This window comes from Salvelinus fontinalis, unplaced genomic scaffold, assembly GCF_029448725.1.
Source record: "Salvelinus fontinalis isolate EN_2023a unplaced genomic scaffold, ASM2944872v1 scaffold_0981, whole genome shotgun sequence".
In the NCBI taxonomy this organism is placed as follows: Eukaryota; Metazoa; Chordata; class Actinopteri; order Salmoniformes; family Salmonidae; genus Salvelinus; species Salvelinus fontinalis.
The window spans coordinates 7,862-69,854 of record NW_026601190.1 but is presented as its reverse complement, the minus strand read 5'-3'; the positions used below and the strand labels follow the sequence as shown (position 1 = coordinate 69,854).

The following is a 61,993-nucleotide window of genomic DNA, read 5'->3' as shown; positions in this document are numbered from 1 at the left end:
TTCAATGTTCCCTACCTATATAGTAGTATCAGTAGTATAGTGTTGTTAAGTTCAATGTTCCCTACCTATATAGTAGTATCAGTAGTATAGTGTTGTTAAGTTCAATGTTCCCTACCTATATAGTAGTATCAGTAGTATAGTGTTGTTCTGTTCAATGTTCCCTACCTATATAGTAGTATCAGTAGTATAGTGTTGTTAAGTTCAATGTTCCCTACCTATATAGTAGTATCAGTAGTATAGTGTTGTTAAGTTCAATGTTCCCTACCTATATAGTAGTATCAGTAGTATAGTGTTGTTAAGTTCAATGTTCCCTACCTATATAGTAGTATCAGTAGTATAGTGTTGTTAAGTTCAATGTTCCCTACCTATATAGTAGTATCAGTAGTATAGTGTTGTTCTGTTCAATGTTCCCTACCTATATAGTAGTATCAGTAGTATAGTGTTGTTAAGTTCAATGTTCCCTACCTATATAGTAGTATCAGTAGTATAGTGTTGTTAAGTTCAATGTTCCCTACCTATATAGTAGTATCAGTAGTATAGTGTTGTTAAGTTCAATGTTCCCTACCTATATAGTAGTATCAGTAGTATAGTGTTGTTAAGCTCAATGTTCCCTACCTATATAGTAGTATCAGTAGTATAGTGTTGTTCTGTTCAATGTTCCCTACCTATATAGTAGTATCAGTAGTATAGTGTTGTTAAGTTCAATGTTCCCTACCTATATAGTAGTATCAGTAGTATAGTGTTGTTAAGTTCAATGTTCCCTACCTATATAGTAGTATCAGTAGTATAGTGTTGTTAAGTTCAATGTTCCCTACCTATATAGTAGTATCAGTAGTATAGTGTTGTTAAGTTCAATGTTCCCTACCTATATAGTAGTATCAGTAGTATAGTGTTGTTAAGTTCAATGTTCCCTACCTATATAGTAGTATCAGTAGTATAGTGTTGTTAAGTTCAATGTTCCCTACCTATATAGTAGTATCAGTAGTATAGTGTTGTTAAGTTCAATGTTCCCTACCTATATAGTAGTATCAGTAGTATAGTGTTGTTAAGCTCAATGTTCCCTACCTATATAGTAGTATCAGTAGTATAGTGTTGTTAAGTTCAATGTTCCCTACCTATATAGTACTATCAGTAGTATAGTGTTGTTAAGTTCAATGTTCCCTACCTATATAGTAGTATCAGTAGTATAGTGTTGTTCTGTTCAATGTTCCCTACCTATATAGTAGTATCAGTAGTATAGTGTTGTTAAGTTCAAAATAAAACAACATAGACATTCTCTGGACTACACAGAAGAATAGCCAATGGTGGGTGTTCTCCATTGGTTAGCTTCTCAAATGGCACCATATTTACAATATAGTGCACTACATTTGACCAGGGCCCATAGGCCACGGACACGCACCTTGATCCGCTGGGTAGAACCAATTAAATGACTTCATTTTTTTGACACACCTAGTCTGAACAGGACTTGTGAGTAATTTCAATCTGACTCTGAGCTTCAAAAGGGGCATTGAAAATGTTCTCTACTGATTAGTGATAAAGTATTCTCAGCCTTGGGATGTCAGGGCTAGCGCGAAAATGAACACTCTCTGGTGATCCCCCAGGAGAGGGTTAGGAAAGGTTAGGGTTGATTACTTGGTGGGTTTCATTTGAGCCCAGGGCCACAGGGGACAATGAAGTTACAGATTGCATCTTTATGTGGGAAGGTTCATACAATAGAATGACATAGAACTCTAGTGATTTATAGGATCTCTGTGGGCCATACAGTACATTACTCTATCATTCAATTTGAGACGTGAAATTTCTTCTGGCAAAAGATACTGTATATAGAGGCTACAGCATATAGGATTATATCACTGAATGAATGTATCAGATTATTAAACAACAAAAAAACACTTTGAACAATGTGTTGGAAATAAAGGAGACGGTTGTTTTGTACAATTTCTCACTAAATATATTTACATGACATACAATTCGCCATCAGTGCAATACATAGGAATGTTGCATATTTACCCAATGTTAGACTCTTTCCTTAATGACATAAAATAAACCAAATGGTAGAAGCTGAATTCAACTCATGTGTAAAGTAACATTTTGCGACTCTCAAATCTTGTAAATAGCTTCACACAAACTCCAAAAAATAGTTCTAGAACCGCCCCATCAACAATCAGATATTTAGCATTGTAAAAGTAAATAGTTCACATGTACATATATATTTTTCATACATGTAATGGATTGCTTTTGTACAAACATTTTGATATAACTTTGGCAGTTTCTCAGGAACAAAGTTATCTTAATAAATATGAAAACAATATCAAACCGTCAGCAGGCTTGCCTTCCAGAGCTCGTGTTCACAGTGGTCGTAAAGAAAGGCTGGAAGCCGATGGCCGAACGGAAAGATTACAGGCAAAAAGAAAAAGAGAAAATGGGATCCACCCTTTCTGTGTAGACTGACAGCACTGGAGGCTTTTCGTTGTTGTCATGGTTATAAAATTACAAACACCTATGAAGGTTTACATAGCAGTCATCGCCGTTAAAAAATGGTCTCTTTTCAGGTTTCGGCTTAAATACAAAGAGTTTTAGGGCCAGGGTACATGGACCCCGACCCTGTGGTCACTGTGAGATGATGAAAGAGACATGGTTGTAAACGGGACATGCACAACAAGTGCTGTGTGAGGGGACGAGTAACAAAACGAGGGTGCAAATGAATGATTTCTAACGATTAAAACGCCACCGTTTTTTTGAGAGAATGATTTTACACTGAACCAAATAATCAAGCAAATTTTTCATCAAACATATTAAGTATCACCATAATTCATCACTATTATCTTTTGTTGTTTGTTTTGTTGTACTTTTTTCCTCTGGTTTGGCACTTTATCAGAACAAATCTAAATGTTGTACAAAAAGGTATTTCATGTCTCGTTAACATAACTCGTAGAATATAGTACTTAATATTGAGCATACGGTAAGTAAACACTGGTACATACTGTAGTTTAAAATGAACATTCCAACAGATGTTTTACGCACATGCACAAAAACAGACAACACAACTCCTCAACTGCCTTCCTTCCTTCCTTCCTTCCTTCCTTCCTTCCTTCCTTCCTTCCTTCCTTCCCCTTGCCTCCCTCCCTCTCGCCTCCCTCCCTCTCTTCCACTCCTCTCTTCCCTTCTATGCAAGCATCCATTCATTCCATCCATTCCTCCATCACATCTCCATACTAGGAGGCCACCTCCTCTGAAGAGCGTACGTCGGTCTTGAGACGACAAAACTCTTTGGCCACTTCGTCGTTGGTCCTTTGAGAGAGTATCCTCATGATGGTGAGTCCGGTGTCGTCCATGGAGATGCTCTTCACCAGGGGGTAGCAGGCACAGCAGCTCCCCTGGTCGGCCAGGTCTCTGAGCTGGAGGACCGCCATGCCGATGATCCGGTCCTCTCTGGCGAAGCAGTAGTCCTTCACTGAGACGTGGAGCTCGTAGCACTCTGGACCGTACTCGTTGCTCAGAACACTGGGGAGGAAGAGAGACAACAACATGATCAACATCAGTCCCATTCCTCTCATATTTGTAGTTTATTGAACAGGATAGATAGAACATCTTCATTAACAACAACAACACGCAGTCAGAGAAGTGAGGACATGTCATGTTGTATGACTGATTGATTCATTGATTGATTGATTAGACAATGGAACTCAATCAGTCAGAGACCAGACACCAGACACCAGAGAGCTAAAAGTTAGTTGGATAAAACGAACACAAGCACAGAAACAACACACAAACACACACACACACAGAAACCACACCCAAACACACACAGAAACCACACACAAACACACACACGCACAGAAACCACACACAAACACACACAGAAACCACAGACAAACACACACACGAACAGAAACCACACACAAACACACAGAAAACACACAAACACAGACGCACAGAAACCACACACAAATGCATAGAAACCACACAAATACACACACGCACAGAAACCACACACAAACACACACATGCACACAGAAACTACACACAACACATAGAAACCACACAAACACAGATGCACAGAAACCACACACAAACGCACAGAAACCACACACAAACACACACCTGCACAGAAACCACACACAAACACACACACACACACACGCACAGAAACCACACACAAACACACAGAAAACACACAAACACAGACGCACAGAAACCACACACAAACACACACACAGACGCACAGAAACCACACACAAACACACACACGCACACAGAAGCCACACACAACACACAGAAACCACACAAACACAGATGCACAGAAACCACAGAGAAACCACACACAAACACACACACACAGAAACCACACACAAACATACACAGAAACCACACACAAACCACACACAAACACACACGCACAGAAACCACACACAAACACAAACACAGACGCACAGAAACCACACACAAACACACACACCACTCTCCCTATGTACAAAGGCTAATATCAAAGAGGACATAGCATTTTACAAGAGGTCAGTTGGCTTTGTCCCGTAACAGGGTGTATAATAATGTGTACAATAATATGTAGAATTTGTCAGTGAGAGAGGCTGGCTCGGTGACATCTCTGACAGGAGAGGTTTCATTGTTGTGACTTACTGAAATGAGGGACATTTCAATCACGTTTTGCAACAGAGTTAAATGTCTGTGTTCAGAGCGACCGTTATTTCCAAGCCAACCTTTTCTTTAGCAACCTACCTAATTATCCACAGGCTACTAATGGCTTCGGAAGTTTCAAACAAAAGCACACAAAAGCACGCTCGTGAAACGTACGCACGCACGCAAACACACACGCACAGAGAGTGCATCAAGAAGGAAGTCATTTTCCTAAGAAATTCCAAGAATTCTGAAATAATAAGTGAACTTGGAAATTCACCAACCAACTGATGAATAAGAAAGAAGCATCTACAATGATCTCATCTCAATGTATTATTGGAAATAAGACCTATAGTGATCATGATGTTATTTCATGTGAATTTAATTACTTTTTTTGAATGTGGGTTCCTCTCTGTTAAAAACAATAAATAAAGCTGGATTACAATTTTCGTACTTATGTATTGTATATATTATTTTGGTGGTGTGGTTTTCATATCAGCCCTTCGGCTTCCGATTACACCTGGACACATTTATTTTATATGTGTTTTTATCTGTATTGTTGTCTATCAGTTGTTTTAAATGTGTTTGTATCTGTATTGTTGTTTATCAGTTGTTTTAAATGTGTTTGTATCTGTGTTGTTGTTTATCGGTTGTTTTAAATGTGTTTTTATATGTATTGTAGTATATCAGTTGTTTTAAATGTGATTTTATCTGTATTGTTGTCTATCAGTTGTTTTAAATGTGTTTTTATCTGTATTGTTGTCTATCAGTTGTTTTAAATGTGTTTTTATATGTATTGTTGTTTATCAGTTGTTTTAAATGTGTTTTTATATGTATTGTAGTATATCAGTTGTTTTAAATGTGTTTTTATCTGTATTGTTGTATATCAGTTGTTTTAAATGTGTTTTTATCTGTATTGTTGTCTATCAGTTGTTTTAAATGTGTTTTTATCTGTATTGTTGTCTATCAGTTGTTTTAAATGTGTTTTTATATGTATTGTTGTTTATCAGTTGTTTTAAATGTGTTTTTATCTGTATTGTTGTCTATCAGTTGTTTTAAATGTGTTTTTATCTGTATTGTTGTATATCAGTTGTTTTAAATGTGTTTTTATCTGTATTGTTGTATATCAGTTGTTTTAAATGTGTTTTTATCTGTATTGTTGTCTATCAGTTGTTTTAAATGTGTTTTTATATGTATTGTTGTTTATCAGTTGTTTTAAATGTGTTTTTATCTGTATTGTTGTCTATCAGTTGTTTTAAATGTGTTTTTATATGTATTGTTGTCTATCAGTTGTTTTAAATGTGTTTTTATCTGTATTGTTGTATATCAGTTGTTTTAAATGTGTTTTTATCTGTATTGTTGTTTATCAGTTGTTTTAAATGTGTTTTTATCTGTATTGTTGTATATCAGTTGTTTTAAATGTTTTTATCTGTGTTGTTGTTTATCAGTTGTTTTAAATGTGTGTTTATATGTATTGTAGTATATCAGTTGTTTTAAATGTGTTTTTATATGTATTGTTGTTTATCAGTTGTTTTAAATGTGTTTTTATCTCTATTGTTGTATATCAGTTGTTTTAAATGTGTTTTTATCTGTATTGTTGTCTATCAGTTGTTTTAAATGTGTTTTTATCTGTATTGTTGTATATCAGTTGTTTTAAATGTGTTTTTATCTGTATTGTTGTATATCAGTTGTTTTAAATGTGTTTTTATCTGTATTGTTGTATATCAGTTGTTTTAAATGTGTTTTTATCTGTATTGTTGTATAACAGTTGTTTTAAATGTGTTTTTATCTGTATTGTTGTATATCAGTTGTTTTAAATGTGTTTTTATCTGTATTGTTGTATATCAGTTGTTTTAAATGTGTTTTTATCTGTATTGTTGTATATCAGTTGTTTTAAATGTGTTTTTATCTGTATTGTTGTCTATCAGTTGTTTTAAATGTGTTTTTATCTGTATTGTTGTATATCAGTTGTTTTAAATGTGTTTTTATCTGTATTGTTGTCTATCAGTTGTTTTAAATGTGTTTTTATCTGTATTGTTGTCTATCAGTTGTTTTAAATGTGTTTTTATATGTATTGTTGTTTATCAGTTGTTTTAAATGTGTTTTTATCTGTGTTGTTGTCTATCAGTTGTTTTAAATGTGTTTTTATATGTATTGTTGTTTATCAGTTGTTTTAAATGTGTTTTTATATGTATTGTAGTATATCAGTTGTTTTAAATGTGTTTTTATCTGTATTGTTGTATATCAGTTGTTTTAAATGTGTTTTTATCTGTATTGTTGTCTATCAGTTGTTTTCTTTGGTGCAATGAAAAATATGTTGGTGTTCGTGTTGACATTGATCTCGGTCAGTGGACGCTGGCATTAAAAGAGTACCAGAGACCAAGTAGGCACTATAGATGATCACTCTCTCTCTGACTGCACTTCACAGACATCTGGCTCACTATCATAAACACAGTGAGAGGATTGGATTCAGCTGATAGTCAAACACTGTCGGCATCCCAAATAGCAAATTCCCTATGTAGTGCACTACTTTTGACCAGGGCACTATACCCTGAGTGTACAAAACAGAAAACACCTGCTCTTTCCATGACATAGACTGACCAGGTGAAAGCTATGATCCCTTATTGATGTCACCTGTTAAATCCACTTTGATCAGTGAAGATGAAGGGGAGGAGACAGGTTAAATAAGGATTTTTAAGCCTTGAGACAATTGAGACATGGCTTGTGTCTGTGCCAATGGGCAAGACAACATAATTATGTGCCTTTGAATTGGGTATGATAATAGGTTGCACTGGTTTGAGTGTGTCAAGAACTGCAACGCCGCTGGGTTTTTCAACAGTTTCCGGTGTGTATCAAGAATGGTCCATCACCCATAGGACATCAAGCCAACTTGACACAACTGTGGGAAGCATTGGAGTCAAGATGGGCCAGCATCCCTGTGGAACGCTTTCGACACCTTGCAGAGACCATGCCCCAACAAATTGTGTTCTGAGGGCAAAAGGGATGCAACTCAATATTAGGAAGGTGTTCCTAATGTTTAGTACACTCAGTGTAAAGGAAATAGGATGCTTTTGGGACACAGGCTCTACATTGTGCTTTAAATGCAGCTGGCTCAGTATCAGACAGACAGAGGTACAGCTGCATAGATAGATCACCCTATCTCACCCCTCCCTCTATTCTCACTATTCAAATAACTGAAATGTCTCTTTTCTTCATGTTTAAAAGCACTTCATCTCATTACTTTCTGCTATCATGCTGCGATAAAAGCGTTTCTAGTTTCATTTGTAACCTTTTCCAAACGTTTTGACAGTGAGCACTGCAGGTGTCTACATTCCCACTATGCAGCATATACTATACTACTGGAGGAGCAACACTCCTGGCACAACCAAGACATTACTGAAGCCAAAACACAGGATTAGGTTGTTTGCTTAGACAATAAACCAGACTTACTATCAGAATGCTTAATTGTACGTCAAACAACTAACCAGACTTACTTTAGACAATAAAGCAGACTTACTCATAGCCTGGTTCCTCTCTAGGTTTCTTCCTAGGTTTTGGCCTTTCTAGGGAGTTTTTCCTAGCCACCGTGCTTCTACACCTGCATTGCTTGCTGTTTGGGGTTTTAGGCTGGGTTTCTGTACAGCACTTTGAGATATCAGCTGATGTAAGAAGGGCTATATAAATACATTTGATTTGATTTGACTTACTCTACACAATAAACCAGTCCTTTAGACAATAAACCAGACCTACTACCAGAATGTTTATTGTACGTCAGACAATAAACCAGTCTTACTTTAGACAATAAAGCAGACTTACTTTAGACAATAAACCAGACCTTTAGAAAATAAACCAGACTTACTTTAGACAATTAACCAGGCTTACTTTGGACAATTAACCAGACTTACTTTAGACAATAAACCAGACTTACTTTAGACAATAAACCAGACTTACTTTAGACAATAAAGTAGACTTACTTTAAACAATAAACCAGACTTACTTTGGACAATAAACCAGACTTACTTTAGACAATTAACCAGACTTACTTCGGACAATAAACCAGACTTACTTTGGCTATAAACCAGACTTACTTTGGACAATAAACCAGACTTACCTTAGACAATAAAGCAGACTTACTATTGGAATGTTTCGTTGTACTTTGGTGACCAATTGTTGTTCTTGGTCTTGGTGGTGAACTTGCGTTTCTTGTCGGCGAGGTGCGGCCCGACCGCATTCACCTCCACGAACGGTCGGAACATGGCATTGGTCTGCCAGCTTAGGTTGTTGACCCCCACCACTGGAAAGAAATGACAGAGACACATCAATCAATCAGTCAATAAAAAAATCTGTCAATCAATCAGTCGATCAGTCAATCAAATCATTCATCCATGAACACATCGATCCACCCAATCACCCACCCATATCCATCCATCCACTATGCAAACTGAAATAGGATACTTGTTCTAAAATCACTGGTCCATGTACTTTTAATTAAAACACTTGTTCTTAAACTACTGGTCATTGAGTGTGAGTCACTCAGGCTGCATTTACACAGGCAGCCCAATTTTGAAATAGTTTTCAATCATTTATCTTTTGGCCAATTATATCAGCTCTGAAAAAGATCTGATGTGAAATAATCTGAGGTGATTGGTCTAAAGACCAATTAGTGGAAAAACAAAGCCTCTGTCTCTGTCAGTCTCTGTCTGACTAGTGTTCTGTAAAATAAGATTTTAACCGCTGGTCTCTGTCTGACTAGTGTTCTGTAGTATAAGGTTTTAACCGCTGGTCTCTGTCTGACTAGTGTTCTGTAAAATAAGGTTTTAACTGCTGGTCTCTGACTGACTAGTGTTCTGTAAAATAAGGTTTTAACCGCTGGTCTCTGACTGACTAGTGTTCTGTAGTATAGGGTTTTAACCGCTGGTCTCTGTCTCTGACTAGTGTTCTGTAGTATAGGGTTTTAACCGCTGGTCTCTGTCTGACTAGTGTTCTGTAGTATAGGGTTTTAACCGCTGGTCTCTGTCTGACTAGTGTTCTGTAGTATAGGGTTTTAACCGCTGGTCTCTGTCTGACTAGTGTTCTGTAGTATAGGGTTTTAACTGCTGGTCTCTGTCTGACTAGTGTTCTGTAGTATAGGGTTTTAACCGCTGGTCTCTGTCTGACTAGTGTTCTGTAGTATAGGGTTTTAACCGCTGGTCTCTGACTGACTAGTGTTCTGTAGTATAGGGTTTTAACCGCTGGTCTCTGTCTGACTAGTGTTCTGTAGTATAGGGTTTTAACCGCTGGTCTCTGACTGACTAGTGTTCTGTAGTATAGGGTTTTAACCGCTGGTCTCTGTCTGACTAGTGTTCTGTAGTATAGGGTTTTAACCGCTGGTCACTGACTGACTAGTGTTCTGTAGTATAGGGTTTTAACCGCTGGTCTCTGTCTCTGACTGACTAGTGTTCTGTAGTATAGGGTTTTAACCGCTGGTCTCTGACTGACTAGTGTTCTGTAGTATAGGGTTTTAACCGCTGGTCTCTGTCTGACTAGTGTTCTGTAGTATAGGGTTTTAACCGCTGGTCTCTGTCTGACTAGTGTTCTGTAGTATAGGGTTTTAACCGCTGGTCTCTGTCTGACTAGTGTTCTGTAAAATAAGGTTTTAACTGCTGGCCTCTGACTGACTAGTGTTCTGTAAAATAAGGTTTTAACCGCTGGTCTCTGACTGACTAGTGTTCTGTAGTATAGGGTTTTAACCGCTGGTCTCTGTCTCTGACTAGTGTTCTGTAGTATAGGGTTTTAACCGCTGGTCTCTGTCTCTGACTAGTGTTCTGTAGTATAGGGTTTTAACCGCTGGTCTCTGTCTGACTAGTGTTCTGTAGTATAGGGTTTTAACCGCTGGTCTCTGACTGACTAGTGTTCTGTAGTATAGGGTTTTAACCGCTGGTCTCTGTCTGACTAGTGTTCTGTAGTATAGGGTTTTAACCGCTGGTCTCTGTCTCTGTCTGACTAGTGTTCTGTAGTATAGGGTTTTAACCGCTGGTCTCTGTCTCTGACTGACTAGTGTTCTGTAGTATAGGGTTTTAACCGCTGGTCTCTGTCTCTGACTGACTAGTGTTCTGTAGTATAGGGTTTTAACCGCTGGTCTCTGACTGACTAGTGTTCTGTAGTATAGGGTTTTAACCGCTGGTCTCTGTCTGACTAGTGTTCTGTAGTATAGGGTTTTAACCGCTGGTCTCTGTCTGACTAGTGTTCTGTAGTATAGGGTTTTAACCGCTGGTCTCTGTCTGACTAGTGTTCTGTAGTATAGGGTTTTAACCGCTGGTCTCTGTCTGACTAGTGTTCTGTAGTATAAGGTTTTAACTGCTGGTCTCTGTCTGACTAGTGTTCTGTAGTATAGGGTTTTAACCGCTGGTCTCTGTCTGACTAGTGTTCTGTAGTATAGGGTTTTAACCGCTGGTCTCTGTCTGACTAGTGTTCTGTAGTATAGGGTTTTAACCGCTGGTCTCTGTCTCTGTCTGACTAGTGTTCTGTAGTATAGGGTTTTAACCGCTGGTCTCTGTCTGACTAGTGTTCTGTAGTATAGGGTTTTAACCGCTGGTCTCTGTCTGACTAGTGTTCTGTAAAATAAGGTTTTAACTGCTGGTCTCTGACTGACTAGTGTTCTGTAAAATAAGGTTTTAACCGCTGGTCTCTGTCTGACTAGTGTTCTGTAGTATAGGGTTTTAACCGCTGGTCACTGACTGACTAGTGTTCTGTAGTATAGGGTTTTAACCGCTGGTCTCTGTCTCTGACTGACTAGTGTTCTGTAGTATAGGGTTTTAACCGCTGGTCTCTGTCTGACTAGTGTTCTGTAGTATAGGGTTTTAACCGCTGGTCTCTGTCTGACTAGTGTTCTGTAGTATAGGGTTTTAACCGCTGGTCTCTGTCTGACTAGTGTTCTGTAAAATAAGGTTTTAACTGCTGGCCTCTGACTGACTAGTGTTCTGTAAAATAAGGTTTTAACCGCTGGTCTCTGACTGACTAGTGTTCTGTAGTATAGGGTTTTAACCGCTGGTCTCTGTCTCTGACTAGTGTTCTGTAGTATAGGGTTTTAACCGCTGGTCTCTGTCTCTGACTAGTGTTCTGTAGTATAGGGTTTTAACCGCTGGTCTCTGTCTGACTAGTGTTCTGTAGTATAGGGTTTTAACCGCTGGTCTCTGACTGACTAGTGTTCTGTAGTATAGGGTTTTAACCGCTGGTCTCTGTCTGACTAGTGTTCTGTAGTATAGGGTTTTAACCGCTGGTCTCTGACTGACTAGTGTTCTGTAGTATAGGGTTTTAACCGCTGGTCTCTGTCTGACTAGTGTTCTGTAAAATAAGGTTTTAACTGCTGGTCTCTGACTGACTAGTGTTCTGTAAAATAAGGTTTTAACTGCTGGTCTCTGACTGACTAGTGTTCTGTAAAATAAGGTTTTAACTGCTGGTCTCTGTCTGACTAGTGTTCTGTAGTATAGGGTTTTAACCGCTGGTCTCTGTCTGACTAGTGTTCTGTAGTATAGGGTTTTAACTGCTGGTCTCTGTCTGACTAGTGTTCTGTAGTATAGGGTTTTAACTGCTGGTCTCTGACTGACTAGTGTTCTGTAGTATAGGGTTTTAACTGCTGGTCTCTGACTGACTAGTGTTCTGTAGTATAGGGTTTTAACTGCTGGTCTCTGACTGACTAGTGTTCTGTAGTATAGGGTTTTAACCGCTGGTCTCTGACTGACTAGTGTTCTGTAGTACAGGGTTTTAACCTCTGTCTCTGTCTGACTAGTGTTCTGTAGTATAGGGTTTTAACCGCTGGTCTCTGTCTGACTAGTGTTCTGTAGTATAGGGTTTTAACCGCTGGTCTCTGTCTCTGTCTGACTAGTGTTCTGTAGTATAGGGTTTTAACCGCTGGTCTCTGTCTGACTAGTGTTCTGTAGTATAGGGTTTTAACCGCTGGTCTCTGTCTGACTAGTGTTCTGTAGTATAGGGTTTTAACTGCTGGTCTCTGACTGACTAGTGTTCTGTAGTATAGGGTTTTAACCGCTGGTCTCTGTCTGACTAGTGTTCTGTAAAATAAGGTTTTAACCGCTGGTCTGACTGACTAGTGTTCTGTTGTATAGGGTTTTAACCGCTGGTCTCTGACTGACTAGTGTTCTGTAGTATAAGGTTTTAACTGCTGGTCTCTGTCTGACTAGTGTTCTGTAGTATAGGGTTTTAACCGCTGGTCTCTGTCTGACTAGTGTTCTGTAGTATAGGGTTTTAACCGCTGGTCTCTGTCTGACTAGTGTTCTGTAGTATAGGGTTTTAACCGCTGGTCTCTGTCTGACTAGTGTTCTGTAGTATAGGGTTTTAACCGCTGGTCTCTGTCTGACTAGTGTTCTGTAGTATAGGGTTTTAACCGCTGGTCTCTGTCTGACTAGTGTTCTGTAGTATAGGGTTTTAACCGCTGGTCTCTGACTGACTAGTGTTCTGTTGTATAGGGTTTTAACCGCTGGTCTCTGTCTGACTAGTGTTCTGTAGTATAGGGTTTTAACCGCTGGTCTCTGACTGACTAGTGTTCTGTAGTATAGGGTTTTAACCGCTGGTCTCTGTCTGACTAGTGTTCTGTAGTATAGGGTTTCAAGTAGACGTATTGTAGCAGCAGTCTTTCTGATAATGACCACAGCTTAACATTAGCCTACAACTACAATCCAACTATGCATGTTCCTCCCAGTGGTTCCTCTTTGAACATTACAGGTATGAATAGATTTGATCAAGAATGATAAATCGTTGTTGTAATGTTCTTATCTAAGGGGTAAAGTGAGGTTTAATTGTTTCACAGTTTCAGCTTTCCTCTTCTGTGTGTTTGTGTACAGGAATGGCATGTGCGAGTGCTTGTGTGTGTGTGTCTCACCCTTCACGTTGACTTTGTGCTCTCCAGTGCCAGGGTGAGAGATGAGATCCACCTGCATGGACACCTCCCCCACGGAGCTGTCAGTAGACTGACCTGCGGACCAACAACACAACACTACCGTCAGAGAGAGAGATGAGGAAGAGGAGAGAGAGAGAGAGGAGGAGGAGAGAGAGAGAGGAGGAGGAGGAGAGAGAGGAGGAGGAGGAGAGAGAGAGAGAGAGAGAGGAGGAGGAGGAGGAGGAGGAGGAGATAGAGAGAGAGAGAGGAGGAGGAGGAGAGAGAGAGGAGGAGGAGATAGAGAGAGAGAGAGGAGGAGGAGGAGGAGGAGGAGAGAGAGAGGAGGAGGAGATAGAGAGAGAGAGAGGAGGAGGAGGAGGAGGAGGAGAGAAAGACGGAGGAGGAGGAGAGAGAGAGGAGGAGGAGGAGGAGAGAGAGAGAGGAGGAGGAGGAGAGAGAGAGAGGAGGAGGAGGAGGAAGAGAGCGAGAGAGGAGGAGGAGAGAGAGGAGGAGGAGAGAGAGAGAGGAGGAGGAGATAGAGAGGAGGAGGAGGAGGAGAGAGAGATAGGAGGAGGAGGAGAGAGAGCACATTGAGTCTTCACCTGGAGATCACCATACAAGACTACTGTCAGAGAGAGAGAGAGAGGAGAGAGGAGGAGGAGGAGAGACGAGAGAGGAGGAATAGGAGAGAGAGAGGGAGAGAAAGAGGAGAAGAGATGAGGAGAGTGAGAGAGAGAGGAGAAGAGAATGGGAGAGAAAAAGAGAGAGAGAGAGTGAGAGAGAGAATCATCACCTGCAATGACCTGCTAGTCATCACAACCACATGTTGTAAGAGAGTCAGAGGGGAGAGACAGAGAGAGTGAAAAGGAGAGACAGAGAGAGAGAAACGGAGAGAGAGAGAAAAGGAGAGATAGATAGAGAAAAGAGAGAGAGAGAGACAGAGAGATAGAAACAGAGACAGAAAGAAAAGGAGAGACAGAGAGAGAGAAAAGGAGAGAGAGAGAGAGAAAAGGAGAGACAGGGAGCGAGAAAAGGTGAGACAGAGAGTCAAAAAGAGAAACACTGCATCTCAAATAAGGTTACACACACACTGATCCAGAAAGGTAGAGGAGAAAAACCCTGTGCATAGTGACTGAAACATAAACTGCAACATGAAGTGAATGACTCACTCCACTTCCTCCTGTGTCACTCTGAGAAGTAGGGTTCTCTGGAAACCAATGACAAAAGAAAAACAAGCTACAGAGAAAACAAAACAACACATGGAGCTGTAGATAAATGCATTAAGCTCTGAGTAAAAGAACAGAACAGAATGGAACAGAATCACACACACACACACACACACACACACACACACACACACACACACACACACACACACACACACACACACACACACACACACACACACAGAGAGAATGGTAACGCAAAGTGCTGCCCTACACAGAGACTCCAACCATTTAGGACCACTACCCTCTCTGGAGCAGAGAACAAACACACATTAAATATGGAGGTGCACTCAATGACAAACCCAGGAGGGAGAAAGGGAGAGAGCGGGTGTGAACGAGAGGGAGGGAGAGAGAAATAGAGATGAGGAGATGGGGTAAGAGAGAGAAAGAGAGTGATAGAGATGAACAAGAGAGGAGGAGGAGAAAGAAGGGGGTGAGAGAGACAGAGAGACAGACAGACAGAGAAACAGCCAGACAGAGAGACAGAGCGACAAAGAGACAGAAACATGGACACAGACAGAACAGCCAGACGTAGGGGTAGAAACATAGACAGAACAGCCAGACGTAGGGGTAGAAACATAGACAGAACAGCCAGACGTGGGGGTAGAAACATAGACAGAACAGCCAGACGTGGGGGTGGTAACATAGACAGAACAGCCAGACGTGGGGGTAGTAACACAAACAGAACAGCCAGACGTGGGGGTAGAAACATAGACAGAACAGCCAGACGTGGGGGTGGTAACATAGACAGAACAGCCAGACGTGGGGGTAGTAACACAAACAGAGGGCAAGACGTGGGGGTAGTAACACAAACAGAACAGCCAGACTTGGGATAGTAACACAGACAGAACAGCCAGACGTGGGGGTAGTAACACAAACAGAACAGCCAGATGTGGGGGTAGTAACACAGACAGAACAGCCAGACGTGGGGGTAGTAACATAGACAGAACAGCCAGGCGTTGGGGTAGTAACACAGACAGAACAGCCAGACGTGGGGGTAGTAACATAGACAGAACAGCCAGGCGTGGGGGTAGTAACATAGACAGAACAGCCAGCCGTGGGGGTAGTAACATAGACAGAACAGCCAGGCGTGGGGGTAGTAACACAGACAGAACAGCCTGACGTGGGGGTAGTAACACAAACAGAACAGCCAGACGTGGGGGTAGTAACACAAACAGAACAGCCAGACGTGGGGTAGTAACACAAACAGAACAGCCAGACGTGGGGGTATTAACACAAACAGAACAGCCAGACGTGGGGGTAGTAACACAAACAGAACAGCCAGACGTGGGGGTAGTAACACAAACAGAACAGCCAGACGTGGGGGTAGTAACACAAACAGAACAGCCAGACGTGGGGGTAGTAACACAAACAGAACAGCCAGACGTGGGGGTAGTAACACAAACAGAACAGCCAGACGTGGGGGTAGTAACACAAACAGAACAGCCAGACGTGGGGGTAGTAACACAAACAGAACAGCCAGACGTGGGGATAGTAACACAAACAGAACAGCCAGACGTGGGGGTAGTAACACAGACAGAACAGCCAGATGTGGGGGTAGTAACATAGACAGAACAGCCAGACGTGGGGGTAGTAACATAGACAGAGAGCAAGATTTGGGGGTAGTAACATACTGTAGACAGATGTGTACTGTTGTTTGTGTGTCTGTTGTGTCATTAACAGCCTAGTTGATACGATGTCTAATCAATATGTTGCCAAACAAGCAGAGGCTATTAGAGCAGGAGCTGATGAAGGGAGAAAGAAGGAGAGAGAGAGAGAGGGAGAGGGCAAGAGAGAGGGCAAGAGAGAGAGCGAGAGAGAGAGCGAGACAGAGAGAGAGCGAGACAGAGAGACAGAGAGACAGAGAGACAGAGAGAGAGAGAGACAGAGAGACAGAGAGACAGAGAGACAGAGAGACAGAGAGAGAGAGAGAGAGAGAGAGAGAGAGAGAGAGAGAGAGAGAGAGAGAGAGAGATAGAGAGATAGAGAGATAGAGAGAGAGAGAGAGAGAGAGAGAGACAGAGAGACAGAGAGACAGAGAGACAGAGAGACAGAGAGACAGAGAGAGAGACAGAGAGACAGAGAGACAGAGAGACAGAGAGACAGAGAGAGAGAGAGACAGAGAGAGAGACAGAGAGAGAGAGACAGAGAGAGAGAGAGACAGAGAGAGAGAGAGAGAGACAGAGAGAGAGAGAGACAGAGAGAGAGAGAGACAGAGAGAGAGACAGAGAGAGAGAGAGAGACAGAGAGAGAGAGAGAGAGACAGAGAGAGAGAGAGAGAGACAGAGAGCGAGAGCGAGGGAGAGAGAGAGAGAGGGAGAGAGAGAGCTGATGAATGGTTCCTGATTAGGGAGGGGGATATCACGACAACACAATTAAGACCTGGAACAGGGGAAATCAACACTCTAACAACCAATAAAATTCAAGTCAGTTGGAAACAGTTTTTTTTAACGTCCCAATATCTTGGCATCGGGTCTATGAACTGACATATAAAACAACAATTGACTCATCAAGTCATTAGTTTCAATTTAAGCTACTATATAAAATACTTGCTACAAAAAAAATCTCAATATGTGGGGCATTGAACAGTCATCCTTGTGCAGACTCTGTCACGAGGAAACATAATCAATAGAATATATTTTCTGTCTATCTGTGGCTGGGTTTTGGAGTCAGGTCCACGGATGATTGTTGTGTCATCATATCAGGGTTCAGATAGACCTGCAAACTGTATTGTTAGGGGATCTGAAAAACCACCACCAGTCAATGAGAAATATCATTATAGTCTTTTTAGTACAATATCAGTAGAAATGTTCTACATCACCGTGAAATGGAGGGATTTATTGCAAAAGGAAATATTAAAATGGCGTTATCCTGGGAAAGATGGGTTGGTCTGTGGACATCGGAGGGTTGGAGTTAAGATCAGAATGAATGGTGGATTGGCCGCTGTGGGGGAAAATCCAGCACTTGAAGAAAGAGGAAATTAGGAATATATGTATAATTATTTAACTACAGGTACTGTAGATGTGAGTTAGAATAGCTGTAGCAGTAGAATATTTTTGTCCGTTAGTTTACTCCAATCAGGTTAGGGATGGTAGGATCACTAGTTTACTCCAATCAGGTTAGGGATGGTAGGATCACTAGTTTACTCCAATCAGGTTAGGATGGTAGGATCACTAGTTTACTCCAATCAGGTTAGGATGGTAGGATCACTAGTTTACTCCAATCAGGTTAGGGATGGTAGGATCACTAGTTTACTCCAATCAGGTTAGGATGGTAGGATCGTTAGTTTACTCCAATCAGGTTAGGGATGGTAGGATCACTAGTTTACTCCAATCAGGTTAGGGATGGTAGGATCGCTAGTTTACTCCAATCAGGTTAGGATGGTAGGATCGCTAGTTTACTCCAATCAGGTTAGGATGGTAGGATCGCTAGTTTACTCCAATCAGGTTAGGATGGTAGGATCGCTAGTTTACTCCAATCAGGTTAGTTTACTCCAATCAGGTTAGGGATGGTAGGATCGTTAGTTTACTCCAATCAGGTTAGGGATGGTAGGATCACTAGTTTACTCCAATCAGGTTAGGGATGGTAGGATCACTAGTTTACTCCAATCAGGTTAGGGATGGTAGGATCACTAGTTTACTCCAATCAGGTTAGGGATGGTAGGATCGTTAGTTTACTCCAATCAGGTTAGGATGGTAGGATCACTAGTTTACTCCAATCAGGTTAGGGATGGTAGGATCACTAGTTTACTCCAATCAGGTTAGGATGGTAGGATCACTAGTTTACTCCAATCAGGTTAGGATGGTAGGATCACTAGTTTACTCCAATCAGGTTAGGATGGTAGGATCGCTAGTTTACTCCAATCAGGTTAGGATGGTAGGATCACTAGTTTACTCCAATCAGGTTAGGGATGGTAGGATCACTAGTTTACTCCAATCAGGTTAGGGATGGCAGGATCGTTAGTTTACTCCAATCAGGTTAGGATGGTAGGATCGCTAGTTTACTCCAATCAGGTTAGGGATGGCAGGATCGTTAGTTTACTCCAATCAGGTTAGGATGGTAGGATCGCTAGTTTACTCCAATCAGGTTAGGGATGGCAGGATCGTTAGTTTACTTCAATCAGGTTAGGGATGGTAGGATCGTTAGTTTACTCCAATCAGGTTAGGATGGTAGGATCGCTAGTTTACTCCAATCAGGTTAGGATGGTAGGATCGCTAGTTTACTCCAATCAGGTTAGGATGGTAGGATCGCTAGTTTACTCCAATCAGGTTAGGATGGTAGGATCGCTAGTTTACTCCAATCAGGTTAGGGATGGCAGGATCGTTAGTTTACTTCAATCAGGTTAGGGATGGTAGGATCGTTAGTTTACTCCAATCAGGTTAGGATGGTAGGATCGCTAGTTTACTCCAATCAGGTTAGGATGGTAGGATTGTTAGTTTACTCCAATCAGGTTAGGGATGGTAGGATCACTAGTTTACTCCAATCAGGTTAGGATGGTAGGATCGCTAGTTTACTCCAATCAGGTTAGGATGGTAGGATCGCTAGTTTACTCCAATCAGGTTAGGATGGTAGGATCGTTAGTTTACTCCAATCAGGTTAGGGATGGCAGGATCGTTAGTTTACTCCAATCAGGTTAGGATGGTAGGATCGTTAGTTTACTCCAATCAGGTTAGGGATGGCAGGATCGTTAGTTTACTCCAATCAGGTTAGGATGGTAGGATCACTAGTTTACTCCAATCAGGTTAGGATGGTAGGATCGTTAGTTTACTCCAATCAGGTTAGTTTACTCCAATCAGGTTAGGATGGTAGGATCGTTAGTTTACTCCAATCAGGTTAGGGATGGTAGGATCACTAGTTTACTCCAATCAGGTTAGGGATGGTAGGATCACTAGTTTACTCCAATCAGGTTAGGATGGTAGGATCGTTAGTTTACTCCAATCAGGTTAGGGATGGTAGGATCGTTAGTTTACTCCAATCAGGTTAGGGATGGTAGGATCGCTAGTTTACTCCAATCAGGTTAGGATGGTAGGATCGTTAGTTTACTCCAATCAGGTTAGGGATGGCAGGATCGTTAGTTTACTCCAATCAGGTCAGGGATGGTAGGATCGTTAGTTTACTCCAATCAGGTTAGGGATGGCAGGATCGCTAGTTTACTCCAATCAGGTTAGGATGGTAGGATCGTTAGTTTACTCCAATCAGGTTAGGGATGGTAGGATCGTTAGTTTACTCCAATCAGGTTAGGGATGGCAGGATCGCTAGTTTACTCCAATCAGGTTAGGATGGTAGGATCGTTAGTTTACTCCAATCAGGTCAGGGATGGTAGGATCGTTAGTTTACTCCAATCCGGTTAGGGATGGTAGGATCGTTAGTTACCTCCAATTAGGTTAGTTTACTCCAATCCGGTTAGGGATGGTAGGATGGGAAGTATATAAAACTGATCTAGTGTTCAGCGAAAAAACAACACAATGTCAAATACAGGTAGCCTAGTCAAATAATTAATATCCAATCACATTAACCGTTACTCTCTTGCGGGAATTCCAGTAACGGTCCATATGTAGCCAAATGTATTCGCTTCTCATTCCGTTGGATAGAAAATTGCTTAATGGTTAAAAAAAGTTTAAAAAGTAAGGCCCGCGTCCATAGACACATACCAGCTCTATTAGTAGTACTGCTACTACCAGCAGTACTACACCTGCACCTGTCGACAACACAAGTTCTTCTGCTTCCACGAGCACGCAATATGCAGACACATACACATGGATTTTGTACTGTATATACAGTTGAAGTCAGAAGTTTACATACACCTTAGCCAAATACATTTAAACTGAGTTTTTCACAATCCTGACATTTAATCCTAGTAAAAATTCCCTGTCTTAGGTCAGTTAGGATCACCACTTTATTTTAAGAATGTGAAATGTCAGAATAATAGTAGAGAGAATGATTTATTTCAGCTTTTATTTCTTTCATCACATTCCCAATGGGTCAGAAGTGTACATACACTCAATTAGTATTTGGTAGCATTGCCTTTAAATTGTTTAACTTGGGTCAAACAATTCGGGTAGCCTTCCATAACCTGTTATGGCTGCAGCCCGACACCGGTACACTTATGACAACATCCAGCTCAGGTGCAGGGCGCGAAATTCAAAATCTATTTTTTTTTTAAATATTTAACTTTCACACATTAACAAGTCCAATACAGCATTTGAAAGATAAACATCTTGTCAATCCAGCCAACATGTCCGATTTTTTAAATGTTTTACAGAGAAAACACCACATATATTTATGTTAGCTCACCACCAAATAAAAAAGAGGACAGACATTTTTCACAGCACAAGTAGGATGCAAGTAGCATGCACAAGCCAACCTAACTAACCTAGAACCAACCTAAATAACCTAGAAAAAACTACCTCAGATGACAGTCCTATAACATGTTACACAATAAATCTATGTTTTGTTCAAAAAATGTGCATATTTTAGCTATAAATCAGTTTTACATTACTGCTCCCATCATAGCTACAGTCTGAAATCGCACGGGAGTAGCCAGAGAAAATACAGACACCAACGTCAACTACTAATTACACATCATAAAACATTTCAGAAAAATATATGGTGGATAGCTAATGAAAGACAAAGATCGTGTGAATAGAGCCAATATTTCCGATTTTTTAAAGTGTTTTACAGCGAAAACACAATATATCGTTATATTAGCTTACTACATTAGCTAGCACACGGCAGCATTGATTCTAGTCAAACGGTAGCATAGCACAGTTCGACAGATATATGAAAAAGCATCCCAAATTGGGTCCTTATCTTTGTTGATCTTCCATCAGAATGTTGTAAAGGGGTCCATTGTCCAGTACAGTCTTTGTTTGGGATCCAGAACAAACTATTTCCCTCTTGAATTAGCAAGCACACTGGCCGTGCGGCGCTAACCTCTCCTTCTTCAAACAATTCTTCCAAAGCATCACGTCTAAAGTCCCGAATAAATTTCAATAATATAATTAAACTATATTGAAAAAACATACTTTAGGATGATATTGTGACATGTATCAAGTCAAATCGAAGCCGGAGACTATATTCACGTATAACGACAGTTTTCTAGGAGGCAATACAAAGTCCAACTTCGCGCCTGGGAGAAAAAAAATTATGGCGGTCCTCTCACTCCAAGAGGCTGTATTCAAGCCCTGAACGAGATATTCAAGTCCTTTCTGCTCTCACTTCCGCATGACACCCAGTGGAAGGCGTATGACGTGTTTCTATGGTCCCAAGTGACATGCCCTTTTATAGACAAGGTCTTGAAGAGAGACATCGATTTTGGAAATCTCAAATCTGGATAGGAAATGGGCTGTAAAAATAGTTCTGTTCCACGTAGAGAAATAATTCAAACGTTTTTAGAAACTAGAGACTGTTTTCTATCCAATAGTAGTAATAATATGCATATTGTAAGAGCAAAAATTGATTAAAAGGCCGTTTTAAAATGGGCGCATATTTTACAGTTTTTCAATACGCCCCCTGTAGCCATAAGAAGTTCCATAAGCTTCCCACAATAAGTTGTGTGAATTTTGGCCCATTCCTCCTGACAGAGCTGGTGTAACTGAGTCAGGTTTGTAGGCCTCCTTGCTCGCACACGCTTTTTCAGTTCTGCCCACACATTTTCTATAGGATTGAGGTCAGGGCTTTGTGATGGCCACTCCAATACCTTGACTTTGTTGTCCTTAAGCCATTTTGCCACAACTTTTGAAGTATACTAGGGGTCAATGTCCATTTGGAAGACCCATTTGCGACCAAGCTTTAACTTCCTGACTGACGTCTTGAGATGTTGCTTCAATATATCCAAATAATTGTCCTTTCCTCATGATGCCATTTATTTTGTGAAGTGCACCAGTCCCTCCTGCAGCAAAGCACCCCCAAAACATGATGCTGCCACCCCCGTGCTTCACGTTTGGGATGGTGCTCTTAGGCTTGCAAGCTTTCACCTTTATCCTCCAAACATAATGGTCATTATGGCCAAACAGTTCTATTTTTGTAAGATTTTGTATGAAAAGTATGATCTTTGTCCCCATGTGCAGTTGCAAACCGTTGTCGGGCTTTTTTATGGCGGTTTTGGAGCAGTGGCTTCTTCCTTGCTGAGCAGCCTTTCAGGTTATGTCGATATAGGACTCGTTTTACTGTGGATATAGATACTTTTGTACCTGTTTCCTCCAGCTTCTTCACAAGGTCCTTTGCTGTTGTTCTGGGATTGATTTGCACTTCTCGCATCAAAGTATGTTCATCTCCAGGAGACAGAACGAGTCTCCTTCCTGAGCAGTATGACGGCTGCGTGGTCCCATGGTGTTTATACTTGTGTACTATTGTTTGTACAGATGATCTTGGTACCTTCAGGGATTGGGAATTGCTCCCAAGGATGAACCAGACTTGTGGAGGTCTACAATTCTATTTCTGAGGTCTTGGCTGATTTCTTTTGATTTTCCCATGATGTCAAGCAAAGAGGCACTGAGTTTGAAGGTAGACCTTGAAATACATCCACAGGTACACCTCCAATTGACTCAAATGATGTCAATTAGCCTATCAGAAGCTTCTAAAGCCATGACATCATTTTCTGGAATTTTCCAAACTGTTTAAAGGCACAGTCAACTTAGTGTATGTAAACTTCTGACCCACTGGAATTGCGATACAGTGAATTATAAGTGAAATAATCTGTCTGTAAACAATTGTTGGAAAAATTACTTGTGTCATGCATAAATTAGATGTCTTAACCGACTTGCCAAAACTATGGTTTGTTAACAAGAAATTTGTGGAGTGGTTGAAAAACTATACGACTCCAACCTAAGTGTATGTAAACTTAAACATTTATTTTTAATAAATGTATTGTAATGTATGTGTGTGGCAGGCTTACAATGACGGCAAAAAACAACATTTGAGAGTGTGCTGACCCTGGTGCTAGAGGGGTTACGCAGCTGGAGGTTGAATGTTTGAAGGGGTACGGGACTATAAAAAGTTTGGGAACCACTGCCCTAGATAGACCATCAGGTAGCTCTACTCTGTTAAGAAAACAGAAAACCTACACTTCCACAGAGTAAAACACAGCACGGAACTGGGACACATAGAGCGACAGAGAGAGAGTGACAAAGAGAGAGAGAGAGAGCAAGAGCGACAGAGAGAGAGAGAGAGAGAGAGAGAGAGAGAGAGAGCGAGAGAGCGACAGAGCGAGAGCGACAAAGAGAAAGAGAGCGACAAAGAGAGAGCGACAGAGAGAGAGCGACAGAGAGAGAGCGACAGAGAGATGAGAGAGAGCGACGTAGAGAGAGAGAGAGATAGCGACAGAGAGAGAGAGTGAGTGAGAAAGAGAGTGAGCGACAGAGAGAAAGAGAGCAAAAGAGAGTGAGTGAGAAAGAGAGAGAGAAGCAAGAGTAAAATAGAAAGAGAAAGGGATTGAAGGAGGCAGTAGATGAAAAAATGCAATTACTGCAATAACCATCTCACACGGTAAACTGGAGAGAAACCAAGCTGACATGGAAAAACATTGCAGCTCACTGTAAGAGAAGCAAGGATAACTATCACAGGGTCACAGGAGGTTGGTGGCACCTTAATTGGGGAGGACGGGCTCATAGTAATGGCTGTAATGGAATAAATGGAACGGTATCCAGCTCATCAAACACATGATACAATTCCCTTCATCCCATTCCAGTCATTAATTTGAGCCGTCCTCCCCTAACCAGCCTCCTGTGAACAGGGTTAGGAAGTTAACTGAAATTCTAATTCCAATTTCCATCAATGCTTCTCTATGAGAGAGAATGGAATTGGAATTTCTTCCTGAATTGACTGAAATGGAATTGACCTAAACCCTGAACATTTCTACTTGCTCAGTGTCCTTATCTTCAGAGGTTTGGGTGCATATCTACTAGCTCAGTGTCCTTATCTTGAGAGGTTTGGGTGCATATCTACTAGCTCAGTGTCCTTATCTTGAGAGATTTGGGTGCATATCTACTAGCTCAGTGTCCTTATCTTGAGAGCTTTGGGATGCATATCTACTAGCTCAGTGTCCTTATCTTGAGAGCTTTGGGTGCATATCTACTAGCTCAGTGTCCTTATTTTGAGAGGTTTGGTTGCTTATCTACTAGCTCAGTGTCCTTATCTTGAGAGCTTTGGATGCATATCTACTAGCTCAGTGTCCTTATTTTGAGAGCTTTGGATGCATATCTACTAGCTCAATGTCCTTATCTTGAGAGGTTTGGGTGCATATCTACTAGCTCAGTGTCCTTATCTTGAGAGCTTTGGGTGCATATCTACTACCTCAGTGTCCTTATCTTGAGAGCTTTGGGTGCATATCTACTAGCTCAGTGTCCTTATCTTGAGAGGTTTGGGTGCATATCTACTAGCTCAGTGTCCTTATCTTGAGAGCTTTGGGTGCATATCTACTAGCTCAGTGTCCTTACCTTGAGAGGTTTGGGTGCATATCTACTAGCTCAGTGTCCTTATCTTGAGAGGTTTGGGTGCATATATACTAGCTCAGTGTCCTTACCTTGAGAGGTTTGGGATGCATATCTACTAGCTCAGTGTCCTTATCTTGAGAGCTTTGGGTGCATATCTACTAGCTCAGTGTCCTTACCTTGAGAGGTTTGGGTGCATATCTACTAGCTCAGTGTCCTTATCTTGAGAGGTTTGGGTGCATATATACTAGCTCAGTGTCCTTACCTTGAGAGGTTTGGGTGCATATCTACTAGCTCAGTGTCCTTACCTTGAGAGGTTTGGGTGCATATCTACTAGCTCAGTGTCCTTACCTTGAGAGGTTTGGGTGCATATCTACTAGCTCAGTGTCCTTACCTTGAGAGGTTTGGGTGCATATATACTTCTTGATCAAGGCATCAGTAGGCTGTGTGTAAAGGCTCAGAGCGTATTTGAGGGACTTGAGGTCAGGGCTCTTCTCAAGGAACGTCTTCTTCAGACCGTTTCCTCCGGCGTGGAAATATTGCTATGGAAAAGAGAGAGAGAGAAAGGGAAAAAGAAAGAAGGAAAGCGTACTGAGTCAGAGTCACTTTATTCACTGTCTTCAGTCTTCAGACCAGAAGGAGAACAGACATAGTCAGTACATTTAGCCTGCTTGTCTGTCCCGTAAAACAAAGATGCTGTATATGTATGTTAAAAGACTCCAGAGTGGCGCAGCAGTCTAAGGCACTGCATCTCAGTGCTAAAGGTGTCACTACAGACCCTGGTTCGATCCCGGGCTGTATCACAACCAGCCGTGATCGGGAGACCCACAGGGCGGCGTACAATTGTCCCAGCGTCGTCCGGGTTATTAGGGGAGGGTATTGTCTGGGTAGACCGCCATTGTAAAATAAGAATTTGTTTTTAACTGACTTGCGTAGTTAAATAAAGGTCAAATCAAAAATCTATGCAGACAGACTGTTCCTTTTTCTTTTCTGGGATAGTCACCTGTTGAAGTGTCCTGGAGGTAGGACTACTTTTTTACAATTGTCCCCCCCAGTTGAGCAGCTGATTACCCTTTTTGTTAAAGCTGGGCTGAAGTTTACTTGGGTAAGCTTTCATTCACCATATTCATTTTAATGTTGGTTCCTCAGACCAGATTGAAAACATACATGTTCATGTACCTTTAAATCTTCTGACCAGACTGACGTATAGGAGACTGTGTGGTAGAGATAATAAGCATGTTTGCTTATGTAACAGCTGTCAAACTGCTTGTTTAACAATACATCTTCCTCCCTCCTAAAATCTGCTACTTGATCTCGGGTCCTCTGTCTCGCAAACACTTGACAACGCCTTAGTCAGCTACACCACCGAAAAAGCTATCAATTCAAGGCATTTCAATTTGAAGAGTGAGGTTACCAATCCAACTCGGGTACATCAGACCAGATAGAACACGAACAGAGTTCATGTACTTTTCACATCTTCAGACCAGACTGTGTGGAAGACTGTGTGGGAGAGGTAATAACTATGTATGCTTATCCAGGCTGGCAGCAGTAGGCCTAATAAAAATGTACTTTGTACTGTTGCATTAAGACAGAGGATAATTGCTTAAAGCCCTGCCACATACACACACTCCACCCCCACACACACTCTCCACCTCACTGGTGTTCATGAGTTCACAGGTCATCCTCCATTGGCTCTGGAACAAGAAAGTAATGTTCATATATAATCCAGTCACTGATGCATTATGGAATATCGGATACAGACTGAAAACAGTGGGTGAACCAATGAGCCAGAGCTGCTCAGAGTAAATGATCCTAAGCGCTGCAGCTCTGTGTTCCAAATGACATCCTATTACCTATAGCAAACTACTTCTGATCAAAAGTAGTGTCCTACATAGGGCACACAGTGTCATTTGGGACTAAGCTCTGTAGCTCTGCTGCCTTGGCAGAATAGGCACAGCCCAGATTCACTCTGAAGATACTGTAGGTGTTGAAAAGGGAAGAATGGCAGAGAAAGACATATCCAACACAACACCAACACCAAGAGCTAGTCCACACAACACCAACACCAAGAGCTAGTCCACACAACACCACCTCCAAGAGCTAGTCCACACAACACCAACTCCAAGAGCTAGTCCACACAACACCAACTCCAAGAGCTAGTCCACACAACACCAACAGCAAGAGCTAGTCCACACAACACCAACTCCAAGAGCTAGTCCACACAACACCAACTCCAAGAGCTAGTCCACACAACACCAACAGCAAGAGCTAGTCCACACAACACCAACTCCAAGAGCTAGTCCACACAACACCAACACCAAGAGCTAGTCCACACAACAACAACTCCACGACCTAGTCCACACAACACCAACAGCAAGAGCTAGTCCACACAACACCAACTCCAAGAGCTAGTCCACACAACACCAAGAGCTAGTCCACACAACACCAAGAGCTAGTCCACACAACACCAAGAGCTAGTCCACACAACACCAACTCCAAGAGCTAGTCCACACAACACCAACACCAAGAGCTAGTCCACACAACACCAAGAGCTAGTCCACACAACACCAAGAGCTAGTCCACACAACACCAAGAGCTAGTCCACACAACACCAACACCAAGAGCTAGTCCACACAACTCCAAGAGCTAGTCCACACAACACCAACACCAAGAGCTAGTCCACACAACACCAACACCAAGAGCTAGTCCACACAACTCCAAGAGCTAGTCCACACAACACCAAGAGCTAGTCCACACAACACCAAGAGCTAGTCCACACAACACCAACACCAAGAGCTAGTCCACACAACACCACCTCCAAGAGCTAGTCCACACAACACCAACTCCAAGAGCTAGTCCACACAACACCAACTCCAAGAGCTAGTCCACACAACACCAACAGCAAGAGCTAGTCCACACAACACCAACTCCAAGAGCTAGTCCACACAACACCAACTCCAAGAGCTAGTCCACACAACACCAACAGCAAGAGCTAGTCCACACAACACCAACTCCAAGAGCTAGTCCACACAACACCAACACCAAGAGCTAGTCCACACAACAACAACTCCACGACCTAGTCCACACAACACCAACAGCAAGAGCTAGTCCACACAACACCAACTCCAAGAGCTAGTCCACACAACACCAAGAGCTAGTCCACACAACACCAAGAGCTAGTCCACACAACACCAAGAGCTAGTCCACACAACACCAACTCCAAGAGCTAGTCCACACAACACCAACACCAAGAGCTAGTCCACACAACACCAAGAGCTAGTCCACACAACACCAAGAGCTAGTCCACACAACACCAAGAGCTAGTCCACACAACACCAACACCAAGAGCTAGTCCACACAACTCCAAGAGCTAGTCCACACAACACCAACACCAAGAGCTAGTCCACACAATACCAACACCAAGAGCTAGTCCACACAACTCCAAGAGCTAGTCCACACAACACCAAGAGCTAGTCCACACAACACCAAGAGCTAGTCCACACAACACCAAGAGCTAGTCCACACAACACCAACTCCAAGAGCTAGTCCACACAACACCAAGAGCGAGTCCACACAACACCAAGAGCTAGTCCACACAACACCAACTCAAAGACCTAGTCCACACAACACCAAGAGCTAGTCCACACAACACCAAGAGCTAGTCCACACAACACCAAGAGCTAGTCCACACAACACCAAGAGCTAGTCCACACAACACCAACACCAAGAGCTAGTCCACACAACACCAACTCCAAGAGCTAGTCCACACAACACCAACACCAAGAGCTAGTCCACACAACACCAACACTAAGAGCTAGTCCACACAACACCAACACCAAGAGCTAGTCCACACAACTCCAAGAGCTAGTCCATACAACACCAACACCAAGAGCTAGTCCACACAACACCAAGAGCTAGTCCACACAACTCCAAGAGCTAGTCCACACAACACCAAGAGCTAGTCCACACAACACCAACACCAAGCGCTAGTCCATACAACACCAACTCCACGACCTAGTCCACACAACACCAACACCAAGAGCTAGTCCACACAACTCCAAGAGCTAGTCCACACAACACCAACTCCAAGAGCTAGTCCACACAACACCAACACCAAGAGCTAGTCCACACAACACCAACACCAAGAGCTAGTCCACACAACACCAACACCAAGAGCTAGTCCACACACCAACAGCAAGAGCTAGTCCACACAACACCAACTCCAAGAGCTAGTCCACACAACACCAACTCCACGACCTAGTCCACACAACACCAACAGCATGAGCTAGTCCACACAACACCAACTCCAAGAGCTAGTCCACACAACACCAAGAGCTAGTCCACACAACACCAAGAGCTAGTCCACACAACACCAACTCCAAGAGCTAGTCCACACAACACCAAGAGCTAGTCCACACAACACAAACACCAAGAGCTAGTCCACACAACACCAAGAGCTAGTCCACACAACACCAACACCAAGAGCTAGTCCACACAACTCCAAGAGCTAGTCCACACAACACCAAGAGCTAGTCCACACAACACCAAGAGCTAGTCCACAGAACACCAACTCCAAGAGCTAGTCCACACAACATGAACTCCAAGAGCTAGTCCACACAACACCAACACCAAGAGCTAGTCCACACAACACCAACTCCAAGAGCTAGTCCACACAACACCAACACCAAGAGCTAGTCCACACAACACCAACTCCAAGAGATAGTCCACACAACACCAACTCCAAGAGCTAGTCCACACAACACCAACACCAAGAGCTAGTCCACACAACACCAAGAGCTAGTCCACACAACACCAACTCCAAGAGCTAGTCCACACAACACCAACTCCAAGAGCTAGTCCACACAACACCAAGAGCTAGTCCACACAACACCAAGAGCTAGTCCACACAACACCAACACCAAGAGCTAGTCCACACAATACCAACTCCAAGAGCTAGTCCACACAACACCAACTACAAGAGCTAGTCCACACAACACCAACTACAAGAGCTAGTCCACACAACACCAACACCAAGAGCTAGTCCACACAACACCAAGAGCTAGTCCACACAACACCAACTCCAAGAGCTAGTCCATACAACACCAACTTCACGAGCTAGTCCACACAACACCAACACCAAGAGCTAGTCCACACAACTCCAAGAGCTAGTCCACACAACTCCAAGAGCTAGTCCACACAACACCAACACCAACAGCTAGTCCACACAACTCCAAGAGCTAGTCCATACAACACCAACTCCACGAGCTAGTCCACACAACACCAACACCAAGAGCTAGTCCACACAACACCAACACCAAGAGCTAGTCCACAGAACACCAACTCCAAGAGCTAGTCCACACAACACCAACTCCAAGAGCTAGTCCACACAACACCAACTCCAAGAGCTAGTCCACACAACACCAACTCCAAGAGCTAGTCCACACAACACCAACACCAAGAGCTAGTCCACACAACACCAACTCCAAGAGCTAGTCCACACAACACCAACACCAAGAGCTAGTCCACACAACACCAACTCCAAGAGATAGTCCACACATCTCCAAGAGCAAGTCCATACAACACCAACACCAAGAGCTAGTCCACACAACACCAACACAAAGAGCTAGTCCACACAACTCCGAGAGCTAGTCCATACAACACCAACACCAAGAGCTAGTCCACACAACACCAAGAGCTAGTCCACACAACTCCAAGAGCTAGTCCACACAACACCTACACCAAGAGCTAATCCACACAACACCAAGAGCTAGTCCACACAACACCTACACCAAGAGCTAGTCCACACAACACCAACTCCAATAGCTAGTCCACACAACTCCAAGAGCTAGTCCACCCAACACCAAGAGCTAGTCCACACAACACCAAGAGCTAGTCCACACAACACCAAGAGCTAGTCCAACACAACACCAACTCCAAGAGCTAGTCCACACAACACCAACTCCAAGAGCTAGTCCACACAACACCAACTCCAAGAGCTAGTCCACACAACACCAACTCCAAGAGTTAGTCCACACAACACCAAGAGCTAGTCCACACAACACCAACTCCAAGAGCTAGTCCACACAACACCAACTCCAAGAGCTAGTCCACACAACACCAACACCAAGAGCTAGTCCACACAACACCAAGAGCTAGTCCATACAACACCAACAATAACATCAACAACAAAGCATTTTTTGTCACATACACTGATATGTGTATCATATTATCATCTCACCACGACCTGAAAAGCACAGTAATTTCATGGGGAATCTATGCTGGTTTTGCTATTCGGCATTACATTTATCTCTAACCATTTAACACCATACAAATGTTCCCTCTTCAGATTTCCATTCCTTTTTGTTCCAGTTCTTTCTCTGTCTCTTTCCTTCTCTCTCTCTCCCTCTCTCCCTCCCTATATATTTCTCTTCCTCCCCCTCTCTCTCTTCCCCTCTCTCTACCCCCCCTCCTCTCTCTCTATCTTCCCCTCCCCTCTCTCTACTTTCCCCCTGCCCCTATCTCCACCTCCCTCCTGCCCCTCTCTCCACCGCCCTCCTGCCCTTCTCTCCATCTCTCCTTGCCTCATTACTGAAGGCATAAAGTCTTTAACCGGTCCTGCATTCAGCCTGTGTATCTCTGCTAGTCTCTCTCCCCTCATCTCTCCCTGCCTCCCTCCCTTTCTCTCTCCTCCCTCTCGTCCTTTAAGTCTTTAACCAGTCCTGCATTCAGCCTGTGTATCTCTGCTAGTCTCTCTCCCCTCATCTCTCCCTGCCTCCCTCCCTTTCTCTCTCCTCCCTCTCGTCCTTTAAGTCTTTAACCAGTCCTGCATTCAGCCTGTGTATCTCTGCTAGTCTCTCTCCCCTCATCTCTCCCTGCCTCCCTCCCTTTCACTCTCCTCCCTCTCTTCCTTTAAGTCTTTAACCAGTCCTGCATTCAGCCTGTGTATCTCTGCTAGTCTCTCTCCCCTCATCTCTCCCTGCCTCCCTCCCTTTCTCTCTCCTCTCTCTCTTCCTTTAAGTATTAAACCAGTCCTGCATTCAGCCTGTGTATCTCTGCTAGTCTCTCTCCCCTCATCTCTCCCTGCCTCCCTCCCTTTCTCTCTCCTCTCTCTCTTCCTTTAAGTCTTTAACCAGTCCTGCATTCAGCCTGTGTATTTCTGCTAGTCTCTCTCCCCTCATCTCTCCCTGCCTCCCTCCCTTTTGTCTCTCCTCTCTCTCTTCCTTTAAGTCTTTAACCAGTCCTGCATTCAGCCTGTGTATCTCTGCTAGTCTCTCTCCTCCATCTCTCCCTGCCTCCCTCCCTTTCTCTCTCCTCCCTCTCTTCCTAAAGTATTAAACCAGTCCTGCATTCAGCCTGTGTATCTCTTCCACCTAAAGGTATTACTTAACTGTGATTGGTCCGAGTCTCCTGGAAGCATTACTCAACTTCTCTAATTTGACGTTCTCCTCGGAATACTGATGGAGAGAATTCCACATCATGACCGATGTAAACAGGGAGCTGGTGTCCATGGAGATGCAGGAATCAATTTGATTATTTTTCACGGCTCTGCGTTGAGTGTTCACACAGACCCCGGTCTGAACTCTTGTCTGTGTCCCAAATAGCACCAACAGGGCTCTGGTCAAAAGTAGTGCACTATGTAGGGAATAGGGTGCCATTTGGACGCACATACTGACTGCATCGACTCCTCTCAGCACCACTACTCCTCTTAAAGACCTTACAACCCTACTACCCTGTTAAAACAGTCACCACTCTACAACGATCCTTTAGGTAAACTCTCATTACAACCCTAGTACCCTGTTAAAACAGTCACCACTCTACAACAATCCTTTAGGTAAACTCTCATTACAACCCTACTACCCTGTTAAAACAGTCACCACTCTACAACGATCCTTTAGGTAAACTCTCATTACAACCCTACTACCCTGTTAAAACAGTCACCACTCTACAATGATCCTTTAGGTAAACTCTCATTACAACCCTAGTACCCTGTTAAAACAGTCACCACTCTACAACGATCCTTTAGGTAAACTCTCATTGCAAACCTACTACCCTGTTAAAACAGTCACCACTCTACAACGATCCTTTAGGTAAACTCTCATTACAACCCTACTACCCTGTTAAAACAGTCACCACTCTACAACGATCCTTTAGGTAAACTCTCATTACAACCCTACTACCCTGTTAAAACAGTCACCACTCTACAACGATAATTTAGGTAAACTCTCATTACAACCCTAGTACCCTGTTAAAACAGTTACCACTCTACAACGATCCTTTAGGTAAACTCTCATTACAACCCTACTACCCTGTTAAAACAGTCACCACTCTACAACGATCCTTTAGGTAAACTCTCATTACAACCCTACTACCCTGTTAAAACAGTCACCACTCTACAACGATCCTTTAGGTAAACTCTCATTACAACCCTAGTACCCTGTTAAAACAGTCACCACTCTACAACGATCTTTTAGGTAAACTCTCATTACAACCCTACTACCCTGTTAAAACAGTCACCACTCTACAACGATCCTTTAGGTAAACTCTCATTACAACCCTACTACCCTGTTAAAACAGTCACCACTCTACAACGATCCTTTAGGTAAACTCTCATTACAACCCTAGTACCCTGTTAAAACAGTCACCACTCTACAACGATCCTTTAGGTAAACTCTCATTACAACCCTACTACCCTGTTTAAACAGTTACCACTCTACAACGATCCTTTAGGTAAACTCTCATTACAACCCTACTACCCTGTTAAAACAGTCACCACTCTACAATGATCCTTTAGGTAAACTCTCATTACAACCCTAGTACCCTGTTAAAACAGTCACCACTCTACAACGATCCTTTAGGTAAACTCTCATTACAACCCTAGTACCCTGTTAAAACAGTCACCACTCTACAACGATCCTTTAGGTAAACTCTCATTACAACCCTACTACCCTGTTAAAACAGTCACCACTCTACAACGATCCTTTAGGTAAACTCTCATTACAACCCTACTACCCTGTTAAAACAGTCACCACTCTACAACGATAATTTAGGTAAACTCTCATTACAACCCTAGTACCCTGTTAAAACAGTCACCACTCTACAACGATCCTTTAGGTAAACTCTCATTACAACCCTACTACCCTGTTAAAACAGTCACCACTCTACAACGATCCTTTAGGTAAACTCTCATTACAACCCTAGTACCCTGTTAAAACAGTCACCACTCTACAACGATCCTTTAGGTAAACTCTCATTACAACCCTAGTACCCTGTTAAAACAGTCACCACTCTACAACGATCCTTTAGGTAAACTCTCATTACAACCCTAGTACCCTGTTAAAACAGTCACCACTCTACAACGATCCTTTAGGTAAACTCTCATTACAACCCTACTACCCTGTTTAAACAGTTACCACTCTACAACGATCCTTTAGGTAAACTCTCATTACAACCCTAGTACCCTGTTAAAACAGACACCACTCCACAGCGATCCTTTAGGTAAACTCTCATTACAACCCTACTACCCTGTTTAAACAGTTACCACTCTACAACGATCCTTTAGGTAAACTCTCATTACAACCCTAGTACCCTGTTAAAACAGACACCACTCCACAGCGATCCTTTAGGTAAACTCTCATTACAACCCTACTACCCTGTTAAAACAGTCACCACTCTACAACGATCCTTTAGGTAAACTCTCATTACAACCCTAGTACCCTGTTAAAACAGTCACCACTCTACAACGATCCTTTAGGTAAACTCTCATTACAACCCTACTACCCTGTTAAAACAGTCACAACTCTACAACGATCCTTTAGGTAAACTCTCATTACAACCCTACTACCCTGTTAAAACAGTCACCACTCTACAACGATCCTTTAGGTAAACTCTCATTACAACCCTAGTACCCTGTTAAAACAGTCACCACTCTACAACGATCCTTTAGGTAAACTCTCATTACAACCCTACTACCCTGTTTAAACAGTTACCACTCTACAACGATCCTTTAGGTAAACTCTCATTACAACCCTAGTACCCTGTTAAAACAGTCACCACTCTACAACAATCCTTTAGGTAAACTCTCATTACAACCCTACTACCCTGTTAAAACAGTCACCACTCTACAACGATCCTTTAGGTAAACTCTCATTACAACCCTACTACCCTGTTAAAACTGTCACCACTCTACTACGATCCTTTAGGTAAACTCTCATTACAACCCTACTACCCTGTTAAAACAGTCACCACTCTACAACGATCCTTTAGGTAAACTCTCATTACAACCCTACTACCCTGTTAAAACAGTCACCACTCTACAACGATCCTTTAGGTAAACTCTCATTACAACCCTACTACCCTGTTAAAACAGTCACCACTCTACAACGGTCCTTTAGGTAAACTCTCATTACAACCCTACTACCCTGTTAAAACAGTCACCACTCTACAACGATCCTTTAGGTAAACTCTCATTACAACCCTACTACCCTGTTAAAACAGTCATCACTCTACAACGATCCTTTAGGTAAACTCTCATTACAACCCTACTACCCTGTTAAAACAGTCACCACTCTACAACGATCATTTAGGTAAACTCTCATTACAACCCTACTACCCTGTTAAAACAGTCACCACTCTACAACGATCCTTTAGGTAAACTCTCATTACAACCCTAGTACCCTGTTAAAACAGTCACCACTCTACAACGATCCTTTAGGTAAACTCTCATTACAACCCTGCTACCCTGTTAAAACAGTCACCACTCTACAACGATCCTTTAGGTAAACTCTCATTACAACCCTAGTACCCTGTTAAAACAGTCACCACTCTACAACGATCCTTTAGGTAAACTCTCATTACAACCCTACTACCCTGTTAAAACAGTCACCACTCTACAACGATCCTTTAGGTAAACTCTCATTACAACCCTAGTACCCTGTTTAAACAGTCACCACTCTACAACGATCATTTAGGTAAACTCTCATTACAACCCTAGTACCCTGTTAAAACAGTCACCACTCTACAACGATCCTTTAGGTAAACTCTCATTACAACCCTACTACCCTGTTAAAACAGTCACCACTCTACAACGATCCTTTAGGTAAACTCTCATTACAACCGTAGTACCCTGTTAAAACAGTCACCACTCTACAACGATCCTTTAGGTAAACTCTCATTACAACCCTAGTACCCTGTTAAAACAGTCACCATTCTACAACGATCCTTTAGGTAAACTCTCATTACAACCCTAGTACCCTGTTAAAACAGTCACCACTCTACAACGATCCTTTAGGTAAACTCTCATTACAACCCTAGTACCCTGTTAAAACAGTCACCACTCTACAACGATCATTTAGGTAAACTCTCATTACAACCCTACTACCCTGTTAAAACAGTCACCACTCTACAACGATCCTTTAGGTAAACTCTCATTACAACCCTAGTACCCTGTTAAAACAGTCACCACTCTACAAAGATCCTTTAGGTAAACTCTCATTACAACCCTACTACCCTGTTAAAACAGTCACCACTCTACAACGATCCTTTAGGTAAACTCTCATTACAACCCTAGTACCCTGTTAAAACAGTCACCACTCTACAACGATCCTTTAGGTAAACTCTCATTACAACCCTACTACCCTGTTAAAACAGTCACCATTCTACAACGATCCTTTAGGTAAACTCTTATTACAACCCTACTACCCTGTTAAAACAGTCACCACTCTACAACGATCCTTTAGGTAAACTCTCATTACAACCCTACTACCCTGTTAAAACAGTCACCACTCTACAAGGATCCTTTAGGTAAACTCTCATTACAACCCTACTACCTTGTTAAAACAGTCACCACTCTACAACAATCCTTTAGGTAAACTCTCATTACAACCCTACTACCCTGTTAAAACAGTCACCACTCTACAACGATCCTTTAGGTAAACTCTCATTACAACCCTAGTACCCTGTTAAAACAGTCACCACTCTACAACAATCCTTTAGGTAAACTCTCATTACAACCCTACTACCCTGTTAAAACAGTCACCACTCTACAACGATCCTTTAGGTAAACTCTCATTACAACCCTACTACCCTGTTAAAACAGTCACCACTCTACAATGATCCTTTAGGTAAACTCTCATTACAACCCTAGTACCCTGTTAAAACAGTCACCACTCTACAACGATCCTTTAGGTAAACTCTCATTGCAAACCTACTACCCTGTTAAAACAGTCACCACTCTACAACGATCCTTTAGGTAAACTCTCATTACAACCCTACTACCCTGTTAAAACAGTCACCACTCTACAACGATCCTTTAGGTAAACTCTCATTACAACCCTACTACCCTGTTAAAACAGTCACCACTCTACAACGATAATTTAGGTAAACTCTCATTACAACCCTAGTACCCTGTTAAAACAGTCACCACTCTACAACGATCCTTTAGGTAAACTCTCATTACAACCCTACTACCCTGTTAAAACAGTCACCACTCTACAACGATCCTTTAGGTAAACTCTCATTACAACCCTACTACCCTGTTAAAACAGTCACCACTCTACAACGATGCTTTAGGTAAACTCTCATTACAACCCTAGTACCCTGTTAAAACAGTCACCACTCTACAACGATCCTTTAGGTAAACTCTCATTACAACCCTACTACCCTGTTAAAACAGTCACCACTCTACAACGATCCTTTAGGTAAACTCTCATTACAACCCTACTACCCTGTTAAAACAGTCACCACTCTACAACGATCCTTTAGGTAAACTCTCATTACAACCCTAGTACCCTGTTAAAACAGTCACCACTCTACAACGATCCTTTAGGTAAACTCTCATTACAACCCTACTACCCTGTTTAAACAGTTACCACTCTACAACGATCCTTTAGGTAAACTCTCATTACAACCCTACTACCCTGTTAAAACAGTCACCACTCTACAATGATCCTTTAGGTAAACTCTCATTACAACCCTAGTACCCTGTTAAAACAGTCACCACTCTACAACGATCCTTTAGGTAAACTCTCATTACAACCCTACTACCCTGTTAAAACAGTCACCACTCTACAACGATCCTTTAGGTAAACTCTCATTACAACCCTACTACCCTGTTAAAACAGTCACCACTCTACAACGATCCTTTAGGTAAACTCTCATTACAACCCTACTACCCTGTTAAAACAGTCACCACTCTACAACGATAATTTAGGTAAACTCTCATTACAACCCTAGTACCCTGTTAAAACAGTCACCACTCTACAACGATCCTTTAGGTAAACTCTCATTACAACCCTACTACCCTGTTAAAACAGTCACCACTCTACAATGATCCTTTAGGTAAACTCTCATTACAACCCTAGTACCCTGTTAAAACAGTCACCACTCTACAACGATCCTTTAGGTAAACTCTCATTACAACCCTAGTACCCTGTTAAAACAGTCACCACTCTACAACGATCCTTTAGGTAAACTCTCATTACAACCCTAGTACCCTGTTAAAACAGTCACCACTCTACAACGATCCTTTAGGTAAACTCTCATTACAACCCTACTACCCTGTTAAAACAGTCACCACTCTACAACGATCCTTTAGGTAAACTCTCATTACAACCCTAGTACCCTGTTAAAACAGTCACCACTCTACAACGATCCTTTAGGTAAACTCTCATTACAACCCTACTACCCTGTTTAAACAGTTACCACTCTACAACGATCCTTTAGGTAAACTCTCATTACAACCCTAGTACCCTGTTAAAACAGACACCACTCCACAGCGATCCTTTAGGTAAACTCTCATTACAACCCTACTACCCTGTTAAAACAGTCACCACTCTACAACGATCCTTTAGGTAAACTCTCATTACAACCCTAGTACCCTGTTAAAACAGTCACCACTCTACAACGATCCTTTAGGTAAACTCTCATTACAACCCTACTACCCTGTTAAAACAGTCACCACTCTACAACCATCCTTTAGGTAAACTCTCATTACAACCCTACTACCCTGTTAAAACAGTCACCACTCTACAACGATCCTTTAGGTAAACTCTCATTACAACCCTAGTACCCTGTTAAAACAGTCACCACTCTACAACGATCCTTTAGGTAAACTCTCATTACAACCCTACTACCCTGTTTAAACAGTTACCACTCTACAACGATCCTTTAGGTAAACTCTCATTACAACCCTAGTACCCTGTTAAAACAGACACCACTCCACAGCGATCCTTTAGGTAAACTCTCATTACAACCCTACTACCCTGTTAAAACAGTCACCACTCTACAACGATCCTTTAGGTAAACTCTCATTACAACCCTACTACCCTGTTAAAACTGTCACCACTCTACTACGATCCTTTAGGTAAACTCTCATTACAACCCTACTACCCTGTTAAAACAGTCACCACTCTACAACGATCCTTTAGGTAAACTCTCATTACAACCCTACTACCCTGTTAAAACAGTCACCACTCTACAACGATCCTTTAGGTAAACTCTCATTACAACCCTACTACCCTGTTAAAACAGTCACCACTCTACAACGATCCTTTAGGTAAACTCTCATTACAACCCTACTACCCTGTTAAAACAGTCACCACTCTACAACGATCCTTTAGGTAAACTCTCATTACAACCCTACTACCCTGTTAAAGCAGTCACCACTCTACAACGATCCTTTAGGTAAACTCTCATTACAACCCTACTACCCTGTTAAAACAGTCACCACTCTACAACGATCCTTTAGGTAAACTCTCATTACAACCCTACTACCCTGTTAAAACAGTCACCACTCTACAACGATCCTTTAGGTAAACTCTCATTACAACCCTAGTACCCTGTTAAAACAGTCACCACTCTACAACGATCCTTTAGGTAAACTCTCATTACAACCCTACTACCCTGTTTAAACAGTTACCACTCTACAACGATCCTTTAGGTAAACTCTCATTACAACCCTAGTACCCTGTTAAAACAGACACCACTCCACAGCGATCCTTTAGGTAAACTCTCATTACAACCCTACTACCCTGTTAAAACAGTCACCACTCTACAACGATCCTTTAGGTAAACTCTCATTACAACCCTACTACCCTGTTAAAACTGTCACCACTCTACTACGATCCTTTAGGTAAACTCTCATTACAACCCTACTACCCTGTTAAAACAGTCACCACTCTACAACGATCCTTTAGGTAAACTCTCATTACAACCCTACTACCCTGTTAAAACAGTCACCACTCTACAACGATCCTTTAGGTAAACTCTCATTACAACCCTACTACCCTGTTAAAACAGTCACCACTCTACAACGGTCCTTTAGGTAAACTCTCATTACAACCCTACTACCCTGTTAAAACAGTCACCACTCTACAACGATCCTTTAGGTAAACTCTCATTACAACCCTACTACCCTGTTAAAGCAGTCACCACTCTACAACGATCCTTTAGGTAAACTCTCATTACAACCCTACTACCCTGTTAAAACAGTCACCACTCTACAACGATCCTTTAGGTAAACTCTCATTACAACCCTAGTACCCTGTTAAAACAGTCACCACTCTACAACGATCCTTTAGGTAAACTCTCATTACAACCCTAGTACCCTGTTAAAACAGTCACCACTCTACAACGATAATTTAGGTAAACTCTCATTACAACCCTACTACCCTGTTAAAACAGTCACCACTCTACAACGATCCTTTAGGTAAACTCTCATTACAACCCTACTACCCTGTTAAAACAGTCACCACTCTACAACGATCCTTTAGGTAAACTCTCATTACAACCCTAGTACCCTGTTAAAACAGACACCACTCCACAGCGATCCTTTAGGTAAACTCTCATTACAACCCTACTACCCTGTTTAAACAGTTACCACTCTACAACGATCCTTTAGGTAAACTCTCATTACAACCCTAGTACCCTGTTAAAACAGACACCACTCCACAGCGATCCTTTAGGTAAACTCTCATTACAACCCTACTACCCTGTTAAAACAGTCACCACTCTACAACGATCCTTTAGGTAAACTCTCATTACAACCCTAGTACCCTGTTAAAACAGTCACCACTCTACAACGATCCTTTAGGTAAACTCTCATTACAACCCTACTACCCTGTTAAAACAGTCACCACTCTACAACGATCCTTTAGGTAAACTCTCATTACAACCCTACTACCCTGTTAAAACAGTCACCACTCTACAACGATCCTTTAGGTAAACTCTCATTACAACCCTAGTACCCTGTTAAAATAGTCACCACTCTACAACGATCCTTTAGGTAAACTCTCATTACAACCCTACTACCCTGTTTAAACAGTTACCACTCTACAACGATCCTTTAGGTAAACTCTCATTACAACCCTAGTACCCTGTTAAAACAGACACCACTCCACAGCGATCCTTTAGGTAAACTCTCATTACAACCCTACTACCCTGTTAAAACAGTCACCACTCTACAACGATCCTTTAGGTAAACTCTCATTACAACCCTACTACCCTGTTAAAACTGTCACCACTCTACTACGATCCTTTAGGTAAACTCTCATTACAACCCTACTACCCTGTTAAAACAGTCACCACTCTACAACGATCCTTTAGGTAAACTCTCATTACAACCCTACTACCCTGTTAAAACAGTCACCACTCTACAACGATCCTTTAGGTAAACTCTCATTACAACCCTACTACCCTGTTAAAACAGTCACCACTCTACAACGGTCCTTTAGGTAAACTCTCATTACAACCCTACTACCCTGTTAAAACAGTCACCACTCTACAACGATCCTTTAGGTAAACTCTCATTACAACCCTACTACCCTGTTAAAACAGTCATCACTCTACAACGATCCTTTAGGTAAACTCTCATTACAACCCTACTACCCTGTTAAAACAGTCACCACTCTACAATGATCCTTTAGGTAAACTCTCATTACAACCCTACTACCCTGTTAAAACAGTCACCACTCTACAACGATCCTTTAGGTAAACTCTCATTACAACCCTAGTACCCTGTTAAAACAGTCACCACTCTACAACGATCCTTTAGGTAAACTCTCATTACAACCCTACTACCCTGTTAAAACAGTCACCACTCTACAACGATCCTTTAGGTAAACTCTCATTACAACCCTAGTACCCTGTTAAAACAGTCACCACTCTACAACGATCCTTTAGGTAAACTCTCATTACAACCCTACTACCCTGTTAAAACAGTCACCACTCTACAACGATCCTTTAGGTAAACTCTCATTACAACCCTAGTACCCTGTTTAAACAGTCACCACTCTACAACGATCATTTAGGTAAACTCTCATTACAACCCTACTACCCTGTTAAAACAGTCACCACTCTACAACGATCCTTTAGGTAAACTCTCATTACAACCCTACTACCCTGTTAAAACAGTCACCACTCTACAACGATCCTTTAGGTAAACTCTCATTACAACCCTAGTACCCTGTTAAAACAGTCACCACTCTACAACGATCCTTTAGGTAAACTCTCATTACAACCCTACTACCCTGTTAAAACAGTCACCACTCTACAACGATCCTTTAGGTAAACTCTCATTACAACCCTAGTACCCTGTTTAAACAGTCACCACTCTACAACGATCATTTAGGTAAACTCTCATTACAACCCTACTACCCTGTTAAAACAGTCACCACTCTACAACGATCCTTTAGGTAAACTCTCATTACAACCCTAGTACCCTGTTAAAACAGTCACCACTCTACAAAGATCCTTTAGGTAAACTCTCATTACAACCCTACTACCCTGTTAAAACAGTCACCACTCTACAACGATCCTTTAGGTAAACTCTCATTACAACCCTAGTACCCTGTTAAAACAGTCACCACTCTACAACGATCCTTTAGGTAAACTCTCATTACAACCCTACTACCCTGTTAAAACAGTCACCATTCTACAACGATCCTTTAGGTAAACTCTTATTACAACCCTACTACCCTGTTAAAACAGTCACCACTCTACAACGATCCTTTAGGTAAACTCTCATTACAACCCTACTACCCTGTTAAAACAGTCACCACTCTACAAGGATCCTTTAGGTAAACTCTCATTACAACCCTACTACCTTGTTAAAACAGTCACCACTCTACAACAATCCTTTAGGTAAACTCTCATTACAACCCTACTACCCTGTTAAAACAGTCACCACTCTACAACGATCCTTTAGGTAAACTCTCATTACAACCCTAGTACCCTGTTAAAACAGTCACCACTCTACAACAATCCTTTAGGTAAACTCTCATTACAACCCTACTACCCTGTTAAAACAGTCACCACTCTACAACGATCCTTTAGGTAAACTCTCATTACAACCCTACTACCCTGTTAAAACAGTCACCACTCTACAATGATCCTTTAGGTAAACTCTCATTACAACCCTAGTACCCTGTTAAAACAGTCACCACTCTACAACGATCCTTTAGGTAAACTCTCATTGCAAACCTACTACCCTGTTAAAACAGTCACCACTCTACAACGATCCTTTAGGTAAACTCTCATTACAACCCTACTACCCTGTTAAAACAGTCACCACTCTACAACGATCCTTTAGGTAAACTCTCATTACAACCCTACTACCCTGTTAAAACAGTCACCACTCTACAACGATAATTTAGGTAAACTCTCATTACAACCCTAGTACCCTGTTAAAACAGTCACCACTCTACAACGATCCTTTAGGTAAACTCTCATTACAACCCTACTACCCTGTTAAAACAGTCACCACTCTACAACGATCCTTTAGGTAAACTCTCATTACAACCCTACTACCCTGTTAAAACAGTCACCACTCTACAACGATCCTTTAGGTAAACTCTCATTACAACCCTAGTACCCTGTTAAAACAGTCACCACTCTACAACGATCCTTTAGGTAAACTCTCATTACAACCCTACTACCCTGTTAAAACAGTCACCACTCTACAACGATCCTTTAGGTAAACTCTCATTACAACCCTACTACCCTGTTAAAACAGTCACCACTCTACAACGATCCTTTAGGTAAACTCTCATTACAACCCTAGTACCCTGTTAAAACAGTCACCACTCTACAACGATCCTTTAGGTAAACTCTCATTACAACCCTACTACCCTGTTTAAACAGTTACCACTCTACAACGATCCTTTAGGTAAACTCTCATTACAACCCTACTACCCTGTTAAAACAGTCACCACTCTACAATGATCCTTTAGGTAAACTCTCATTACAACCCTAGTACCCTGTTAAAACAGTCACCACTCTACAACGATCCTTTAGGTAAACTCTCATTACAACCCTACTACCCTGTTAAAACAGTCACCACTCTACAACGATCCTTTAGGTAAACTCTCATTACAACCCTACTACCCTGTTAAAACAGTCACCACTCTACAACGATCCTTTAGGTAAACTCTCATTACAACCCTACTACCCTGTTAAAACAGTCACCACTCTACAACGATAATTTAGGTAAACTCTCATTACAACCCTAGTACCCTGTTAAAACAGTCACCACTCTACAACGATCCTTTAGGTAAACTCTCATTACAACCCTACTACCCTGTTAAAACAGTCACCACTCTACAATGATCCTTTAGGTAAACTCTCATTACAACCCTAGTACCCTGTTAAAACAGTCACCACTCTACAACGATCCTTTAGGTAAACTCTCATTACAACCCTAGTACCCTGTTAAAACAGTCACCACTCTACAACGATCCTTTAGGTAAACTCTCATTACAACCCTAGTACCCTGTTAAAACAGTCACCACTCTACAACGATCCTTTAGGTAAACTCTCATTACAACCCTACTACCCTGTTAAAACAGTCACCACTCTACAACGATCCTTTAGGTAAACTCTCATTACAACCCTAGTACCCTGTTAAAACAGTCACCACTCTACAACGATCCTTTAGGTAAACTCTCATTACAACCCTACTACCCTGTTTAAACAGTTACCACTCTACAACGATCCTTTAGGTAAACTCTCATTACAACCCTAGTACCCTGTTAAAACAGACACCACTCCACAGCGATCCTTTAGGTAAACTCTCATTACAACCCTACTACCCTGTTAAAACAGTCACCACTCTACAACGATCCTTTAGGTAAACTCTCATTACAACCCTAGTACCCTGTTAAAACAGTCACCACTCTACAACGATCCTTTAGGTAAACTCTCATTACAACCCTACTACCCTGTTAAAACAGTCACCACTCTACAACGATTCTTTAGGTAAACTCTCATTACAACCCTACTACCCTGTTAAAACAGTCACCACTCTACAACGATCCTTTAGGTAAACTCTCATTACAACCCTAGTACCCTGTTAAAACAGTCACCACTCTACAACGATCCTTTAGGTAAACTCTCATTACAACCCTACTACCCTGTTTAAACAGTTACCACTCTACAACGATCCTTTAGGTAAACTCTCATTACAACCCTAGTACCCTGTTAAAACAGACACCACTCCACAGCGATCCTTTAGGTAAACTCTCATTACAACCCTACTACCCTGTTAAAACAGTCACCACTCTACAACGATCCTTTAGGTAAACTCTCATTACAACCCTACTACCCTGTTAAAACTGTCACCACTCTACTACGATCCTTTAGGTAAACTCTCATTACAACCCTACTACCCTGTTAAAACAGTCACCACTCTACAACGATCCTTTAGGTAAACTCTCATTACAACCCTACTACCCTGTTAAAACAGTCACCACTCTACAACGATCCTTTAGGTAAACTCTCATTACAACCCTACTACCCTGTTAAAACAGTCACCACTCTACAACGATCCTTTAGGTAAACTCTCATTACAACCCTAGTACCCTGTTAAAACAGTCACCACTCTACAACGATCCTTTAGGTAAACTCTCATTACAACCCTAGTACCCTGTTAAAACAGTCACCACTCTACAACGATAATTTAGGTAAACTCTCATTACAACCCTACTACCCTGTTAAAACAGTCACCACTCTACAACGATCCTTTAGGTAAACTCTCATTACAACCCTACTACCCTGTTAAAACAGTCACCACTCTACAACGATCCTTTAGGTAAACTCTCATTACAACCCTACTACCCTGTTAAAACAGTCACCACTCTACAACGATCCTTTAGGTAAACTCTCATTACAACCCTACTACCCTGTTAAAACAGTCACCACTCTACAACGATCCTTTAGGTAAACTCTCATTACAACCCTACTACCCTGTTAAAACAGTCACCACTCTACAACGATCCTTTAGGTAAACTCTCATTACAACCCTAGTACCCTGTTAAAACAGTCACCACTCTACAACGATCCTTTAGGTAAACTCTCATTTCAACCCTACTACCCTGTTAAAACAGTCACCACTCTACAACGATCCTTTAGGTAAACTCTCATTACAACCCTACTACCCTGTTTAAACAGTCACCACTCTACAACGATCCTTTAGTTAAACTCTCATTACAACCCTAGTACCCTGTTAAAACAGTCACCACTCTACAACGATCCTTTAGGTAAACTCTCATTACAACCCTAGTACCCTGTTAAAACAGTCACCACTCTACAACGATCCTTTAGGTAAACTCTCATTACAACCCTACTACCCTGTTAAAACAGTCACCACTCTACAACGATAATTTAGGTAAACTCTCATTACAACCCTAGTACCCTGTTAAAACAGTCACCACTCTACAACGATCCTTTAGGTAAACTCTCATTACAACCCTACTACCCTGTTAAAACAGTCACCACTCTACAACGATCCTTTAGGTAAACTCTCATTACAACCCTAGTACCCTGTTAAAACAGACACCACTCCACAACGATCCTTTAGGTAAACTCTCATTACAACCCTACTACCCTGTTAAAACAGTCACCACTCTACAACGATCCTTTAGGTAAACTCTCATTACAACCCTACTACCCTGTTAAAACAGTCACCACTCTACAACGATCCTTTAGGTAAACTCTCATTACAACCCTACTACCCTGTTAAAACAGTCACCACTCTACAACGATCCTTTAGGTAAACTCTCATTACAACCCTACTACCCTGTTAAAACAGTCACCACTCTACAACGCTCCTTTAGGTAAACTCTCATTACAACCCTAGTACCCTGTTAAAACAGTCACCACTCTACAACGATCCTTTAGGTAAACTCTCATTACAACCCTACTACCCTGTTAAAACAGTCACCACTCTACAACGATCATTTAGGTAAACTCTCATTACAACCCTACTACCCTGTTAAAACAGTCACCACTCTACAACGATCCTTTAGGTAAACTCTCATTACAACCCTAGTACCCTGTTAAAACAGTCACCACTCTACAACGATCCTTTAGGTAAACTGTCATTACAACCCTAGTACCCTGTTAAAACAGTCACCACTCTACAACGATCCTTTAGGTAAACTCTCATTACAACACTAGTACCCTGTTAAAACAGTCACCACTCTACAACGATCCTTTAGGTAAACTCTCATTACAACCCTAGTACCCTGTTAAAACAGTCACCACTCTACAATGATCCTTTAGGTAAACTCTCATTACAACCCTAGTACCCTGTTAAAACAGTCACCACTCTACAACGATCCTTTAGGTAAACTCTCATTACAACCCTAGTACCCTGTTAAAACAGTCACCACTCTACAACGATCCTTTAGGTAAACTCTCATTACAACCCTACTACCCTGTTAAAACAGTCACCACTCTACAACGATCCTTTAGGAAAACTCTCATTACAACCCTAGTACCCTGTTAAAACAGTCACCACTCTACAACGATCCTTTAGGTAAACTCTCATTACAACCCTACTACCCTGTTAAAACCCTGTCCATCTCTCTTTGCACAACATTTCTATACAGGGACAGAGAAAGGTAGGCATGGATGGTTAGAGGGATACAGGAATGAGCGTAGGGATGTAAGGTGAAAGGGAGGGATGGAGGAGCCATGAATGGATTGAGAGAGGAATTGATGGAGGGATGGGAGGGATGGATGGAGGCCGAAAGGGATGGAGGAAGGGATGGATGGAAAGAGAGAGGGATGGTGGGTTAGACGGATGGAGGGACAGACAGGTGGAGGGGGGGAGAGGGATGGATAGATAGAGTGAGTGAGTGAGTGAGTGAGTGAGTGAGTGAGTGAGCGCTCTCAATTACCTTGATGGTGGGAAGGACAAGGTCCATGGCTGCACACTGTCTTGGTGTCAGGCTACGGGCTTCCTCTCTGATCACATGGTCCTAGAGTGGAGATAATAGAAAGAGATAGATTAATCAATAAATGTTTCCATAACCTTCTTCTTGGAGAGGACACACACACACACACACACACACACACACACACACACACACACACACACACACACACACGCACACACACGCACACACACACACACAAACTGTAAATTATATGTTAATTTGAGGTATTATCAACAGTAAAAATAATAGAGCATTGTGGGAAAATTGCTGTATTTCAAAATTGCTGTATTTCAAATGGTACTGTAATTCCACCCAGAATACAGTAAAGTATCTTTGGAGCGCCAAAAACATTTTGACCACTAGTGGGTGCATGGTATAGTTGTTCCTTGCTTATTAACATATTTTGAGGCATACTGTAATATATAAAATACATAATTTTACTCGCCACCGAGCTGCCTGTAAATTACTGTCAAATTCATGGCAACCCCTTTACAGTGTATTATTAATGTGGTTCCTGAGATGGAAAACACATTGTGAGATCTGATAATGTGATTCAGCAGGAGAATAAAGCAAAACAGTACAGACAGCGACAGTACAGTTGCTTGCAAATTGCTGCTCAACCATGGCACATCACAGACACAATACTGTCTCCCTATCTTTCTGCTGTGCTTCTTGGAACATGAAATGAGACTAGTGACTGTGATCAAAGAGTGTAACTGTGGGACGATCTTTTAGTGTAGGAGCAGAGATACAGGGACTTCATTAAAAACAGTTCATCTGTGTTACAGACGGATTGGAAAGCAACTACGATTACGTAATATGATGAAGACTTGGCCAGTTTAGTCATGGGTTTATAGCATGACGTGAAGTTGCATGACTAGGGTAGGAGAGGAGTGGGCTGTTTTAGCAGAGATGACCTCAATCTGGATGTAATCACTATGAGAACTAACCAACTAACACAGATCTACTGCTCTGGAGGACGTACATCGTGTTCTGTGTGGGACTCTGACTTTTGATAATCACAACAGTGTGTGTGCATGTGTGTCTGTGTGTGTGTGTTTACTGTAGCTGTGCTCTGACAGACTGGAGGTTGCAAAAACCCAGAACTGCCTATTAAACTCTGTTTTTAACACAATCTCTCACTCGTTCTCTTTTTCTCTCACACACACACACACACACACACACACACACACACACACACACACACACACACACACACACACACACACACACACACACACACACACACACACACACACACACACACACACACACACACACACACACACACACACACACACACACACACACACTCTCAAATGCACACACACACTCATGGTGTGCCCCAGACCTACCTTGAGTTTGGATAGCTGTCCCAGGTCCTTGGCAGCACTGAAAATCATCTGGGCTCCTTGCTGTGAGGAGAAGAGACAGGGTTATACTCTATATACACCTTTGAAGCACTTACATACTGAATATAATGTGAAAGGAAACACGAAGGAGGTACATTAAGGATATTGTTTTTGTTCTGTGTGTGTGTGAGGGTGTGTGTGTGTGTGTTTGTGTGTGTAGGTATGTGTGTGTGTAGGTGTGTGTGTGTGTGTTTGTGGGCGTGTTTAGACCAGAAGTGTCTGTGGGCGTGTTTAGACCAGAAGTCTCCACAAGAATAGTAAATCTTTTCTTTTGACCAACTGGGGACATTTTGTTAGTCCCCACAAGGTCAAATTCTATTTCTAGGGGATTTAGGGTTAAGGTTAGAATTAGTGTTAGGGTTAGAATTAAGTTTAGGGTTAGGGGTAAGGTTAGATTTTGAGGTAAAGGTTAGGGTTGTGGTTAGGGGTTAGGGAAAATATAATTTTGATCAGGACAGAATTGTGTCCACCCACGAGGTTAGTTTTACAAGACTGTGTGTGTGTGTGTTTGAGAACATCCCTTCTGGGTGTTGTCAGCCTTGTCAGTGTTGCCTGTTGGAAAAGCAGGTTTGGCTTTTCATTCCTCTATCCAGGCTTCACTAACATTTCCTGCATGACTGACACATAAAGAGAGAAGGAGACACCGTCTTCTCCAAACTTTGTAAATATCCTCTATGGTGCATCTGTGTTTTGTACGTATTTGTGTGTGGGAGTGTGTGTGTGTGTGGGAGTGTGTGTGTGTGTGCGTCGGTGTTTGTGTGTGTGTGTGTGTGTGGGAGTGTGTTGGTGTGTGTGTGTGTGTGTGTGTGTGTGTGTGGGAGTGTGTCGGTGTGTGTGTGAGTGTGTCGGTGTATGTGGGAGGGTGTCGGTGTGTGTGGGAGGGTGTCGGTGTGTGTGGGAGGGTGTCGGTGTGTGTGGGAGGGTGTTGGTGTGTGTGGGAGGGTGTCGGTGTGTGTGGGAGTGTGTCGGTGTGTGTGGGAGTGTGTTGGTGTGTGTGGGAGTGTGTCGGTGTGTCGGTGTGTTGGTGTGTGTGGGAGGGTGTCGGTGTGTGTGGTAGTGTTTCGGTGTGTGTGGGAGTGTGTTGGTGTGTGTGGGAGTGTGTTGGAGTGTGTCGGTGTGTCGGTGTGTGTGTGTGGGAGTGTGTTGGTGTTTGTGGGAGTGTGTTGGAGTGTGTCGGTGTGTCGGTGTGTGTGTGTGTGGGAGTGTGTCGGTGTGTGTGGGAGTGTGTCGGTGTGTGGGAGTGTGTCGGTGTGTGGGAGTGTGTCGGTGTGTGGGAGTGTGTGTGTGGGAGGGTGTCGGTGTGTGTGGGAGTGTGTCGGTGTGTGTGGGAGTGTGTCGGTGTGTGTGTGTGGGAGTGTGTCGGTGTGTGTGTGTGGGAGTGTGTCGGTGTGTGTGGGAGTGTGTCGGTGTGTGTGGGAGTGTGTCGGTGTGTCGGTGTGTGTGTGGGAGTGTGTCGGTGTGTGTGTGGGAGTGTGTCGGTGTGTGTGTGTGGGAGTGTGTCGGTGTGTGTGTGTGGGAGTGTGTCGGTGTGTGTGTGTGGGAGTGTGTCGGTGTGTGTGTGTGGGAGTGTGTCGGTGTGTGTGTGTGGGAGTGTGTCGGTGTGTGTGTGTGGGAGTGTGTCGGTGTGTGTGGGAGTGTGTCGGTGTGTGTGGGAGTGTGTCGGTGTGTGTGGGAGTGTGTCGGTGTGTGTGGGAGTGTGTCGGTGTGTGTGGGAGTGTGTCGGTGTGTGTGGGAGTGTGTCGGTGTGTGTGGGAGTGTGTCGGTGTGTGTGGGAGTGTGTCGGTGTGTGTGGGAGTGTGTCGGTGTGTCGGTGTGTGGGAGTGTGTTGGTGTGTCGGTGTGTGGGAGTGTGTCGGTGTGTGTGTGTGGGAGTGTGTCGGTGTGTGTGGGAGTGTGTCGGTGTGTGTGGGAGTGTGTCGGTGTGTGTGGGAGTGTGTCGGTGTGTGTGGGAGTGTGTCGGTGTGTGTGTGTGGGAGTGTGTCGGTGTGTGTGGGAGTGTGTCGGTGTGTCGGTGTGTGTGGGAGTGTGTCGGTGTGTGTGGGAGTGTGTCGGTGTGTCGTTGTGTGTGTGGGTGTGTGTGCGTGTTTGCGTGCGTGCATGTGTGTTTATATATATATCATCTTACATTCTGGTCATTGTGAGGTGGTAAGACTATCATTCTCTCAATGGGGTTGAATGTGTGTTTGGTGTGTGTGTGTGTGTGTGTGTGTGTGTGTGTGTGTTTGGTGTGTTTAACATAACATCTTACATTCTGGTCATTGAGAGTTGGTAAGACTATCATTCTCTCAATGGTGTTGAATATGTGTTTGGTGTGTGTGTGTGTGTGTGTGTGTGTGTGTGTGTGTGTGTGTGTGTGTGTGTGTGTGTGTGTGTGTGTGTGTGTGTGTGTGTGTGTGTGTGTGTGTGTGTGTGTGTGTGTGTATAACATAACATCTTACATTCTGGTCATTGAGAGGTGGTAAGACTATCATTCTCTCAATGGTGTTGAGGACGATCTTCCACAGTTCCTTCAGGACTCGTTTCAACACCGTTTTCTCACAGATCTTTGCAAATAAAATCAAACTGCAAAGCAGAGCAGAGCAGAGAGACAGAGCAGAGCAGAGGCAGAGCGGAACAGAGTAGAGAGACAGAGCAGAGAGACAGAGCAGAGAGAGACAGAGCAGAGAGAGACAGAGTGGAACAGAGCAGAGAGAGACAGAGCAGAGAGAGACAGAGCAGAGAGAGACCGAGCAGAGAGAGACAGAGCAGAGACAGACAGAGCGGAACAGAGCAGAGAGAGACAGAGCAGAGAGAGACAGAGCGGAACAGAGCAGAGAGACAGAGCAGAGAGAGACAGAGCAGAGAGAGACAGAGTGAGACAGAGCAGAGAGAGACAGAGCGGAACAGAGCAGAGAGACAGAGCAGAGAGACAGAGCGGAACAGAGCAGAGAGAGACAGAGCAGAGAGAGACAGAGCGGAACAGAGCAGAGAGACAGAGCAGAGAGAGACAGAGCAGAGAGAGACAGAGCAGAGAGAGACAGAGCGGAACAGAGCAGAGAGAGACAGAGCAGAGAGAGACAGAGCGGAACAGAGCAGAGAGACAGAGCAGAGAGAGACAGAGCAGAGAGAGACAGAGCGGAACAGAGCAGAGAGAGACAGAGCAGAGAGAGACAGAGCGGAACAGAGCAGAGAGAGACAGAGCAGAGAGAGACAGAGCAGAGAGAGACAGAGAGAGACAGAGCAGAGAGAGACAGAGCAGAGAGAGACAGAGCGGAACAGAGCAGAGAGAGACAGAGCAGAGAGAGACAGAGCGGAACAGAGCAGAGAGACAGAGCAGAGAGAGACAGAGCAGAGAGACAGAGCAGAGAGAGACAGAGCGGAACAGAGCAGAGAGAGACAGAGCAGAGAGAGACAGAGCAGAGAGAGACAGAGCGGAACAGAGCAGAGAGAGACAGAGCAGAGAGAGACAGAGCAGAGAGAGACAGAGACAGAGACAGAGCAGAGCAGAGACAGAGCAGAGCCAACAGTCTAAGTCAGATGTAAAACCACAGCAGAAACACAATCATTAGACTTTCAAATCAACATTTTAGAGATGTTTTGAGACCTCTATAGTAGTCTAATGTCAAGATGAAACCCCATCCCACGACATCTGTTGTGTAGATCTAGCTATATGCCTCCAGCCAAAAGATACAAATAGAGCAAACCAGGAAAAACAGGGAATTAGACAGTGCTTATCTTTTCAATGTATTTGTGATGAAGGCGTATAGCTGGATTTACACAACTGATGTCGTGGGATGTGTCTTCATCTAGAAATTAGACTACTTTAGAGGTCTGAAAACATCTGACAAACTTTAATTTATGAATGAAATGTCCCTTTAACAACGTTACAGACGTTACAAACCACATACGTCACAGGGCCTATAGGAAGACAACAGGATCAAACACAATCAAGGGTGAAGTTCAAAAAGCCATGATATGTGGAATAAATGCATCAGCTTCACGTGATAATCTCAGTGAACGGAAAACCTTGGCTGAGGATTTCGTTTTGCATATTATTAAGAGGATTCTACTGTAATACCCCATTGGCCTCGATGTTGCCGTGAGTGTCTGAGAGAGAATCACACAGCTTATGCGTGCACGCACACACGCACACACACACTCTTTCAGGGATGGATGTCAGAGTAGAGAAGATAGCCTACAAGATAATGTTGGAATACATACAGCTCCCTGTTGAGTACTGGATTGAATATCAACATGGATGTTATATATATAGAGAAACACCTACAACAATAACACACACAAAGGCACGCAAGCGCGCACACACACACACACACACACACACACACACACACACACACACACACACACACACACACACACACACACACACACACACACACACACACACACACACACACACACACACACACACACACACACACACACACACCTAAATACACTGAGAAACACATACCCTAACTAAATACAAAGAGACACAAATAACACACGCAGATGCACGTACACACACATAAAAACACTTACATGTATTTCAGTGCACGAGCACGCGCGCGCGCGTGTGTGTGTGTGTTTGTGATTTTTGTGTATGTGCTCCTCTACTTCAGGGGAGTAGAGGAGCACATAATAATATCAAACCTTGCTTACATTTGTATACAATCACATATACAGCTAACTGCCAAAATAATGGAAACACTTGAGTAAATGAGGGATACAAAGTATATTGAAAGCAGATGCTTCCACACAGGTGTGGTTCCTGAGGTAATTAAGCAATTAACATCCCATCATGCTTAGGGTCATGTATAAAAATGATTGGCTGGCCATTATTTTGGTTACCATGGCTTTGCCCCCAAAATATGACAATGACCGGATGCAAAGTATATTGAAAGCAGATGCTTCCACACAGGTGTGGTTCCTGAGGTAATTAAGCAATTAACATCCCATCAGGCTTAGGGTCATGTATAAAAATGATTGGCTGGCCATTATTTTGGTTATCATGGCTTTGCCCCCAAAATATGACAATGACCCCATACAAAGGACAAAAGTAGTCACTGAATGGTTAATGAGCATAAAAACGATGTAAACCGTATGCCATGGCTTTCTCAGTCACCAGATCTCAAACCAATTGAACACTTATGAGAGATTCTGGAGCGGCACCTGAGACCACCATCAACAAAACACCAAATTTTGGAATTTCTTGTGGAAGAATGGTATTGTATTCCTCCAATGGAGTTCTGGACACTTTATGAATCTATGCAAAGTGTATTGAAGTTGTTCTGGCTCGTTGTGCACAACACCATATTAAGACACTGTAACGTCCTGACCAGAGTTCTTATGTGTTTTGCTTGTTTAGTGTTGGTCAGGACGTGAGCTGGGTGGGAATTCTATGCTGTGTGTCTAGTTCGTCTGTTTCTGTGTCCAGCCTAATATGGTTCTCAATCAGAGGCAGCTGTCAATCGTTGTCCCTGATTGAGAATCATATATAGGTGGCTTGTTTTGTGTTGGGGATTGTGGGTGGTTGTTTCCTGTCTTCGTGTTTTGTCTGCACCAGCTAGGACTGTATCGGTTTGCCACTTTTTGTTATTTTGTATCGTTGTAAGTGTTCACTGTTTCGTTTAAATTAAACATGTTGAGCACTGGATACGCTGCGTGTTGGTCCGATCCCTGCTACACTCTCTCTTCTAGTGAAGAGAGGGAAGGCTGCCGTTACAGACACTTTATGTTTGTGTTTCACTAGGTGTTTCACTAAGTGTTTCACTAGGACCACTAGAATAACTGGTTAACTAACCCAAAGCTCCAACCTCTACGATAACTGATTAACTAACCCAAAGCTCCAATCTCTAGGATAACTGGTTAACTAACCCGAAGCTCCAACCTCTAGGATAACTGGTTAACTAACCCAAAGCTCCAACCTCTAGGATAACTGGTTAACTAACCCAAAGCTCCAACCTCTAGGATAACTGGTTAACTAACCCAAAGCTCCAACCTCTACGATAACTGGTTAACTAACCCTAAGCTCCAACCTCTAGGATAACTGGTTAACTAACTCAAAGCTCCAACCTCTACGATAACTGGTTAACTAACTCAAAGCTCCAACCTCTACGATAACTGGTTAACTAACTCAAAGCTCCAACCTCTACGATAACTGGTTAACTAACCCAAAGCTCCAACCTCTAGGATAACTGGTTAACTAACCCAAAGCTCCAACCTTTAGGATAACTGGTTAACTAACCCAAAGCTCCAACCTCTACGATAACTGGTTAACTAACCCAAAGCTCCAACCTTTAGGATAACTGGTTAACTAACCCTAAGCTCCAACCTCTAGGATAACTGGTTAACTAACCCTAAGCTCCAACCTCTAGGATAACTGGTTAACTAACCCAAAGCTCCAACCTCTACGATAACTGGTTAACTAACCCAAAACTCCAACCTCTAGGATAACTGGTTAACTAACCCTAAGCTCCAACCTCTAGGATAACTGGTTAACTAACCCTAAGCTCCAACCTCTAGGATAACTGGTTAACTAACCCTAAGCTCCAACCTCTAGGATAACTGGTTAACTAACCCAAAGCTCCAACCTCTACGATAACTGGTTAACTAACCCAAAGCTCCAACCTCTACGATAACTGGTTAACTAACTCAAAGCTCCAACCTCTACGATAACTGGTTAACTAACCCAAAGCTCCAACCTCTAGGATAACTGGTTAACTAACTCAAAGCTCCAACTTCTACGATAACTGGTTAACTAACTCAAAGCTCCAACCTCTACGATAACTGATTAACTAACCCAAAGCTCCAATCTCTAGGATAACTGGTTAACTAACCCGAAGCTCCAACCTCTAGGATAACTGGTTAACTAACCCAAAGCTCCAACCTCTAGGATAACTGGTTAACTAACCCAAAGCTCCAACCTCTAGGATAACTGGTTAACTAACCCAAAGCTCCAACCTCTACGATAACTGGTTAACTAACCCTAAGCTCCAACCTCTAGGATAACTGGTTAACTAACTCAAAGCTCCAACCTCTACGATAACTGGTTAACTAACCCAAAGCTCCAACCTCTACGATAACTGGTTAACTAACTCAAAGCTCCAACCTCTACGATAACTGGTTAACTAACCCAAAGCTCCAACCTCTAGGATAACTGGTTAACTAACCCAAAGCTCCAACCTCTACGATAACTGGTTAACTAACCCAAAGCTCCAACCTCTAGGATAACTGGTTAACTAACCCAAAGCTCCAACCTCTAGGATAACTGGTTAACTAACCCAAAGCTCCAACCTCTACGATAACTGGTTAACTAACCCTAAGCTCCAACCTCTAGGATAACTGGTTAACTAACTCAAAGCTCCAACCTCTACGATAACTGGTTAACTAACCCAAAGCTCCAACCTCTACGATAACTGGTTAACTAACTCAAAGCTCCAACCTCTACGATAACTGGTTAACTAACCCAAAGCTCCAACCTCTAGGATAACTGGTTAACTAACCCAAAGCTCCAACCTCTACGATAACTGGTTAACTAACCCAAAGCTCCAACCTTTAGGATAACTGGTTAACTAACCCTAAGCTCCAACCTCTAGGATAACTGGTTAACTAACCCTAAGCTCCAACCTCTAGGATAACTGGTTAACTAACCCAAAGCTCCAACCTCTACGATAACTGGTTAACTAACCCAAAGCTCCAACCTCTAGGATAACTGGTTAACTAACCCTAAGCTCCAACCTCTAGGATAACTGGTTAACTAACCCTAAGCTCCAACCTCTAGGATAACTGGTTAACTAACCCAAAGCTCCAACCTCTACGATAACTGGTTAACTAACCCAAAGCTCCAACCTCTACGATAACTGGTTAACTAACTCAAAGCTCCAACCTCTACGATAACTGGTTAACTAACCCAAAGCTCCAACCTCTAGGATAACTGGTTAACTAACTCAAAGCTCCAACTTCTACGATAACTGGTTAACTAACTCAAAGCTCCAACCTCTACGATAACTGATTAACTAACCCAAAGCTCCAATCTCTAGGATATCTGGTTAACTAACCCGAAGCTCCAACCTCTAGGATAACTGGTTAACTAACCCAAAGCTCCAACCTCTAGGATAACTGGTTAACTAACCCAAAGCTCCAACCTTTAGGATAACTGGTTAACTAACCCAAAGCTCCAACCTCTACGATATCTGGTTAACTAACCCTAAGCTCCAACCTCTAGGATAACTGGTTAACTAACTCAAAGCTCCAACCTCTAGGATAACTGGTTAACTAACTCAAAGCTCCAACCTCTACGATAACTGGTTAACTAACTCAAAGCTCCAACCTCTACGATAACTGGTTAACTAACCCAAAGCTCCAACCTCTAGGATAACTGGTTAACTAACCCAAAGCTCCAACCTCTACGATAACTGGTTAACTAACCCAAAGCTCCAACCTTTAGGATAACTGGTTAACTAACCCTAAGCTCCAACCTCTAGGATAACTGGTTAACTAACCCTAAGCTCCAACCTCTAGGATAACTGGTTAACTAACCCAAAGCTCCAACCTCTACGATAACTGGTTAACTAACCCAAAGCTCCAACCTCTAGGATAACTGGTTAACTAACCCAAAGCTCCAACCTCTAGGATAACTGGTTAACTAACCCAAAGCTCCAACCTCTACGATAACTGGTTAACTAACCCAAAGCTCCAACCTTTAGGATAACTGGTTAACTAACCCTAAGCTCCAACCTCTAGGATAACTGGTTAACTAACCCTAAGCTCCAACCTCTAGGATAACTGGTTAACTAACCCAAAGCTCCAACCTCTACGATAACTGGTTAACTAACCCAAAGCTCCAACCTCTAGGATAACTGGTTAACTAACCCTAAGCTCCAACCTCTAGGATAACTGGTTAACTAACCCTAAGCTCCAACCTCTAGGATAACTGGTTAACTAACCCAAAGTTCCAACCTCTACGATAACTGGTTAACTAACCCAAAGCTCCAACCTCTACGATATCTGGTTAACTAACCCTAAGCTCCAACCTCTAGGATAACTGGTTAACTAACTCAAAGCTCCAACCTCTAGGATAACTGGTTAACTAACTCAAAGCTCCAACCTCAACGATAACTGGTTAACTAACTCAAAGCTCCAACCTCTACGATAACTGGTTAACTAACCCAAAGCTCCAACCTCTAGGATAACTGGTTAACTAACCCAAAGCTCCAACCTCTACGATAACTGGTTAACTAACCCAAAGCTCCAACCTTTAGGATAACTGGTTAACTAACCCAAAGCTCCAACCTCTACGATATCTGGTTAACTAACCCTAAGCTCCAACCTCTAGGATAACTGGTTAACTAACTCAAAGCTCCAACCTCTAGGATAACTGGTTAACTAACTCAAAGCTCCAACCTCTACGATAACTGGTTAACTAACTCAAAGCTCCAACCTCTACGATAACTGGTTAACTAACCCAAAGCTCCAACCTCTAGGATAACTGGTTAACTAACCCAAAGCTCCAACCTCTACGATAACTGGTTAACTAACCCAAAGCTCCAACCTTTAGGATAACTGGTTAACTAACCCTAAGCTCCAACCTCTAGGATAACTGGTTAACTAACCCTAAGCTCTAACCTCTAGGATAACTGGTTAACTAACCCAAAGCTCCAACCTCTACGATAACTGGTTAACTAACCCAAAGCTCCAACCTCTAGGATAACTGGTTAACTAACCCAAAGCTCCAACCTCTAGGATAACTGGTTAACTAACCCAAAGCTCCAACCTCTACGATAACTGGTTAACTAACCCAAAGCTCCAACCTTTAGGATAACTGGTTAACTAACCCTAAGCTCCAACCTCTAGGATAACTGGTTAACTAACCCTAAGCTCCAACCTCTAGGATAACTGGTTAACTAACCCAAAGCTCCAACCTCTACGATAACTGGTTAACTAACCCAAAGCTCCAACCTCTAGGATAACTGGTTAACTAACCCTAAGCTCCAACCTCTAGGATAACTGGTTAACTAACCCTAAGCTCCAACCTCTAGGATAACTGGTTAACTAACCCAAAGCTCCAACCTCTACGATAACTGGTTAACTAACCCAAAGCTCCAACCTCTACGATAACTGGTTAACTAACTCAAAGCTCCAACCTCTACGATAACTGGTTAACTAACCCAAAGCTCCAACCTCTAGGATAACTGGTTAACTAACTCAAAGCTCCAACTTCTACGATAACTGGTTAACTAACTCAAAGCTCCAACCTCTACGATAACTGGTTAACTAACCCAAAGCTCCAACCTCTACGATAACTGGTTAACTAACTCAAAGGTCCAACCTCTACGATAACTGGTTAACTAACCCTAAGCTCCAACCTCTAGGATAACTGGTTAACTAACCCTAAGCTCCAACCTCTACGATAACTGGTTAACTAACCCTAAGCTCCAACCTCTACGATAACTGGTTAACTAACCCAAAGCTCCAACCTCTACGATAACTGGTTAACTAACCCAAAGCTCCAACCTCTACGATAACTGGTTAACTAACCCAAAGCTCCAACCTCTACGATAACGGCCACATGCATTCAGACACCTACTGAGTTTCACAATATGAATCCTCAGTAACTCCATGGTGAAAACAAACACCTACTTGTCATCCAGGAGTTGCATGAGGGTTTACTAACCTCTCAACTAACGGGTTACTAACCCAACCCTCTCACTTCTAGGCTAACTGGTTACCTCAATGTTAACTCAAGGGTGTAAACAGAAACTTACCATTTATCCAGGAGATACATGGATACGCTACTGGATACTAACCTCTAAGCCAGCTGATAATATACCTATAGGGACCTACTTTTTATCCAGAAGGTCCATGAGTGGTCTGAGGACAGTCTCAGCATCCATGGCAGCGTTGCTCTTCCCTGCAGCACTCCCCTTCATCTGGACTAATTCCTGGTTCATCTGCTTTACACAGTCCTCAATCACCGGTTTGAAACTGGACAGGGAAATAACACAGGGTTAGCAAAGATACACACAGACCACAGATACACACAAACCACAAATGCACACAGACACAAACAGACCACAGACACACAAATACACACAGACAACAGACACACACAGACCTCAGACACACACAGACCACAGATACACACACACAGACAGACCACAGACACACACAGACCTTAGACACACACAGACCACAGATACACACACACAGACAGACCACAGACACACAGACCTCAGACACACACAGACCACAGATACACACACACACACAGACAGACCACAGACACACACAGACCTCAGACACACACAGACCACAGATACACACAGACCACAGTTGCACACAAACATAGACACACACACACGCGCACACAGAACCCCCCCCCCACACACACACACACCTGGAGCCGAAGACTGCACTGAGCTCATCCAGCACGGTGTTGAGTTTGTTCTGCAGTTCCTTCAGTAGTTCACTGGCCTCAGCATCCAGCTGCAACAGTAACAGGCAGGGAGATGCCCATCATTAGCTGCTACATCAACACAGCATTATATCACTATCACTATACATCTCCATTATATCACTAACACTATACCTCTCCATTACATCACCAACACTATACATCTCTACTATATCACCAACACTATACATCTCTACTATATCACTAACACTATACCTCTCCATTACATCACCAACACTATACATCTCTACTATATCACCAACACTATACCTCTCCATTACATCACCAACACTATACATCTCTACTATACCTCTCCATTATATCACTAACACTATACCTCTCCATTATATCACTAACACTATACCTCTCCATTACATCACCAACACTATACATCTCCATTATATCACTATCACTATACCTCTCCATTACATCACCAACACTATACCTCTCCATTACATCACCAACACTATACCTCTCCATTACATCACCAACACTATACATCTCTACTATATCACCAACACTATACCTCTCCATTACATCACCAACACTATACATCTCTACTATATCACCAACACTATACCTCTCCATTACATCACCAACACTATACATCTCTACTATACCTCTCCATTATATCACTAACACTATACCTCTCCATTATATCACTAACACTATATCTCTCCATTACATCACCAACACTATACATCTCTACTATATCACCAACACTATACCTCTCCATTACATCACCAACACTATACATCTCTACTATATCACCAAC

The 61,993-nt window shown here is 42.6% G+C and overlaps 1 protein-coding gene across 1 annotated transcript; it reads right to left on the bottom strand.

Annotated features, from left to right (window-relative positions):
* Positions 1-1,925: 1,925 nt before the first annotated feature.
* Positions 1,926-61,261, bottom strand: LOC129847970 (protein unc-13 homolog B-like). The gene is made up of 9 exons (XM_055915551.1): positions 61,162-61,261; positions 60,609-60,749; positions 52,223-52,346; positions 49,729-49,788; positions 48,335-48,415; positions 25,558-25,705; positions 13,511-13,603; positions 8,770-8,929; positions 1,926-3,504 (listed from the first exon to the last, which is right to left on the bottom strand). Exons 2-9 carry the CDS (start codon positions 60,713-60,715, stop codon positions 3,216-3,218), a joined length of 1,062 nt encoding a protein of 353 aa, XP_055771526.1. The 5' UTR covers positions 60,716-60,749; positions 61,162-61,261; the 3' UTR covers positions 1,926-3,215.
* Between the last annotated feature and the right edge of the window lie 732 nt (positions 61,262-61,993).

Bases quoted from the DNA above. Each gene is read 5' to 3' on its own strand.
- LOC129847970 (XM_055915551.1), bottom strand. From the start codon at position 60,715: ATGAACCAGGAATTAGTCCAGATGAAGGGGAGTGCTGCAGGGAAGAGC. The intron at 48,416-49,728 runs GTAGGTCTGGGG...TCTCCACTCTAG, and splicing joins GACAGCTATCCAAACTCAAG to GACCATGTGATCAGAGAGGA. The intron at 3,505-8,769 runs GTAAGTCTGCTT...CTTCCTCCCCAG, and splicing joins TACAACGAAACATTCCAATA to TGTTCTGAGCAACGAGTACG.